The sequence below is a fragment of the Taudactylus pleione genome, unplaced genomic scaffold (assembly GCF_031769625.1).
Source record: "Taudactylus pleione unplaced genomic scaffold, aTauple2 ptg000892l, whole genome shotgun sequence".
Taxonomy (NCBI): Eukaryota; Metazoa; Chordata; class Amphibia; order Anura; family Myobatrachidae; genus Taudactylus; species Taudactylus pleione.
Genome location: NW_028285293.1, coordinates 1,410,630 through 1,482,718, shown reverse-complemented (window position 1 = coordinate 1,482,718; position 72,089 = coordinate 1,410,630). Strand labels below are relative to the sequence as shown.

Below are 72,089 nucleotides of genomic sequence, written 5' to 3'. Positions count from 1 at the left end.
ACACACTAGGGGTCACATCACTCCCTGCCCCGGTGCTTACACTCTGTATTCCCCATCATATGGTCACACACATACACACTAGGGTTCACATCACTCCCTGCCCCAGTGCTTACACTCTGTATTCCCTATCACATGGTCACACACATAAACACTAAGGGGTCACATCACTCCCTGCCCCACTGCAGCTTACACTCTATATTCCCCATCTCATGGTCACACATATACACACTAGGGGTCACATCACTCCCTGCCCCGGTGCTTAGACTCTATATTCCCCATCACATGGTCACACACATACACACTAGGGATCACATCACTCCCTGCCCCAGTGCTTACACTCTATATTCCCCATCACATGGTCACACACATACACACTAGGGGTCACATCACTCCCTGCCCCAGTGCTTACACTCTATATTCCCCATCACATGGTCACACACATACACACTAGGGATCACATTACTCCCTGCACCAGTGCTTACACTCTATATTCCCCATCACATGGTCACACACATACACACTAGGGGATCACATTACTCCCTGCCCCAGTGCTTACACTCTATATTCCCCATCACATGGTCACACACATACACACTAGGGGATCACATCGCTCCCTGCCCCAGTGCTTACACTCTATATTCCCTATCACATGGTCACACACATACACACTACGGTCACATCACTCCCTGCCCCAGTGCTTACACTCTCTATTCCCCATCACATGGTCACACACATACACACTAGAGTTCACATCACTCCCTGCCCCAGTGCTTACACTCTATATTCCCCATCACATGGTCACACACATACACACTAGGGGTCACATCACTCCCTGCCCCAGTGCTTACACTCTATATTCCCTATCACATGGTCACACACATACACACTAGTGGTCACATCACTCGATGCCCCAGTGCTTACACTCTATATTCCCCATCACATGATCTCGCACATGCACACTAGGGGTCACATCACTCCCTGCCCCAGAGCTTACACTCTATATTCCCCATCACATGGTCACGCACAAACACACTACAGTCACATCACTCCCTGCCCCAGTGCTTACACTCTATATTCCCCATCACATGGTCACACACATACACACTAGGGGTCACATCACTCCCTGCCCCAGTGCTTACACTCTATATTCCCCATCACATGGTCACACACATACACACTAGGGATCACATCACTCCCTGCCCCAGTGCTTACACTCTATATTCCCCATCACATGGTCACACACATACACACTAGGGGTCACATCACTCCCTGCCCCAGTGCTTGCACTCTATATTCCCCATCACATGCTCACACACATACACACTAGGGATCACATCACTCCCTGCCCCAGTGCTTACACTCTATAATCCCCATCACATGGTCACACACATACACACTAGGGGTCACATCACTCCCTGCCCCAGTGCTTACACTCTATATTCCCTATCACATGCTCACTCACATACACACTAGGGTTCACATCACGCCCTGCCCCAGTGCTTACACTCTATATTCCCTATCACATGGTCACACACATACACACTAGTGGTCACATCACTCGATGCCCCAGTGCTTACACTCTATATTCCCCATCACATGATCTCGCACATGCACACTAGTGGTCACATCACTCCCTGCCCCAGAGCTTACACTCTATATTCCCCATCACATGGTCACGCACAAACACACTACAGTCACATCACTCCCTGCCCCAGTGCTTACACTCTATATTCCCCATCACATGCTCACACACATACACACTAGGGGTCACATCACTCCCTGCCCCTGTGCTTACACTCTATATTCCCCATCACATGGTCACACACATACACACTAGGGGTCACATCACTCCCTGCCCCGGTGCTTACACTCTATATTCCCCATCACATGGTCACACACATACACACTAGGGGTCAAATCACTCCCTGCCCCGGTGCTTACACTCTATATTCCCCATCACATGGTCACACACATACACACTAGGGGTCACATCACTCCCTACCCCGGTGCTTACACTCAGTATTCCCCATTACATGGTCACACACATACACACTAGGGGTCACATCACTCCCTGCCCCGGTGCTTACACTCTATATTCCCCATCACATGGTCTCACACATACACACTAGGGGTCACATCACTCCCTACCCCAGTGCTTACACTCTGTATTCCCCATTACATGGTCACACACATACACACTAGGGGTCACATCACTCCCTGCCCCGGTGCTTACACTCTATATTCCCCATCACATGGTCACACACATACACACTAGGGGTCACATCACTCCCTACCCCAGTGCTTACACTCTGTATTCCCCATTACATGGTCACACACATACACACTAGGGGTCACATCACTCCCTGCCCCGGTGCTTACACTCTGTATTCCCCATCATATGGTCACACACATACACACTAGGGTTCACATCACTCCCTGCCCCAGTGCTTACACTCTGTATTCCCTATCACATGGTCACACACATAAACACTAAGGGGTCACATCACTCCCTGCCCCACTGCAGCTTACACTCTATATTCCCCATCTCATGGTCACACATATACACACTAGGGGTCACATCACTCCCTGCCCCGGTGCTTAGACTCTATATTCCCCATCACATGGTCACACACATACACACTAGGGATCACATCACTCCCTGCCCCAGTGCTTACACTCTATATTCCCCATCACATGGTCACACACATACACACTAGGGGTCACATCACTCCCTGCCCCAGTGCTTACACTCTATATTCCCCATCACATGGTCACACACATACACACTAGGGATCACATTACTCCCTGCCCCAGTGCTTACACTCTATATTCCCCATCACATGGTCACACACATACACACTAGGGGATCACATTACTCCCTGCCCCAGTGCTTACACTCTATATTCCCCATCACATGGTCACACACATACACACTAGGGGATCACATCGCTCCCTGCCCCAGTGCTTACACTCTATATTCCCTATCACATGGTCACACACATACACACTACGGTCACATCACTCCCTGCCCCAGTGCTTACACTCTCTATTCCCCATCACATGGTCACACACATACACACTAGAGTTCACATCACTCGCTGCCCCAGTGCTTACACTCTATATTCCCCATCACATGATCACACACATACACACTAGGGGTCACATCACTCCCTGCCCCAGTGCTTACACTCTATATTCCCTATCACATGGTCACACACATACACACTACGGTCACATCACTCCCTGCCCCAGTGCTTACACTCTCTATTCCCCATCACATGGTCACACACATACACACTAGAGTTCACATCACTCGCTGCCCCAGTGCTTACACTCTATATTCCCCATCACATGATCACACACATACACACTAGGGGTCACATCACTCCCTGCCCCAGTGTTTACACTCTATATTCCCCTTCACATGGTCACACACACACACACCAGGGATCACATCACTCCCTGCCCCAGTGCTTACACTCTATATTCCCAATCACATGGTCACACATGGACACACTAGGGATCACATCATTCCCTGCCCCAGTGCTTACACTCTATATTCCCTATCACATGGTCACACACATACACACTAGGGGTCACATCACTCCCTGCCCCAGTGCTTACACTCTATATTCCCCCTCACATGGTAACACACATACACACTAAGGGTCACATCACTCCCTGCCCCAGTGCTGCTTACAATCTATATTCCCCATCACATGCTCACACACATACACACTAGGGTTCACATCACTCCCTGCCCCAGTGCTTACACTCTATATTCCCTATCACAGGGTCACACACATACACACTAGGGGTCACATCACTCCCTGCCCCAGTGCTTACACTCTATATTCCCCATCACATGATCACACACATACACACTAGGGATCACATCACTCCCTGCCCCAGTGCTTACACTCTATATTCCCCATCACATGGTCACACACATACACACTAGGGGTCACATCACTCCCTGCCCCAGTGCTTACACTCTATATTCCTCATCACATGGTCACACACATACACACTAGGGTTCACATCACTTCCTGCCCCAGTGCTTACACTCTATATTCCCCATCACATGGTCACACACATACACACTAGGGAACACATCACTCCCTGCCCCAGTGCTTACACTCTATATTCCCCTTCACATGGTAAAACACATACACACTAGGGGTCACATCACTCCCTTCCCCAGTGCTTACACTCTATATTCCCCATCACATAGTCACACACATACACACTACGGGTCACATCACTCCCTGCCCCAGTGCTTACACTCTATATTCCCCATCACATGGTCACACACATACACACTAGGGGTCACATCACTCCCTGCCCCAGTGCTTACACTCTATATTCCCCATCACATAGTCACACACATACACACTAGGGGTCACATCACTCCCTGCCTCAGTGTTTACACTCTACTTTCCCCATCACATGGTCACATGCATACACACTAGGGTTCACATCACTCCCTACCCCAGTGCTTACACTCTATATTCCCCATCACATGGTCACACACATACACACTAGGGGTCACATCACTCCCTGCCCCAGTGATTACACTCTACATTCCCCATCACATGGTCACACACATACACACTACGGGTCACATCACTCCCTGCCCCAGTGCTTACACTCTATATTCCCCATCACATGGTCACACACATACACACTAGGGGTCACATCACTCCCTGCCCCAGTGCTTACACTCTATATTCCCCATCACATGGTCACACACATACATACTAGGGTTCACATCACTTCCTGCCCCAGTGCTTACACTCTATATTCCCATCACATGGTCACACACATACACACTAGGGGTCACATCAATCCCTGCACCAGTGCTGACACTCTATATTCCCCATCACATGGTCACACACGGACACACTAGGGATCACATCACTCCCTGCCCCAGTGCAGCTTACACTATATTCCCCATCATATGGTCACACACATACACACTAGGGTTCACATCACTCCCTGCCCCAGTGCTTACACTCTGTATTCCCCATCACATGGTCACACACATACACACTATGGGTCACATCACTCCCTGCCCCAGTGCTTACACTCTATATTCCCCATCACATGGTCACACACATAAACACTAAGGGGTCACATCACTCCCTGCCCCACTGCAGCTTACACTCTATATTCCCCCTCACATGGTCACACACATACACACTAGGGATCACATCACTCCCTGCCCCAGTGCTTACACTCTATATTCCCCATCACATGGTCACACACATACACACTAGGGGTCACATCACTCCCTGCCCCAGTGCTTACACTCTATATTCCCCATCTCATGGTCACACATATACACACTAGGGGTCACATCACTCCCTGCCCCGGTGCTTAGACTCTATATTCCCCATCACATGGTCACACACATACACACTAGGGGATCACATCACTCCCTGCCCCAGTGCTTACACTCTATATTCCCCATCACATGGTCACACACATACACACTAGGGGTCACATCACTCCCTGCCCCAGTGCAGCTTACACTCTATATTCCCCATCACATGGTCACACACATACACACTAGGGGTCACATGACTCCCTGCCCCAGTGTTTACACTCTATATTCCCCTTCACATGGTCACACACACACACACCAGGGATCACATCACTCCCTGCCCCAGTGCTTACACTCTATATTCCCAATCACATGGTCACACATATACACACTAGGGGTCACATCACTCCCTGCCCCGGTGCTTAGACTCTATATTCCCCATCACATGGTCACACACATACACACTAGGGGATCACATCACTCCCTGCCCCAGTGCTTACACTCTATATTCCCTATCACATGGTCACACACATACACACTACAGTCACATCACTCCCTGCCCCAGTGCTTACACTCTATATTCCCCCTCACATGGTAACACACATACACACTAAGGGTCACATCACTCCCTGCCCCAGTGCTGCTTACAATCTATATTCCCCATCACATGCTCACACACATACACACTAGGGTTCACATCACTCCCTGCCCCAGTGCTTACACTCTATATTCCCTATCACAGGGTCACACACATACACACTAGGGGTCACATCACTCCCTGCCAAAGTGCTTACACTCTATATTCCCCATCACATGATCACACACATACACACTAGGGATCACATCACTCCCTGCCCCAGTGCTTACACTCTATATTCCCCATCACATGGTCACACACATACATACTAGGGGTCACATCACTCCCTGCCCCAGTGCTTACACTCTATATTCCTCATCACATGGTCATACACATACACACTAGGGTTCACATCACTTCCTGCCCCAGTGCTTACACTCTATATTCCCATCACATGGTCACACACATACACACTAGGGGTCACATCAATCCCTGCCCGAGTGCTGACACTCTATATTCCCCATCACATGGTCACACACGGACACACTAGGGATCACATCACTCCCTGCCCCAGTGCTTACACTCTATATTCCCCATCACATGGTCACACACATACACACTAGGGATCACATCACTCCCTGCCCCAGTGCAGCTTACACTCTATATTCCCCAGCACATGGTCACACACATACACACTAGGGATCACATCACTCCCTGCCCCAGTGCTTACACTCTATATTCCCCATCACATGGTCACATGCATACACACTAGGGTTCACATCACTCCCTACCCCAGTGCTTACACTCTATATTCCCCATCACATGGTCACACACATACACACTAGGGATCACATCACTCCCTGCCCCAGTGCTTACACTCTATATTCCCCATCACATGGTCACACACATACACACTAGGGATCACATCACTCCCTGCCCCAGTGCTTACACACCATATTCCCCATCACATGGTCACACACACATACACACTAGGGATCACATCACTCCCTGCCCCAAGGCTTGCACTCTATATTCCCCATCATATGGTCACACACATACACACTAGGGGTCACATCACTCCCTGCCCCAGTGCTTGCACTCTATATTCCCCATCACATGCTCACACACATACACACTAGGGATCACATCACTCCCTGCCCCAGTGCTTACACTCTATATTCCCCATCACATGGTCACACACATACACACTAGTGGTCACATCACTCGATGCCCCAGTGCTTACACTCTATATTCCCCATCACATGATCTCGCACATGCACACTAGGGGTCACATCACTCCCTGCCCCAGAGCTTACACTCTATATTCCCCATCACATGGTCACGCACAAACACACTACAGTCACATCACTCCCTGCCCCAGTGCTTACACTCTATATTCCCCATCACATGCTCACACACATACACACTAGGGGTCACATCACTCCCTGCCCCTGTGCTTACACTCTATATTCCCCATCACATGGTCACACACATACACACTAGGGGTCACATCACTCCCTGCCCCAGTGCTTACACTCTATATTCCCCATCACATGGTCACACACATACACACTAGGGGATCAAATTACTTCCTGCCCCAGTGCTTACACTCTATATTCCCCATCACATGGTCACACACATACACACTAGGGGATCACATTACTCCCTGCCCCAGTGCTTACACTCTATATTCCCCATCACATGGTCACACACATACACACTAGGGGATCACATCACTCCCTGCCCCAGTGCTTACACTCTATATTCCCTATCACATGGTCACACACATACACACTACGGTCACATCACTCCCTGCCCCAGTGCAGCTTACACTCTATATTCCACATCACATGGTCACACACATACACACTAGGGATCACATCACTCCCTGCCCCAGTGCTTACACTCTATATTCCCCATCACATGGTCACATGCATACACACTAGGGTTCACATCACTCCCTGCCCCAGTGCTTACACTCTATATTCCCCATCACATGTTCACACACATACACACTAGAGTTCACATCACTCGCTGCCCCAGTGCTTACACTCTATATTCCCCATCACATGATCACACACATACACACTAGGGTTCACATCACTCCCTGCCCCAGTGCTTACACTCTATATTCCCAATCACATGGTCACACACGGACACACTAGGGATCACATCACTCCCTGCCCCAGTGCTTACACTCTATATTCCCTATCACATGGTCACACACATACACACTACAGTCACATCACTCCCTGCCCCAGTGCTTACACTCTATATTCCCCCTCACATGGTAACACACATACACACTAAGGGTCACATCACTCCCTGCCCCAGTGCTGCTTACAATCTATATTCCCCATCACATGCTCACACACATACACACTAGGGTTCACATCACTCCCTGCCCCAGTGCTTACACTCTATATTCCCTATCACATGATCACACACATACACACTAGGGGTCACATCACTCCCTGCCCCAGTGCTTACACTCTATATTCCCCATCACATGCTCACACACATACACACTAGGGGTCACATCACTCCCTGCCCCAGTGCTTACACTCTATATTCCCCATCACATGGTCACACACATACATACTAGGGGTCACATCACTCCCTGCCCCAGTGCTTACACTCTATATTCCTCATCACATGGTCACACACATACACACTAGGGTTCACATCACTTCCTGCCCCAGTGCTTACACTCTATATTCCCCATCACATGGTCACACACATACACACTAGGGAACACATCACTCCCTGCCCCAGTGCTTACACTCTATATTCCCCTTCACATGGTAAAACACATACACACTAGGGGTCACATCACTCCCTTCCCCAGTGCTTACACTCTATATTCCCCATCACATAGTCACACACATACACACTACGGGTCACATCACTCCCTGCCCCAGTGCTTACACTCTATATTCCCCATCACATGGTCACACACATACACACTAGGGGTCACATCACTCCCTGCCCCAGTGCTTACACTCTATATTCCCCATCACATAGTCACACACATACACACTAGGGGTCACATCACTCCCTGCCTCAGTGTTTACACTCTACTTTCCCCATCACATGGTCACATGCATACACACTAGGGTTCACATCACTCCCTACCCCAGTGCTTACACTCTATATTCCCCATCACATGGTCACACACATACACACTAGGGGTCACATCACTCCCTGCCCCAGTGCTTACACTCTACATTCCCCATCACATGGTCACACACATACACACTACGGGTCACATCACTCCCTGCCCCAGTGCTTACACTCTATATTCCCCATCACATGGTCACACACATACACACTAGGGGTCACATCACTCCCTGCCCCAGTGCTTACACTCTATATTCCCCATCACATGGTCACACACATACACACTAGGGGGTCACATCACTCCCTGCCCCAGTGCAGCTTTTTCTCTATATTCCCTCTCACATTGTCACACAATGTGCTGCTGCTTTGAGGATGCAGGTGCGGCTACAGCCCACACAATTCACAAAAACAGAAAAAAAAAGAATTGTTTATTTTTTGTGGAGTTACACCACCCTTTAACAGACTTATGGGACACAGGCACATGCTTGGCTCTGCTCCTTTGTTGATGCACGTGCAACCACAGTGCACACAATTCACAAACACTGAAAATATTTTTTTATTTTGTTTGGAGTGCACTTTGGGGGTTACCGCACCCTTTAACAGTCAAGCCAGTTGGCCCTTTACTTATGACACAGGCGCACGCTTGGCGTTACTTTGTTGATGCACGTGCGGCTACTGTTCACACAATTCACAAACACAGAAAAAAAATAAAAATTTTGGAGTGCACTTTGGGGGAGCACCCCTGATGGACAGATCACCCCCTGGACAACACTACAGCACCCCTATAGGACTACAGCCTTTATGGGACACTGCACAACACAGCCCAACCAGCCCCTATAGACTTTTGGAGTGGACACAGCCCCTATGGACAATTGACTGCACAACACAGCCCAGCCAGCCCCTATGACAGCAGCACAACACAGCCCAGCTAGCCCCTATAGACTTTGAAGTGGACACAGTCCCTATGGACAACTGACTGCACAACACAGCCCAGCCAGCCCCTATGGACAACAGCACAACACAGCCCAGCCAACCCCTATGGACAACAGCAGCACAACACAGCCCAGCCAGCCCCTATGACAGCAGCACAACACAGCCCAGCCAGCCCCTATGACAGCAGCACAACACAGCCCAGCCAGCCCCTATGGACAATAGCAGCACAACACAGCCCAGCCAGCCCCTATGGACAACAGCAGCACAACACAGCCCAGCCAGTCCCTATGGACAACAGCACAACACAGCCCAGCCAGCCCCTATGGACAATAGCAGCACAACACAGCCCAGCCAGCCCCTATGGACAACAGTAGCACAACACAGCCCAGCCAGTCCCTATGGACAACAGCACAACACAGCCCAGTCTGCCCCTATAGACTTTGGAGTGGACACAGTCCCTATGGACAACTGACTGCACAACACAGCCCAGCCAGCCCCCATGACAGCAGCACAACACAACCCAGCCAGCCCCTATAGACTTTGGAGTGGACACAGTCCCTATGGACAACTGACTGCACAACACAGCCCAGCCAGTCCCTATGGACAACAGCACAACACAGCCCAGCCAGCCCCTATGGACAATAGCAGCACAACACAGCCCAGCCAGCCCCTATGGACAACAGCAGCGCAACACAACACAACACACAACAACACTGAAAACGGCCCATGGAGGGAATCAAACCCATGAACTAAGTGCTATGAGGCAGCAATGCTAACCATTACACCAACTGTGCTGTAATTGTCACAACCATTGACCTCCTATGAGCATTTTTACCACAATTTGAATTTAATTGCAGTTGTGAAATATCACTTGGATGTACCAAAATTTGCATGCAGGAATAGAACTTGTCTCTTCAAATCCTGTCCGCACAGGTCTCATGGTATTTTTCACCTCTGCCGGCTACCGCTTTAACCCCCCTCTGTTTTTTTTTTCTTTAGCTAATTATCTTTTACTGTGATCAGCCTGTGGTCTATTTAGACACACAAGTCTGATCATAGGTGCCGCCTCCCAGCTCTGCTCCACCTGTCAGACAGGTGAAACGGGGAAATGTCATAATAACCAAAAACAAAAATAACCCGGCACTATTTATTTTATAAGTTAAAAATATTATATTGTTCACTTAAATATAATCACAGCAGCAAAATCACTCTATATATGCTTGTGTACATATATTCCTCTGTATATCAACCCTAAGGATGGTGTACAGCTACCACAGATAAGTTTTGTTTTGAGAGATTGCGCTATTTTCATCCACCGTAGGGTTTGATATGTGAATAAAACATCTTATCCAAAAACATTTTTATTGAGAAAATAATTTTTTTATTTATATTCCCTTCTCATTTAGTGGTTATAAAACACATATATACAATTAAACAACCGGTTGTTCATATATAAAAAAATATAGACAATAAGACTTAGATTAAAAATGAAGTTATGATCATAGATCTATACTAAAAGAAATTCCAGATGGTAGAACTATTAAATGTTTGTCACAAAATCACCAATTGGTATGAAAATCAGTCTCCTTCTAAAGGCCCCCATACATCAGCAATCTGAAAACCACAATTGAACAATTTGAAGATTTATTGCCCGATCTTAGGATTTCCCAATCGAGCAATCTGCGCCCATACACTACAGATCTTTTTCAGTGATTTGCAGATCGATTGCAGCAAACACAGATCTCGCAATCTTGAAATGCTCCATCATTTTGCTAGAAACGGTCTGCAAATCTGCTGATCATGTCCATACACTAGCAATCTACAGCCCCAATCGATCTGTAAAATCCAACATGTTGGACAATCTGATTAAACAATTCCTATCACTTTTGGCTGCAATCTGCGATCTGTGAAGCCCATACATTGCAGATTTTTATAAACAATCGATTGCAAATTGCACGATTGCTCCAATCCATCTCTGATGTATGGGGGCCTTAACTCAGGGGGATATAAATAGTACCCTCTGTCCCCCCATACATATACTGTACACACACACATACATATACTGTATACACACACATACATATACTGTACACACACACATACATATACTGTATACACACACATACATATACTGTACACATACATATACTGTACACACATATATACTATACACACACATACATATACTGTACACACATATACTGTGCACACACATACATATACTGTACACACACATATACTGTACACATACATATACTGTACACACATATATACTGTACACGCACATACATATACTGTATACGCACATACATATACTGTATACGCACATACATATACTGTACACACACATACATATACTGTACACACATACATATACTGTACACACACATACATATACTGTACACACACACATATACTGTACACACATACATATACTGTACACACAAATACATATACTGTACACACACATACATATACTGTACACACAAATACATATACTGTACACACACATACATATACTGTACACACAAATACATATACTGTACACACACATACATATACTGTACACACATACATATACTGTACACATACATATACTGTACACACATACATATACTGGACACATACATATACTGTACACACATATATACTATACACACATACATATACTGTACACACATATACTGTGCACACACATACATATACTGTACACACACATATACTGTACACACACATGTACTGTACACACACATATACTGTACACACATACATATACTGTACACACATATATACTGTACACGCACATACATATACTGTATAAGCACATACATATACTGTATACGCACATACATATACTGTACATGCACATACATATACTGTAAACACATACATATACTGTACACACACATATACTGTACACACATACATATACTGTACACACACATATACTGTACACACAAATACATATACTGTACACACACATACATATACTGTACACACACATACATATACTGTACACACACACATACATATACTGTGTACACACAGATACATATACTGTACATACACATACATATACTGTACACACATATACTGTGCACACACATACATATACTGTACACACACATATACTGTACACATACATATACTGTTCACAAATATATACTGTACACTCACATACATATACTGTACACACACATACATATACTGTACACACACATACATATACTGTACACACATACATATACTGTACACACACATACATATACTGTATACACACACATACATATACTGTACACACACATACATATACTGTACACACACATACATACATATACTGTACACACACATACATATACTGTACACACACATACATATACTGTACACACATACATATACTGTACACACACATACATATACTGTACACACATATACATATACTGTACACACACATACACTTTCTCGCTCCCTTATTAGACATTGATGGACTGAAAAGAAGAAAAAAAAAGAGTTTTCCCTATAAGCAAAGAAGCTGTAGTTTCTATGTCAGACGGTTTCCTCGCTGGTTGGCAGAGTCCTTATAGGCTGAGCTGAAACACTTTATACTGCACAGATCAATAACGGACTATCATTAAGTTATTACAGCACTTCAGTGTCAGGCTGATCGCATTCTCCTGCTACCACTGGGATCTGTACATTAGATAGAACGTGGAGGAGGGCGGTCTGGAGAGTATATCCATAATCCTTATCCCCCATTGCAGACCATTCCTCATCCGTGCATCACTACTGCACCATGCCCAGGACCCAGAGATGTTCCCGGAGAATGAACGCAGCTTTCTGGTGCCTTTTTCCACATTGCTGCCTGGTCTGTGCCCTGCTTGCTTATAGCATCATTGGGGCGTTTGTATTTCTGCTACTCGAGGGCTCCGAAAACAAAACATCTCAATCTACAAAACATTTGGATGTATCTAAAAACTCCAGTTTCATGAAAGGTAAGTTCAAAACAGCACAAATATACACTAACATAGGCACACACCACACATATACACTAACATACTGCACAAATGTACACTAACATAGGCACACACCACACATATACACTAACATAGGCACACACCACACATATACACTAACATACAGCACAAATATACACTAACATAGGCACACACCACACATATACACTAACATACTGCACAAATGTACACTAACATAGGCACACACCACACATATACACTAACATAGGCACACACCACACATATACACTAACATACAGCACAAATATAGACTAACATAGGCACACAGTACACATATATACTAACATAGGCACACATCAGAAATATAAACTAACATAGACACAAAGCACAAATATACACTGACAGTCACACAGCACAAATAAACACTAACATAGGCACACAGCACACATATACACATACATAGGCACACAGTACAAATATACACTAACATAGGCACACAGGACAAATATACACTAACATAGGCACACACCACACATATACACTAACATGCAGCATAAATATACAGCAACATAGGCACACACCACACATATACACTAACATACAGCACAAATATACAGTAACATAGGCACACACCACACATATACACTAACATACTGCACAAATATACAGTAACATAGGCAAACACCACACATATACACTAACATACAGCACAAATATACACTAACATAGGCACACAGCACACATATACACTAACATAGGCACACACCACACATATACACTAACATACAGCACAAATATACACTAACATAGGCACACAGCACACATATACACTAACATAGGCACACACCACACATATACACTAACATACAGCACAAATATACACTAACATAGGCACACAGCACACATATACACTAACATACAGCACAAATATACAGTAACATAGGCACACACCACACATATACACTAACATACAGCACAAATATACAGTAACCTAGGCACACACCACACATATACACTAACATACAGCACAAATATACACTAACATAGGCACACAGCACAAATATCCACTAACATACAAAACAAATATACACTAACATACAGCACAAATATACACTAACATAGGCTCACACCACACATATACACTAACATACAGCACAAATATACACTAACATAGGCACACACCACACATATACACTAACATACAGCACAAATGTACACTAACATAGGCACACAGCACACATATACACTAACATACAGCACAAATATACACTAACATAGGCACACACCACACATATACACTAACATACAGCACAAATATACACTAACATAGGCACACACCACACATATACACTAACATACAGCACAAATGTACACTAACATAGGCACACACCACACATATACACTAACATACAGCTCAAATATACAGTAACATAGGCACACAGCACACATATACACTAACATACAGCACAAATGTACACTAACATAGGCACACACCACACATATACACTAACATACAGCACAAATATACAGTAACATAGGCACACACCACACATATACACTAACATACAGCACAAATATACACTAACATAGGCACACATATACACTAACATACAGCACAAATGGACACTAACATAGGCACACACCACACATATACACTAACATACAGCACAAATATACAGTAACATAGGCACACACCACACATATACACTAACATACTGCACAAATATACAGTAACATAGGCAAACACCACAGATATACACTAACATACAGCACAAATATACACTAACATAGGCACACAGCACACATATACACTAACATACAGCACAAATATACACTAACATAGGCAAACAGCACACATATACACTAACATAGGCACACACCACACATATACACTAACATACAGCACAAATATACACTAACATAGGCACACATATACACTAACATACAGCACAAATGGACACTAACATAGCACACACCACACATATACACTAACATACAGCACAAATATACAGTAACATAGGCACACACCACACATATACACTAACATACTGCACAAATATACAGTAACATAGGCAAACACCACACATATACACTAACATACAGCACAAATATACACTAACATAGGCACACAGCACACATATACACTAACATAGGCACACACCACACATATACACTAACATACAGCACAAATATACACTAACATAGGCACACAGCACACATATACACTAACATAGGCACACACAACACATATACACTAACATACAGCACACATATACACTAACATAGGCACACACCACACATATACACTAACATACAGCACAAATATACACTAACATAGGCAACAACAGCACACATATATACTAACATACAGCACAAATGGACACTAACATAGGCACACACCACACATATACACTAACATACAGCACAAATATACAGTAACATAGGCACACACCATACATATACACTAACATACTGCACAAATATACAGTAACATAGGCAAACACCACACATATACACTAACATACAGCACAAATATACACTAACATAGGCACACAGCACACATATACACTAACATAGGCACACACCACACATATACACTAACATACAGCACAAATATACACTAACATAGGCACACAGCACACATATACACTAACATAGGCACACACCACACATATACACTAACATACAGCACAAATATACAGTAACATAGGCACACACCACACATATACACTAACATACAGCACAAATATACAGTAACCTAGGCACACACCACGCATATACACTAACATACAGCACAAATATACACTAACATAGGCACACAGCACAAATATCCACTAACATACAACACAAATATACACTAACATACAGCACAAATATACACTAACATAGGCTCACACCACACATATACACTAACATACAGCACAAATATACACTAACATAGGCACACAGCACACATATACACTAACATACAGCACAAATATACACTAACATAGGCACACACCACACATATACACTAACATACAGCACAAATATACACTAACATAGGCACACACCACACATATACACTAAAATACAGCACAAATATACACTAACATAGGCACCCAGCACACATATACACTAACATAGGCACATACCACACATATACACTAACATACAGCACAAATATACACTAACATAGGCACACACCACACATATACACTAACATACAGCACAAATGTACACTAACATAGGCACACACCACACATATACACTAACTTACAGCACAAATATACAGTAACATAGGCACACAGCACACATATACACTAACATACAGCACAAATGTACACTAACATAGGCACACACCACACATATACACTAACTTACAGCACAAATATACACTAACTTAGGCACACACCACACACATACACTAACATACAGCACAAATATACACTAACATAGGCACACAGCACACATATACACTAACATAGGCACACACCACACATATACACTAACATACAGCACAAATATACACTAACATAGGCATACACCACACATATACACTAATATACAGCACAAATATACACTAACATAGGCACACAGCACACATATACACTAACATACAGCACAAATGTACACTAACATAGGCACACACCACACATATACACTAACATACAGCACAAATATACAGTAACAAAGGCACACACCACACATATACACTAACATACAGCACAAATATACACTAACATAGGCACACAGCACACAAATACACTAACATAGGCACACACTACACATATACACTAACATACAGCACAAATATACTCTAACATAGGCACACAGCACACATATACACTAACATAGGCACACACCACACATATACACTAACATACAGCACAAATATACAGTAACATAGGCACACACCACACATATACACTAACATACAGCACAAATATACAGTAACCTAGACACACACCACACATATACACTAACATACAGCACAAATATACACTAACATAGGCACACACCACACATATACTCTAACATACAGCACAAATATACACTAACATAGGCACACAGCACAAATATCCACAAACATACAACACATACACACTAACATACAGCACAAATATACACTAACATAGGCACACACCACACATATACACTAAAATACAGCACAAATATACACTAACATAGGCACACACCACACATATATACTAACATACAGCACAAATATACACTACCATAGGCACACACCACACATATACACTAACATACAGCACAATAATACACTAACATAGGCACACACCACACATATACACTAACATACAGCACAAATGTACATTAACATAGGCACACACCACACATATACACTAATATACAGCACAAATATACACTAACATAGGCACACACCACACATATACACTAAAATACAGCACAAATATACACTAACATAGGCACACACCACACATATATACTAACATACAGCACAAATATACACTACCATAGGCACACACCACACATATACACTAACATACAGCACAAAAATACACTAACATAGGCACACACCACACATATACACTAACATACAGCACAAATGTACATTAACATAGGCACACACCACACATATACACTAATATACAGCACAAATATACACTAACATAGGCACACAGCACACATATACACTAACATAGGCACACACCACACATATACACTAACATACAGCACAAATATACAGTAACATAGGCACACAGCACACATATACACTAACATAGGCACACACCACACATGTACACTAACATAGGCACACACCACACATATACACTAACATAGGCACACACCACACATATACACTAACATAGGCACACACCACACATATACACTAACATAGGCACACACCACACATATACACTAACATAGGCACACAGCACACATATACACTAACATAGGCACACACCACACATATACACTAACATAGGCACAAATATACAGTAACATAGGCACACACCACACATATACACTAACATACAGCACAAATATACACTAACATAGGCACACAGCACACATATACACTAACATAGGCACACACCACACATATACACTAACATACAGCACAAATATACACTAATATAGGCACACAGAACACATATACACTAACACACAGCACAAATGTACACTAACATAGGCACACACGACACATATACACTAACATACAGCACAAATATACAGTAACATATGCACACACCACACACATACACTAACATACAGCACAAATATACAGTAACATAGGCACACACCACACATATACACTAACATACAGCACAAACATACAATAACATAGGCACACAGCACACATATACACTAACATAGGCACACACCACTCATATACACTAACATACAGCACAAATATACACTAACATAGGCACACAGCACACATATACACTAACATACAGCTCAAATATACAGTAACATAGGCAAACACCACACATATACACTAACATAGAGCACAAATATACACTAACATAGGCACACAGCACACATATACACTAACATACAGCACAAATGTACACTAACATAGGCACACACCACACATATACAGTAACATACAGCACAAATATACAGTAACATAGGCACACACCACACATATACACTAACATAGAACACAAATATACACTAACATAGGCACACAGCACACATATACACTAACATACAGCACAAATGTACACTAACATAGACACACGACACATATACACTAACATACAGCTCAAATATACAGTAACCTAGGCACACACCACACATTTACACTAACATACAGCACAAGTATACACTACCATAAGCACACAGCACAAATATACACTAACATACAGCACAAATATACACTAACTTAGGCTCACACCACACATATACACTAACATACAGCACAAATATACACTAACATAGGCACACACCACACATATACACTAACATAGTCACAAATATACACTAACATAGGCACACACCACATATATATACTAACATACAGCACAAATATACAGTAACATAGGCACACACCACACATACACACTAACATACAGCACAAATATACACTAACATAGGCACACAGCACAAATATACACTAACACATAGCACAAATATACACTAACATACAGCACAAATATACACTAACATAGGCTCACACCACACATATACCCTGACATACAGTACACATATACACTAACATACAGCACAAAATATACACTAACATAGGCACACACCACACATATACACTAACATACAGCACAAATATACACTAACATAGGCACTCACCACACATATACACTAACATACAGCACAAATATACAGTAACATAGGCACACAGCACACATATACACTAACATAGGCACAAATATACTCTAACATAGGCACACACCACACATATACACTAACATACAGCACAAATATACACTAACAAAGGCACACACCACACATATACACTAACATACAGCACAAATATACAGTAACCTAGGCACACACCACACATATACACTAACATAGGCACAAATATACACTAACATAGGCACACACCACACATACACACTAACATACAGCACAAATATACAGTAACATAGGCACACACCACACATACACACTAACATACTGCACAAATATACACTAACATAGGCGCACACCACACACATACAATAACATACAGCACAAATATACAGTAACATAGGCACACACCACACATATACACTAACATACAGCACAAATATACACTAACATAGGCACACAACATACATACACACTAACATACAGCACAAATATACACTAACATAGGCACACAGCACACATATATACTAACATAGGCACACAACAGAAATATAAACTAACATGGACACAAAGCAGAAATATACACGGACAGTCACACAGCACAAATATACACTAACATAGGCACACACCACACATATACACTAACATAGAGCACAAATATATACTAACATAGGCACACAGTACACATATATACTAACATAGGTACACATCAGAAATCTAAACTAACATAGACACAAAGCACAAATATACACTGGCAGTCACACAGCACAAATATACACTAACATAGGCACACAGCACACATATACACTAACATAGGCACACAGTACAAATATACACTAACATAGGCACACAGAACACATACACACTAACATAGGCACACAGTACAAATATACACTAACATAGGCACACAGCACACATATACACTAACAAAGGCACATAGTAAAAATATACACTAACATAGGCACACAGTACACATATACACTAACATACAGCACAAATATAGACTAACATAGGCACACAGTACACATATACACTAACATACAGCACAAATATACACTAATATAGGCACACAGCACACATATACACTAACACACAGCACAAATGTACACTAACATAGGCACACACGACACATATACACTAACATACAGCACAAATATACAGTAACATATGCACACACCACACACATACACTAACATACAGCACAAATATACAGTAACATAGGCACACACCACACATATACACTAACATACAGCACAAACATACAATAACATAGGCACACAGCACACATATACACTAACATAGGCACACACCACTCATATACACTAACATACAGCACAAATATACACTAACATAGGCACACAGCACACATATACACTAACATACAGCTCAAATGTACACTAACATAGGCACACACCACACATATACACTAACATACAGCACAAATATACAGTAACATAGGCACACACCACACATATACACTAACATAGAGCACAAATATACACTAACATAGGCACACAGCACACATATACACTAACATACAGCACAAATGTACACTAACATAGGCACACAGCACACATATACAGTAACATACAGCACAAATATACAGTAACATAGACACACGACACATATACACTAACATACAGCTCAAATATACAGTAACCTAGGCACACACCACACATTTACACTAACATACAGCACAAGTATACACTACCATAAGCACACAGCACAAATATACACTAACATACAGCACAAATATACACTAACTTAGGCTCACACCACACATATACACTAACATACAGCACAAATATACACTAACATAGGCACACACCACACATATACACTAACATAGTCACAAATATACACTAACATAGGCACACACCACATATATATACTAACATACAGCACAAATATACAGTAACATAGGCACACACCACACATACACACTAACATACAGCACAAATATACACTAACATAGGCACACAGCACAAATATACACTAACACACAGCACATATATACACTAACATACAGCACAAATATACACTAACATAGGCTCACACCACACATATACCCTGACATACAGTACACATATTCACTAACATACAGCACAAAATATACACTAACATAGGCACACACCACACATATACACTAACATACAGCACAAATATACACTAACATAGGCACTCACCACACATATACACTAACATACAGCACAAATATACAGTAACATAGGCACACAGCACACATATACACTAACATAGGCACAAATATACTCTAACATAGACACACACCACACATATACACTAACATACAGCACAAATATACACTAACAAAGGCACACACCACACATATACACTAACATACAGCACAAATATACAGTAACCTAGGCACACACCACACATATACACTAACATAGGCACAAATATACACTAACATAGGCACACACCACACATACACACTAACATACAGCACAAATATACAGTAACATAGGCACACACCACACATACACACTAACATACTGCACAAATATACACTAACATAGGCGCACACCACACACATACAATAACATACAGCACAAATATACAGTAACATAGGCACACACCACACATATACACTAACATACAGCACAAATATACACTAACATAGGCACACAGCACACATATATACTAACATAGGCACACAACAGAAATATAAACTAACATGGACACAAAGCACAAATATACACGGACAGTCACACAGCACAAATATACACTAACATAGGCACACACCACACATATACACTAACATACAGCACAAATATATACTAACATAGGCACACAGTACACATATATACTAACATAGGTACACATCAGAAATCTAAACTAACATAGACACAAAGCACAAATATACACTGGCAGTCACACAGCACAAATATACACTAACATAGGCACACAGCACACATATACACTAACATAGGCACACAGTACAAATATACACTAACATAGGCACACAGAACACATACACACTAACATAGGCACACAGTACAAATATACACTAACATAGGCACACAGCACACATATACACTAACAAAGGCACATAGTAAAAATATACACTAACATAGGCACACAGTACACATATACACTAACATACAGCACAAATATAGACTAACATAGGCACACAGTACACATATACACTAACATACAGCACAAATATAGACTAACATAGGCACACAGTACACATATATACTAACATAGGCACACATCAGATATATAAACTAACATACAGCACAAATATACACAAATATACACTGACAGTCACACAGCACACATATACACTAACATTGGCACACAGCACACATATACACTAACATAGGCACACAGTACAAATATACACTAACATAGGCACACAGCACAAATATACACTAACATAGGCACATAGTACAAATATACACTAACATAGGCACACAGCACACATATACACTAACATAGGCACACAGCACACATATACACTAACATAGGCACATAGTAAAAATATACACTAACATAGGCACACAGCACAAATATACACTAACATAGGCACACAGCACACATATACACTAACATAGGCACACAGCACAAATATACACTAACATAGGCACACAGCACACATATACACTAACATAGGCACACAGTACAAATATACACTAACATAGGCACACAGCACACATATACACTAACATAGGCACACAGTACAAATATACACTAACATAGGCACACAGTACAAATATACACTAACATAGGCACACAGCACACATATACACTAACATAGGCACACAGTACAAATATACACTAACATAGGCACACAGCACACATATACACTAACATAGGCACAGAGTACAAATATACACTAACATAGGCACACAGCACACATATACACTAACATAGGCACACAGCACATATACACTAACATAGGCACACAGCACATATACACTAACATATGCAAATAGTAAAAATATACACTAACATAGGCAAACAGTACAAATATACACTAACATACAGCAGAAATATACACTAACATAGGCACACAGCACAATTATACACTAACATACAGCACAAATATACACTAACATAGGCACACACCACACATATACGCTAACATACAGCACAAATATACAGTAACCTAGACACACACCACACATATACACTAACATAGGCACAAATATAGACTAACATAGGCACACAGTACACATATATACTAACATAGGCACACATCAGAAATATAAACTAACATAGACACAAAGCACAAATATACACTGACAGTCACACAGCACAAATATACACTAACATAGGCACACAGCACACATATACACTAACATAGGCACACAGCACACATATACACTAACATAGGCACACAGCACAAATATACACTAACATAGGCACACAGCACAATTATACACTAACATAGGCACACTGGGTCTCATTCTGGCCCGCTCGCGAGTGTAGGACGCTCGCAAGCAGGTCGATGGTACCCAAATGCGCATGCCCCTGGGAATCGCAGGGCTCTTAGGAGGGGCAGAGACAATAGGACACAATTCTATGAGAAAAATGTCCGTCTTCATAGGCCTAATAAGGAAGTACCCCCAGCTCCTCCACCATCAGCACATAGCTGACTGTCCTTCAGGCTTCTCCCAGAGTGGAGAAATTAATTGTCAAATATCAAATAAGTGATGATGGGTCTAATTTTATATGGAGGCATAGGGCTGTAGTCCCATCTGCCCCATTGTTAATCTGGCCTTGTTGGGATTTAACTAGGCTATGTTGTTCTGTTGGTGGAATTAATATGTTTTCCTTTTCCTGGAACACATTAGGAAGATGTATTTGGGATATTACAGGAATAGAGTGATATGTTACTGGGATGTCATTTGTTTTAGTTGGATAAGCTAAAGTCAGCATGCAGAGCTTCATGTCCGACTCTGCCACCATCCTACACCTATTGTTACATCCCCATCACTACATAACTCCACAACCATCCTACACCTATTGTTACATCCCCATCACTAAATGATGCTACCATCATCCTACACCTATTGTTACATCCACATCACTACATAACTCTACCACCATCCTACACCTATTGTTACATCCCCATCACTACATGACTCTACCACCATCCTACACCTATTGTTACATCCCCAACACTACATCACTCTACCACCATCCTACACCCATTGTTACATCCCCATCACTGCATGACTCTGCCACCATCCTACACCTATTGTTACATCCCCATCACTGCATGACTCTGCCACCATCCTACATCTATTGTTACATCCCTATCACTACATCACCCTACCACCATCCTACATCTATTGTTACATCCCCATCATTACATCACTGTACAACCATCCTACATCTATTGTTACATCCCCATCACTACATCACTGTACAACCATCCTACATCTATTGTTAAATCCCCATCACTACATGATTCTACCACCATCCTACACCTATTGTTACATACCCATCACTACATGATGCTACCACCATCCTACACCTATTGTTACATCCCCATCACTACATAACTCTACCACCATCCTACACCTATTATTACATCGCCATTACTGCATGACTCTGCCACCATCCTACACCTATTGTTACATACCCATCACTACATGATGCTACCACCATCCTACGCCAATTGCTACATCCCCATCACTGCATGACTTTACCACCATCCTGCACCTATTGTTACATACCCATCACTACATGACTCTACCACCATCCTACACCTATTGTTACATCCCCATCACTGTATGACTATGCCACCATCCTACACCTATTGTTACATCCCCATCACTATATGATGCTACCACCATCCTAAACCAATTGTTACATCCCCATCACTACATGACACTACCACCATTCTACACCTATTGTTACATCCCCATCACTGCATGACTCTGCCACCATCCTACACCTATTGTTACATCCCCATCACTACATCATTCTACCACCATCCTACACCTATTGTAACATCCCCATCACTACATAACTCTACCACCAACCTACACCTGTTGTTACATCCCCATCACTGCATGACTCTACCACCATCCTACACCTATTGTTACATCCCCATCACTGCATGACTCTACCACCATCCTACAACTATTGTTACATCCCCATCACTACATGACTCTACCACCATCCTACACCTATTGTTACATCCCCATCACTGCATGACTCTACCACCATCCTACACCTATTGTTACATCCCCATCACTGTATGACTCTGCCACCATCCTACACCTATTGTTACATCACCATCACTACACCATTCTACCACCTTCCTACACCTATAGTTACATCCCCATCACTGCATGACTCTGCCACCATCCTACACCTATTGTTACATCCCCATCACTACATCACTCTACCACCATCCTACACCTATTGTTACATCCCCATCACTGTATGACTCTGCCACCATCCTACATCTATTGCTACATCCCCAACAATACATGATGCTACCACCATCCTACACCTATTGTTACATCACCATCACTGCAAGACTACCATCATTCCAGAACCTTGTCACACCTCTATACCAATGGCTCCATTCACAAATGCTCCAAAAATCCATGGCCCTGCATAACACCCTGCACCCCTGGTTGCATCATTATTACTACATAATTGCATTGCCACTCCACCCCCCTGCACTAACGGTTTTATAACCATCACTCAATGACTGTATCAAACTACGACCATCCTACACCTATTGTTACATCCCCATCATTGTATGACTCTGCCACCATCCTACACCTATTGTTACATCCCCATCATTGCATGACTCTACCACCATCCTACACCTATTGTTACATCCTCATCACTACAAGACTCTACCACCATCCTACACCTATTATTACATCACCATAACTGCATGACTCTGCCACCATCCTACACCTATTGTTACATCCCCATCACTGCATGACACTACCACCATCCTACACCTATTATTACATCACCATAACTGCATGACTCTGCCACCATCCTACACCTATTGTTACATCCCCATCACTGCATTTCTCTACCACCATCCTACACCTATTGTTACATCCCCATCACTACATCACTCTTCCACCATCCTGCACCTATTGTTACATCACCATAACTGCATGACTCTACCACCATCCTACACCCATTGTTACATCACCATCACTACATCATTCAACCACCATCCTACACCTATTGTTACATCCCCATTACTACATGACTCTACCACCATCCTACACCTATTATTACATCACCATAACTGCATGACTCTGCCACCATCCTACACCTATTGTTACATCACCATCACTACATCATTCTACCACCATCCTACACCTATTGTTACATCCCCATCACTGTATGACTCTGCCACCATCCTACACCTATTGTTACATCCCCATCACTGCGTGACACTACCACCATCCTACACCCATTGTTACATCACCATCACTACATCATTCTACCACCATCCTACACCTATTGTTACATCCCCATTACTACATGACTCTACCACCATCCTACACCTATTATTACATCACCATAACTGCATGACTCTGCCACCATCCTACACCTATTGTTACATCCCCATCACTACATCACTCTAACAACATCCTACACATATTGTTACATCCTCATCACTACATCACTCTACCAACATCCTACACCTATTGTTACATCACCATCACTGCATGACTCTACCTCCATCCTAAACCTATTGTTACATCCTCATCACTACATGACTCTACCACCATCCTACACCTATTATTACATCACCATAACTGCATGACTCTGCCACCATCCTACACCTATTGTTACATCCCCATCACTACATCACTCTACCACCATCCTACACCTATTGTTACATCCTCATCACTACATCACTCTACCAACATCCTACACCTATTGTTACATCACCATCACTGCATGACTCTACCACCATCCTACACCTATTGTTACATCCCCATCACTGCATGACTCTGCCACCATCCTACACCTATATTTACATCCTCATCACTACATCACTCTACCAACATCCTACACCTATTGTTACATCCCCATCACTTCATAACTCTACCACCATCCTACACCCATTTTTACATCCTCATCACTACATAACTCTTCCTCCATCCTACACCCATTGTTACATCCCCATCATTGCATGACTCTAAAACCATCCTACATCTATTGTTACGTCCCCATCACTGCAAGACTCTACCACCATCCTACACCTACTGTTACATCCCCATCACTACATGATGCTAACACCATCCTACACCTATTTTTACATCCCCATCACTACATAACTCTACCACCATCCTACACCTATTATTACATCGCCATCACTACATGACTCTGCCACAATCCTACACCTATTGTTACATACCCATCACTACATGATGCTACCACCATCCTACACCTATTGTTACATCCCCATCACTGCATGACTCTACCACCATCCTACACCTATTGTTACATCCCCATCACTGCATGACTCTACCACCATCCTACACCTATTGTTACATCCCCATCACTGCATGACTTTACCACCATCCTACACCTATTATTACATCCCCATCACTGTATGACTCTGCCACCATCCTACACCTATTGTTACATCCCCATCACTACATGCAGCTACCACCATCCTACACCTATTGTTACATCCTCATGACTGCTAACTTTACCACCATCCTACATCTATTGTTACATCCCCATCACTACATGATGCTACCGCCATCCTACACCTATTGTTACATCACCATCACTGCATGGCTACCATCATTCCAGAACCTTGTCACACCTCTATACCAATGGCTCCATTCACAAATGCTCCAAACATCCATGGCCCTGCTTCACGCCCTGCACCCATGGTTGCATCATTATTACTTCATCATTGCATTGCCACTCCACCCCCCTGCAATAACGGTTTTATAACCATCACTCAATGACAGCATCAAACTACCACCATCCTACACCTATTGTTACATCCCCATCACTGTATGACTCTGTCACAATCCTACACCTATTGTTACATCCCCATCACTGCATGACACTACCACCATCCTACACCTATGGTTACATCCCCATCACTACATCATTCTACAACCATCCTACACCTATTGTTACATCACCATCACTACATCAATCTACCACCATCCTACACCTTTTGTTACATCTCCATCACTACATCATTCTACCACCTACCTACACCTATTGTTACATCTCCATCACTACATCATTCTACCACCATCCTACACCTATTGTTACATCCCCATCACTGCATGACTCTGCCACCATCCTACACCTATTGTTACATCACCATCACTACATCATTCTACCACCATCCTACATCTTTTGTTACATCTCCATCACTACATCATTCTACCACCATCCTACACCTATTGTTACATCCCCATCACTACATCATTCTACCACCATCCTACAATTATTGTTACATCCCCATCACTGTATGACTCTGCCACCATCCTACACCTATTGTTACATCCCCATCACTACATGACTCTATCTCCATCCTACACCTATTGTTACATCCCCATCACTACATGACTCTATCTCCATCCTACACCTATTGTTACATCGCCATCACTACATGACTCTACGACCATCCTACGCCTATTGTTACATCACCATCACTATATGATGCTACCACCATCCTACACCTATTTTTACATCACCATCACTAAATGATACTACCACCATTATACACCTATTGTTACATCGCCATCACTGCATGACTCTACCACCATCCTACACCTATTGTTACATCCCCATCACTGCATCACTCTTCCACCATCCTACACCTAGTGTTACATCCTCATGACTGCATAACTCTACCTCCATCCTACACCTATTGTTACATCCTCATCACTACATGACTATACCTCCATCCTACACCTATTGTTACATCCCCATCACTACATGACTCTACCTCCATCGTACACCTATTGTTACATCTTCATCACTACATGACTCTACCACCACCCTACACCTATTGTTACATCCACATCACTACATGACTCTACCACCATCCTACACCTATTGTTACATCCTCATCACTACATGACTCTACCACCATCCTACACTTATAGTAACATCACCTTCACTACATGATCCTGCCACCATCCTAAATCTATTATTACATAGCCATCACTGCATGACTCTACCACCATACTATACCTATTGTTACATCACCATCACTGCATGACTCTACATCCATCCTACACTTATTAGTTACATCGCCATCACTACATGACTCTGCCACCATCCTACAACCATTGTTACATCCCCAACACTACATCACTGTACCACCATCCTACACCCATTGTACATCACCATCAGTACATGATGCTACCACCATTCTACACCTATTGTTACATCGCCATCACTGCATGACGCTGCCACCATCCTATACCTTTTGTTACATTCTCATCACTACATGACTTTACCACCATCCTGCACCTATTGTTACATCCCCATCATTACATGACTCTACTACCATCCTACACCTATTGTTACATCCCCATCACAACATGACTCTACCACCGTCCTACACCTATTGTTACATCCCCATCACTACATCACTCTACCACCATCCTACAATTATTGTTACATCCCCATCACTACATGATGCTACCACCATCCTACACCTATTGTTACATCGCCATCACTGCATGACGCTGCCACCATCCTATACCTTTTGTTACATTCTCATCACTACATGACTTTACCACCATCCTGCACCTATTGTTACATCCCCATCATTACATGACTCTACCTCCATCGTACACCTATTGTTACATCCCCATCACTGCATGACTCTACCACCATCCTACACCTATTGTTACATCCCCATCACTTCATGACTCTGCCACCATCCTACAACCATTGTTACATCCCCATCACTGCATGACTCTACCACCATCCTACATCTATTGTCACATGCCCTTCACAGCATGACTCTGCCACCACCCTACACCTATTTTTACATCCTCATCACTACATGATGCTACCACCATCCTACACCCATTGTTACATCCCCATTACTACATCACTCTACCACCATCCTACACCTATTCTTACATTACCATCACTACATGACTCTACCACCATCCTACACCCATTGTTACATACCCATCACTACATCACACTTCAATTGTCCTACTCCTATTGTTATATCCCCATCACTACATAATGCTACCACCATCCTACACCTATTGTTACATTAACATCACTACATCACTCTACCACCATCCTACACCTATTGTTACATCCCCATCACAACATGACTATACCACCATCCTGCACCTATTGTTACATATCCATCACTACATGAGGCTTCCACCATCCTACACCTATTGTTACATCCCCATCACTACATCAGTCTACCACCATCCTACACCTATTGTTACATCACCATCACTGCATGACTACCATCATTCCAGAACCTTGTCACACCTCTATACCAATGGCTCCATTCACAAATGCTCCAAACATCCATGGCCCTGCTTCACGCCCTGCACCCATGGTTGCATCATTGTTACTTCATCATTGCATTGCCACTCCACCCCCCTGCACTAACGGTTTTATAACCATCACTCAATGACAGCATCAAACTACCACCATCCTACACCTATTGTTACATCCCCATCACTGTATGACTCTGTCACAATCCTACACCTATTGTTACATCCCCATCACTGCATGACTCTACCACCATCCTACACCTATGGTTACATCCCCATCACTACATCACTCTACCAATATCCTACACCTATTGTTACATCACCATCACTACATCATTCTACCACCATCCTACACCTATTGTTACATCACCATCATTACATCATTCTACCACCATCCTACACCTATTATTACATCCCCATCACTACATAACAATACCACCATCCTACACCTTTTGTTACATCTCCATCACTACGTCACTCTACCACCATCCTACACCTATTGTTACATCACCATCACTACATGACTCTGCCACCATCCTACACCTATTGTTACATCCCCATCACTACATAACTCTACCACCATCCTACACCTATAGTTACATACTCATCACTACATAACTCTACCACCATCCTACACCTATTATTACATCGCCATCACTACATGACTCTACCACCATCCTACACCTATTGTTACATCACCATCACTATATGATGCTACCACCATCCTACACCTATTTTTACATCACCATCACTAAATGATACTACCACCATTATACACCTATTGTTACATCGCCATCACTGCATGACTCTACCACCATCCTACACCTATTGTAACATCCCCATCACTGCATCACTCTACCACCATCCTACACCTAGTGTTACATCCTCATGACTGCATAACTCTACCTCCATCCTGCACCTATTGTTACATCCTCATCACTACATGACTATACCACCATCCTACACCTATTGTTACATCCACATCACTACATGACTCTACCACCATCCTACACTTATAGTAACATCACCTTCACTAAATGATCCTGCCACCATCCTAAATCTATAATTACATAGCCATCACTGCATGACTCTACCACCATACTATACCTATTGTTACATCACCATCACTGCATGACTCTACATCCATCCTACACCTATTAGTTACATCGCCATCACTACATGACTCTGCCACCATCCTACAACCATTGTTACATCCCCAACACTACATCACTGTACCACCATCCTACACCCATTGTACATCACCATCAGTACATGATGCTACCACCATTCTACACCTACTGTTACATCGCCATCACTGCATGACGCTGCCACCATCCTATACCTTTTGTTACATTCTCATCACTACATGACTTTACCACCATCCTGCACCTATTGTTACATCCCCATCATTACATGACTCTACTACCATCCTACACCTATTGTTACATCCCCATCACAACATGACTCTACCACCGTCCTACACCTCTTTTTACATCCCCATCACTACATCACTCTACCACCATCCTACAATTATTGTTACATCCCCATCACTACATGACGCTACCACCATCCAAAACCTATTATTACATCTCCATTACGGCATGACTCTGCCACCATCCTACACCTATTGTTACATCCCCATCACTACATTACTCTACAATTGTCCCACACCTATTGTTACATCACCATCACTGCATGACTCTGCCACCATCCTTCACCCATTGTTACATCCCCTTTACTGCATGACTGTACCACCATCCTACACATATAGTTACATCCCATCAATGCTTGACTCTGCCACCATCCTACAACTATTGTTACATGCACATCACTACATGATGCTACCATCATCCTAAACCTATTGTTAAATCCCCATCACTACATCATTTACCACCATCCTACACCTATTGTTACATCCCCATCACTGTATGACTCTGCCACCATCCTACACCTATTGTTTCATCCCCATCACTACATGATGCTACCACCAACCTACATCCCACCACTGCATGACTCTACCACCATCCTACTCCTATTGTTACATCTGCATCAATGCATGACTCTACCACCATCCTACACCTATTATTACATCCCCATCACTACATGATGCAACCACCATCCTACACCCATTGTTACATTCCCATCACTGCATGACTCTACCACCATCCTACACCCATTGTTACATCCCCATTACTACATCACTCTACCAACATCCTACACCTATTGTTACATCCCCATCACTGCATTACTCTACCACCATCCTACACCTATTGTTACATCCCCATCACTTCATGACTCTGCCACCATCCTACAACCATTGTTACATCCCCATCACTGCATGACTCTACCACCATCCTACATCTATTGTCACATCCCCTTCACTGCATGACTCTGCCACCATCCTACACCTATTTTTACATCCTCATCACTACATGATGCTACCACCATCCTACACCCATTGTTACATCCCCATTACTACATCACTCTACCACCATCCTACACCTATTCTTACATAACCTTCACTACATGACTCTACCACCATCCTACACCCATTGTTACATCCCCATCACTACATCACTCTTCAATTGTCCTACTCCTATTGTTATATCCCCATCACTACATGATGCTACCACCATCCAACACCTATTGTTACATCAACATCACTACATCACTCTACCACCATCCTACACCTATTGTTTCATCCCCATCACTACATGACTATACCACCATCCTGCACCTATTGTTACATCCCCATCACTGCATGACTCTGCCACCATCCTACACCTATTGTTACATCCTCATCACTACATCACTCTACCACCATCCTACACCTTTTGTTACATCTCCATCACTACATCACTCTACCACCATCCTACACCTATTGTTACATCCCCATCACTGCATGACTCTACCACCATCCTACACCTATTATTACATCACCATCACTGCATAACTCTACCACCATCATACACCTATTGTTACATCCCCATCACTGCATGACTCTGCCACCATCCTACACCCATTGTTACATCCCCATTACTACATCACTCTACCACCATCCTACAATTATTGTTACATCCCCATCACTACATGATGCTACCACCATCCTACACCTATTATTACATCTCCATCACGGCATAACTCTGCCACCATCCTACACCTATTGTTACATCCCCATCACTACATCACTCTACAATTGTCCCACACCTATTTTTACATCACCATCACTGCATGACTCTGCCACCATCCTTCACCCATTGTTACATCCCCATTACTGCATGACTGTACCACCATCCTACACCTATAGTTACATCCCATCAATGCATGACTCTGCCACCATCCTACAACTATTGTTACATGCACATCACTACATGATGCTACCATCATCCTAAACCTATTGTTAAATCCCCATCACTACATCTTTCTACCACCATCCTACACCTATTGTTACATCCCCATCACTGTATGACTCTGCCACCATCCTACACCTATTGTTTCATCCCCATCACTACATGATGCTACCACCATCCTAATCCTATTCATCCCCATCACTACATGACTCTACCACCAACCTACATCCCACCACTGCATGACTCTACCACCATCCTACTCCTATTGTTACATCTGCATCAATGCATGACTCTACCTCCATCCTACACCTATTATTACATCCCCATCACTACATGATGCTACCACCATCCTACACCCATTGTTACATTCCCATCACTGCATGACTCTACCACCATCCTACACCCATTGTTACATCCCCATTACTACATCACTTTACCAACATCCTACACCTATTGTTACATCCCCATCACTGCATGACTCTACCACCATCCTACACCTATAGTTACATCCCCATCACTTCATGACTCTGCCACCATCCTACACCTATTTTTACATCCTCATCACTACATGATGCTACCACCATCCTACACCCATTGTTACATCCCCATTACAACATGACTCTACCACCGTCCTACACCTCTTTTTACATCCCCATCACTACATCACTCTACCACCATCCTACAATTATTGTTACATCCCCATCACTACATGACGCTACCACCATCCAAAACCTATTATTACATCTCCATTACGGCATGACTCTGCCACCATCCTACACCTATTGTTACATCCCCATCACTACATTACTCTACAATTGTCCCACACCTATTGTTACATCACCATCACTGCATGACTCTGCCACCATCCTTCACCCATTGTTACATCCCCTTTACTGCATGACTGTACCACCATCCTACACATATAGTTACATCCCATCAATGCTTGACTCTGCCACCATCCTACAACTATTGTTACATGCACATCACTACATGATGCTACCATCATCCTAAACCTATTGTTAAATCCCCATCACTACATCATTTACCACCATCCTACACCTATTGTTACATCCCCATCACTGTATGACTCTGCCACCATCCTACACCTATTGTTTCATCCCCATCACTACATGATGCTACCACCAACCTAATCCTATTCATCCCCTTCACTACATGACTCTACCACCAACCTACATCCCACCACTGCATGACTCTACCACCATCCTACTCCTATTGTTACATCTGCATCAATGCATGACTCTACCACCATCCTACACCTATTATTACATCCCCATCACTACATGATGCAACCACCATCCTACACCCATTGTTACATTCCCATCACTGCATGACTCTACCACCATCCTACACCCATTGTTACATCCCCATTACTACATCACTCTACCAACATCCTACACCTATTGTTACATCCCCATCACTGCATTACTCTACCACCATCCTACACCTATTGTTACATCCCCATCACTTCATGACTCTGCCACCATCCTACAACCATTGTTACATCCCCATCACTGCATGACTCTACCACCATCCTACATCTATTGTCACATCCCCTTCACTGCATGACTCTGCCACCATCCTACACCTATTTTTACATCCTCATCACTACATGATGCTACCACCATCCTACACCCATTGTTACATCCCCATTACTACATCACTCTACCACCATCCTACACCTATTCTTACATAACCTTCACTACATGACTCTACCACCATCCTACACCCATTGTTACATCCCCATCACTACATCACTCTTCAATTGTCCTACTCCTATTGTTATATCCCCATCACTACATGATGCTACCACCATCCAACACCTATTGTTACATCAACATCACTACATCACTCTACCACCATCCTACACCTATTGTTTCATCCCCATCACTACATGACTATACCACCATCCTGCACCTATTGTTACATCCCCATCACTGCATGACTCTGCCACCATCCTACACCTATTGTTACATCCTCATCACTACATCACTCTACCACCATTCTACACCTTTTGTTACATCTCCATCACTACATCACTCTACCACCATCCTACACCTATTGTTACATCCCCATCACTGCATGACTCTACCACCATCCTACACCTATTATTACATCACCATCACTGCATGACTCTACCACCATCATACACCTATTGTTACATCCCCATCACTGCATGACTCTGCCACCATCCTACACCCATTGTTACATCCCCATTACTACATCACTCTACCACCATCCTACAATTATTGTTACATCCCCATCACTACATGATGCTACCACCATCCTACACCTATTATTACATCTCCATCACGGCATGACTCTGCCACCATCCTACACCTATTGTTACATCCCCATCACTACATCACTCTACAATTGTCCCACACCTATTTTTACATCACCATCACTGCATGACTCTGCCACCATCCTTCACCCATTGTTACATCCCCATTACTGCATGACTGTACCACCATCCTACACCTATAGTTACATCCCATCAATGCATGACTCTGCCACCATCCTACAACTATTGTTACATGCACATCACTACATGATGCTACCATCATCCTAAACCTATTGTTAAATCCCCATCACTACATCATTCTACCACCATCCTACACCTATTGTTACATCCCCATCACTGTATGACTCTGCCACCATCCTACACCTATTGTTTCATCCCCATCACTACATGATGCTACCACCATCCTAATCCTATTCATCCCCATCACTACATGACTCTACCACCAACCTACATCCCACCACTGCATGACTCTACCACCATCCTACTCCTATTGTTACATCTGCATCAATGCATGACTCTACCTCCATCCTACACCTATTATTACATCCCCATCACTACATGATGCTACCACCATCCTACACCCATTGTTACATTCCCATCACTGCATGACTCTACCACCATCCTACACCCATTGTTACATCCCCATTACTACATCACTCTACCAACATCCTACACCTATTGTTACATCCCCATCACTGCATGACTCTACCACCATCCTACACCTATAGTTACATCCCCATCACTTCATGACTCTGCCACCATCCTACACCTATTTTTACATCCTCATCACTACATGATGCTACCACCATCCTACACCCATTGTTACATCCCCATTACAACATCACTCTACCACCATCCTACACCTATTCTTACATCACCATCACTACATGACTCTACCACCATCCTACACCCATTGTTACATCCCCATCACTACATCACTCTTCAATTGTCCTACTCTTATTGTTATATCCCCATCACTACATAATGCTACCACCATCCTACACCTATTGTTACATTAACATCACTACATCACTCTACCACCATCCTACACCTATTGTTACATCCCCATCACTACATGACTATACCACCATCCTGCACCTATTGTTACATATACATCACTACATGAGGCTTCCACCATCCTACACCTATTGTTACATCCCCATCACTACATCAGTCTACCACCATCCTACACCTATTGTTGCATCCCCATCACTACATGACTATACCACCATCCTGCACCTATTGCTACATCCCCATCTCTGCAAGATGCTACCACCGTCCTACACCTATTGTTAAATCCCCATCACTACATCAGTCTACCACCATCCTTCACCTATTGTTACATCGCCATCACTACATGACTCTACCACCATCCTACACCTATTGTTACATCCCCATCACTACATCAATCTACCACCATCCTTCACCTTTTGTTACATCACCATCACAACATGAAACTACCACCAATCTACACCTATTGTTACATACTCATCAGTACATAACTCTACCACCATCCTACACCTATTATTAAATCCCCATCACTACATGACTCTACCACCATCCTACACAAATTGTTACATCGCCAACACTACATCACTCTACCACCATCCTACACCTTTTGTTACATCCCCATCACTACATGATGCTACCACCATCCTACACCTATTATTACATCTCCATCACTGCATGACTCTGCCACCATCCAACACCTATTGTTACATCCCCATCAATACTTCACTCTACAATTGTCCTACACCTATTGTTACATCCCCATCACTGCATGACTCTGCCACCATCCTGGACCCATTGTTACATCCCCACCAATGCATGACTACCACCATCCTACAACTATTGTTACATGCACATCACTACATGATGCTACCACCATCCTACACCTATTGTTACATCCCCATCACTACATCATTCTACCACAATCCTACACCTATTGTTACATTCCCATCACTGCATGACTCTGCCACCATCCTACACCTATTGTTGCATCCCCATCACTACATGACTATACCACCATCCTGCACCTATTGCTACATCCCCATCTCTGCAAGATGCTACCACCGTCCTACACCTATTGTTAAATCCCCATCACTACATCAGTCTACCACCATCCTTCACCTATTGTTACATCGCCATCACTACATGACTCTACCACCATCCTACACCTATTCTTACATCACCATCACTACATGACTCTACCACCATCCTACACCCATTGTTACATCCCCATCACTACATCACTCTTCAATTGTCCTACTCCTATTGTTATATCCCCATCACTACATAATGCTACCACCATCCTACACCTATTGTTACATCAACATCACTACATCACTCTACCACCATCCTACACCTATTGTTACATCCCCATCACTACATGACTATACCACCATCCTGCACCTATTGTTACATATCCATCACTACATGAGGCTTCCACCATCCTACACCTACTGTTACATCCCCATCACTACATCAGTCTACCACCATCCTACACCTATTGTTGCATCCCCATCACTACATGACTATACCACCATCCTGCACCTATTGCTACATCCCCATCTCTGCAAGATGCTACCACCGTCCTACACCTATTGTTAAATCCCCATCACTACATCAGTCTACCACCATCCTTCACCTATTGTTACATCGCCATCACTACATGACTCTACCACCATCCTACACCTATTGTTACATCCCCATCACTACATCAATCTACCACCATCCTTCACCTTTTGTTACATCACCATCACAACATGAAACTACCACCAATCTACACCTATTGTTACATACTCATCAGTACATAACTCTACCACCATCCTACACCTATTATTAAATCCCCATCACTACATGACTCTACCACCATCCTACACAAATTGTTACATCGCCAACACTACATCACTCTACCACCATCCTACACCTTTTGTTACATCCCCATCACTACATGATGCTACCACCATCCTACACCTATTATTACATCTCCATCACTGCATGACTCTGCCACCATCCAACACCTATTGTTACATCCCCATCAATACTTCACTCTACAATTGTCCTACACCTATTGTTACATCCCCATCACTGCATGACTCTGCCACCATCCTGGACCCATTGTTACATCCCCACCAATGCATGACTACCACCATCCTACAACTATTGTTACATGCACATCACTACATGATGCTACCACCATCCTACACCTATTGTTACATCCCCATCACTACATCATTCTACCACAATCCTACACCTATTGTTACATTCCCATCACTGCATGACTCTGCCACCATCCTACACCTATTGTTGCATCCCCATCACTACATGACTATACCACCATCCTGCACCTATTGCTACATCCCCATCTCTGCAAGATGCTACCACCGTCCTACACCTATTGTTAAACCCCCATCACTACATCAGTCTACCACCATCCTTCACCTATTGTTACATCGCCATCACTACATGACTCTACCACCATCCTACACCTATTGTTACATCCCCATCACTACATCAATCTACCACCATCCTTCACCTTTTGTTACATCACCATCACAACATGAAACTACCATCAATCTAAACCTATTGTTACATACTCATCAGTACATAACTCTACCACCATCCTACACCTATTGTTACATCCCCATCACTACATGACTCTACCACCATCCTACACAAATTGTTACATCGCCAACACTACATCACTCTACCACCATCCTACACCTTTTGTTACATCCCCATCACTACATGATGCTACCACCATCCTACACCTATTATTACATCTCCATCACGGCATGACTCTGCCACCATCCAACACTTATTGTTACATCCCCATCAATACATCACTCTACAATTGTCCTACACCTATTGTTACATCCCCATCACTGCATGACTCTGCCACCATCCTAGACCCATTGTTACATCCCCACCAATGCATGACTACCACCATCCTACAACTATTGTTACATGCACATCACTACATGATGCTACCACCATCCTACACCTATTGTTACATCCCCATCACTGCATGACTCTGCCACCATCCTACACCTATTGTTACATCCCCAACACTACATGATGTTACCACCATCCTAATCCTATTCATCACCATCACTACATGACTCTACCACCAACCTACACCTTTAGTTACATCCCACCACTGCATGACTCTACCACAATCCTACACCTATTGTTGCATCCCCATCTCTGCAAGATGCTACCACCGTCCTACACCTATTGTTAAATCCCCATCACTACATCAGTCTACCACCATCCTTCACCTATTGTTACATCGCCATCACTACATGACTCTACCACCATCCTACACCTATTGTTACATCCCCATCACTACATCAATCTACCACCATCCTTCACCTTTTGTTACATCACCATCACAACATGAAACTACCATCAATCTAAACCTATTGTTACATACTCATCAGTACATAACTCTACCACCATCCTACACCTATTGTTACATCCCCATCACTTCATGACTCTACCACCATCCTACACAAATTGTTACATCGCCAACACTACATCACTCTACCACCATCCTACACCTTTTGTTACATCCCCATCACTACATGATGCTACCACCATCCTACACCTATTATTACATCTCCATCACGGCATGACTCTGCCACCATCCAACACTTATTGTTACATCCCCATCAATACATCACTCTACAATTGTCCTACACCTATTGTTACATCCCCATCACTGCATGACTCTGCCACCATCCTAGACCCATTGTTACATCCCCACCAATGCATGACTACCACCATCCTACAACTATTGTTACATGCACATCACTACATGATGCTACCACCATCCTACACCTATTGTTACATCCCCATCACTGCATGACTCTGCCACCATCCTACACCTATTGTTACATCCCCAACACTACATGATGTTACCACCATCCTAATCCTATTCATCACCATCACTACATGACTCTACCACCAACCTACACCTTTAGTTACATCCCACCACTGCATGACTCTACCACCATCCTACTCCTTATGTTACATCTCCATCAATGCATGACTCTTCCACCGTCCTACACCTATTGTTACATGCACATCACTACATGATGTTACCACCATCCTACACCCATTGTTACATTCCCATCACTGCATGACTCTACCACCATCCTACACCCATTGTTACATCCCCATTACTACATCACTCTACCATCATCCTACACCTATTGTTACATCCCCATCACTGCATAGCTCTGCCACCATCCTACACACATTGTTTCATCACCATCACTACATGATGTTATCACCATCCTTCACCCATTGTTACATCATCATTACTACATCACTCTACCACCATCCTACACCAATTGTTACATCCCCATCACTGCATGACTCTACCAAAATCCTACACCTATTGTTACATCCCCATCACTTCATGACTCTTCCACCATCCTACAACCATTGTTACATCCCCATCACTGCATGACTCTGCCAGAATCCTACATCTATTGTTACATCCTTATCACTACATGATGCTACCACCATCCTACACCCATTGTTACATCCCCATTGCTACATCACTCTACTACCATCCTACACCTATTCTTACATCACCATCACTGCATGACTCTACCACCATCCTACACCCATTGATACATCCCCATCACTACATTACTCTTCAATTGTCCTACACCTATTGTTACATCCCCATCACTACATGACTCTACCAACATCCTACACCTATTGTTACATCCTTATCACTACATGACTCTACCACCATCCTACACCTATTGTTGCATCACCATCATTAAATCACTCTATCACCATCTTACACCTATTGTTACATCCCCATCACTGCATGACTCTGCCACCATCCTACTCCTATTGTTACTTCCCCATGACTACATCATTCTACCACAATCCAACACCTATTGCTAAATCCTCATCACTGCATGACTCTACCACCATCCTACACCTATTGTTACATCATCATCACTACATCACTCTACCACCATCCTACACCTATTGTTACATCCCCATCATTGCATGACTCTACCACCATCCTAAACCTATTGTTACATCCCCATCACTACATCACTCTACCACCATCCTACACCTACTGTTACATCCACAGCACTGCATGATGCTATCACCATCCTACACCTATTGTTACATAACCTTCGCTACATCACTTTACCACCATCCTACACCCATTTTTACATCCCCATCACTGCATGACTCTGCCACCATCCTACACCTATTGTTATATCCTCATCACTACATGGCTCTACCACCATCCTACACCTATTGTTACATCCCCATCACTACATCACTCTACCACCATCCTACACCTATTGTTACATCCCCATCTCTGCATGATGCTACCACCATCCTACACCTTTTGTTACATCCCCATCACTACATCACTCTAAAACCATCCAACACCTATTGTTAAATCCCCATCATTGCATGACTCTGCCACCATCCTACACCCATTGTTACATCCTTATCACTGCTTGACTCTGCCATCATCCTACACCCATTGTTACATCCCCATCACTACATGACTCTACCACCATCCTACACCTATTGTTACATCTTCATCACTACATAACTCTATAACCATCCTACACCCATTGATACATCCCCATCACTACATGACTCTACCACCTTCCTACACCTATTATTACATCCCCATCTCTACTTCAGTCTACCACCATACTACACCTATTGTTACATTTCCATCACTACATCACTCTTCCACCATCCTACACCCATTGTTACATCCCCATCACTACATCACTCTACCACCATCCTACACCTATTGTTACATCTCCATCACTGCATGACTCTAACATCATCCTACACCTATAGCTACATCCTCATCACTACATAACTCTATCACCATCCTACACCCATTGATACCTCCCCATCACTACATGACTCTACCACCTTCCTACACCTATTATTACATCCCCATCTCTACATCAGTCTACCACCATACTACACCTATTGTTACATCTCTATCACTGCATGACTCTAACATCATCCTACACCTATAGCTACATCCTCATCACTACATTACTCTACCACCATCCTAAACCCATTGTTCCATCCCCATCACTACATCACTCTACAGTTGTCCTACACCTTTTGTTACATCACCATAACTGCATGACTCTGCTACCATCCTACACCTACTGTTACATCCACAGCACTGCATGATGCTACCACCATCCTACACCTATTGTTACATAACCTTCGCTACATCACTTTACCACCATCCTACACCCATTTTTACATCCCCATCACTGCATGACTCTGCCACCATCCTACACCTATTGTTATATCCTCATCACTACATGGCTCTACCACCATCCTACACCTATTGTTACATCCCCATCACTACATGGCTCTACCTCGATCCTACACCTATTCTTACATCCCCATCACTACATAATGCTACCACCATCCTACACCTATTGTTACATACCCATCACTGCATGACTCTGCCACCATCCTACACCCATTGTTACATCCCCATCACTACATGACTCTACCACCATCTTACATCTCCATCACTGCATGACTCTACCACCATCCTACACACATTGTTTCATCACCATCACTACATGATGTTACCACCATCCTTCACCCATTGTTACATCTACATTACTGCATGACTCTGCCACCATCCTAAACCTATTGTTATATCCACACCACTACATCACTCTACCACCATCCTACACCTATTGTTACATCCCCATCACTACATCATTCTTCCTCAATCCTACACCCGTTGTTACATCCCCATCACTTCATGACTATGCCACCATCATACACCCATTGTTCCATCCCCATCACTGTATGACTCTGCCACCATCCTACACCCATTGCAACATCGCCATCACTGCATGACTCTACCACCATCCTACACCTATTGTTACATCCCCATCACTACATAACTGCCACCAACCTACACCCATTGTTTCTTCACCATCACTACATCACTCTACCACCATACTACACCCATTGTTACATCCCCATCACTGCATGACTCTGCCTTCATCCTACACCCATTGTAAAATCGCCATCACTGCATAACTCTACCACCATACTACACCTATTGTTACATCCCCATCACTGCATGACTCTGCCACCATCCTACACCTATTGATACATCCCCATCATACATCACTCTACCACCATCCTACACCCATTGTTACATCCCCATTACTACATGACTCTGCCCCATCCTACCCCCATTGTTACATCACCATCACTGTACGACTCTTCCACCATCCTACACCTATTGTTATATCCCCATCATACATCACTCTACCACCATCCTACACCCATTGTTACATCCCCATCACTACTTGACTCTGCCACCATCCTACACCCATTGTTACATCACCATCACTACATCATTCTACCACCATCCTACACCTATTGTTACATCCCCATCACTACATGACTCTGCCACCATCCTACACCTATTGTTACATCCCCATCACTGTACGACTCTACCACCATCCTACACCTATTGTTACATCCCCATTACTACATCACTCTACCACCATCCTACACCCATTGTTACATTACCATCACTGTACGACTCTACCACCATCCTACACCTATTGTTACATCCCCATCACTGCAGGACTCATCCTCCATCCTACACCCATTGTTCCATCCTTATAACTCCATGACTCTGCCACCATCCTAAATTCATGGTTTCAGTACATTCACTTCATCACTGCCAAGTCTCCTACACCCATGGTTTCATCTCCATCACTCCATGACTATGCCACACCCCCATGGCATTATTGCATGAATCTAACAGTACACTTATCATTTCAAGAGTGCCACAGTCCCTATACCAAAGGTTTCCTCTTTATTTTTCCAAAAACCATGACTCTGTCACAATGTTTATTCCAAAAATGTGCATCTATTTCAGATCTTCTACATAGTACTCTTATGCTTTCATTTGTGTAACAATCTCCCCTCTCTTTCTCTAGATGCTGAAGGTTTCAAAATTGTTTCAGATCACCTGAATGTCCAATATATGAAGAATGATGTTGATGTTTCGGATGATGTTAAGTGGAATTTTCTTAATTCATTGTTTTTCTGTTGTACAGTATTCACTACAGTTGGTAAGCATGGCTCATCATCCCACAAAGGCTCATACACCTTAAAAGCTCATCAGCAATATGTGATGTAGTGTAAGGTATAGAGGGGTGAGAAATTTAGTGTAGGGTATAGAGGGATCAGTGATCTGCTGCCTCCAAACTTCTCACCCTCACTTCCTAATTTGGCCTCTCCCAATAGACCTCCTCACCCTCCCATGTGAGTGGGCATTTGCTTGATATGGTATTCACTCACTGTTGTGTTATTTCTGCCTACTCCATTTCCCCATTCCCCCTCTCTGACCCTCACCTTCTCTCTTTTAACCTATCCCTCTCTCATTCCTGTCCTCTACCTCCAAAAGCCACCATCACTAGGCGTAACATTGAAGCTATCGCCACTGCTTTTATTTCTACCCTACTTGACTCACTTTTCTCCCCTATCCTCTCATTCTCCTGTGCTGAATAAGCTGCTGCCCTATACAATGCCTCCCTTACTTCTGCTCTTCACTCTGTTGCTCTGGCAATCATTACTTACCCTCAAAAATCCACACCTCAACCCTGGCATTCCAAATGCCCCAGATACCTACAAAAATGTTCACGAACCTCCAAGCGACAGTGGAGAAGATCACGCTCTCAGGCAGATTTTCTCAATTTCAAATTCCTGCTCTCATCCTACAGTGCTGCCCTTTCCATCTCTTAATAGTCATATTTCAAGAGTCTCATCTCCTCCCACTCCTGAAATTCCCAGCGTCTCTTTTCCACCTTCAACTCCCTCCTCTGCCCACCCCCTCCTTGTCTCCCCTCCTTGCTCTCTGCCACTGACTTTGCTACCTATTTTACATCTAAAATTGATTCCATACATCAGGGCATCATATCAAACCAGTCCCCCAGCTCTCCACCTCCTCCTTTCCCGGATCACCCCTCACCATCCATTTTATCAACTCTGACATCCTTCTCCTCTGTGACTGGAGAGGAAGTTATGGCCCTTATCCAGTACCCCCCCCTTCCACCTCTCCCCATGACCCTATCTCCTCCCGCCTCCTATGCTACCTCTCTACTTCTGGCTGCTCCCATCTTGCCCACCTCCTTAATTTCACCCTATCTTCAGGCAGTGTTCCTTCTGCATTCAAGCATGCACTTGTCTCCCCATTCTTAAAAAACCAAACCTTGATCCTAACATTCTCTCTAACTACCGACCCATCTCTCTCCTTAATTTTGCCTCCAAACTCCTTGAGCATGTTGTTTACAACTGCCTCACCACATTTCTTTCCTCCCACTCCCTCCTTGACCCTTTTCAGTCTGGCTTCCGTTATCTCCATTCCACTGAAACTGCCCTCACGAAAATCAGCAGTGACCTCCTTGCTGTCAAATCCAAAGGCCACTACTTCCTGCTCATTCTCCTTGACCTACATGCTGCTTTTGACACTGTGGACCACCCTTTCCTGCTCTATATCCTTCACTCCCTTGGTCTACATGACACTGCTCTCTCCTGGCTGTCCTCCTACCTCCCTGGCCATTCCTTCTCTGTTTCCTCTCACAATGACTCCTCCCTCCACAGCCGCTTACAGTAGGTGTTCCCCAAGGTTCTGTTCTTGGACCTCTCCTATTCTCTCTCTATATATCCTCTCTAGGTAAACTCATCTGCTCTTTTGACCTCCATTATCATCTCTATGCTGATGATACCCAGATCTACCTTTCCTCACCTGATCTTTCCATTCTCTACTGACTCATATCTCTAACTGTCTCACTGCTATCTCTTCCAGTGATTTCTCAAACTTAATATGTCTAAGACTGAGCTGATCATCATCCCACCCTCCTACATAACATCATGTCCCACTATTTCTTTATCAATAGATGGCATAATTACAGTATCTCATCTAGACCCATTGCTATGTTTTGGAGTCATCCTGGACTCTTCTCTCTCTTTCAAACCACATATTCAGAACCTCTCGGAGTCCTGTCATTTCCATCTCAAGAATATTTCCTAGATCAGACCCTTTCTCACCCAGGATGCCACCAAAACCCTCATACATTCACTGGTCATCTCCAGATTGGAATACTGTAACCTCCTCCTATCTGGCTTCCCCAAATCCCATCTCTCTCCTCTCCAGTCTGTGCTCAGTGCTGCTGCTCAGCTCATCTTCCTCTCCAAACATTCTACACTTGCCTCCCCTCTCTTACAAGCCCTCCACTGGCTCCCCTTCCCTTTCAGAACCCAATTCAAGGTTCTCACACTCACTTACAAAGCCCTCAGCCATTCCTCTACCATTTACATCTCTGATCTTTTCTCCTTTCACTTTTCTGTCCGCCCTCTTCATTCACTTAATACAATCCACCTTTCATGCCAATTGATTACTTTCTCCCACTCCTGCCTCCAAGATTTTACCCGTGCTGCTCCCCACCTTTGATCGGTAAGCTGGGTGTCAGGCTCCCGGCTTAGGCAAAATGACAGGCATTAGGATTTCGATGCCTGTCATTTACACTACACTACATTACTGACTCCTCTATACCCTACACTACATCACTGAGCTCTCTTTACCCTACACAACCTTACTGACCCCTCTATACCCTACACTACATCACTGACCCCCTATACCCTACACTACATTACTGACCTCTCTATACCCTGCACTACATCACTGACCCCCTATACCCTACACTACATTACTGACCCCTCTATACCCTACACTACATTACTGACCTCTCTATACCCTACACTACATCTCAAACTCTGCACCTCGAGCAGTTGTTATGGGAGGTACTTTAGGCAAGCTGTCATGAAATCGATTAAGAATCAATGCTCTAAGCAAGGAAACATGAAAGGAGTTTGGTACACACATAGTTGGAGGTAACTGTAACTTACATGCCACTGGGTTGATAATTTTTATAATACATAAAGGACCAATATACCGGGGAGCAAACTTCATGGTAGGTACTTTAAGTACTTACACCTGTAGCAGATGAATAATGAAAGTTATGAGCAAACTCAGCCCAAGGCAAAAAATCCATCCAATCATCTTGGGAGGAAGAAATATACATTCTTAAGAAGGTCTCCAACTCCTGGTTCACTCTTTCAGTTTGTCCATTTGACTGAGGATGATATGCAGAAGAAAACTGTAATTTAATTTGAAATGATGAACATAAAGCCCCGCAAAACCGAGCAACAAACTGGACACCCCGATAAGACACTATCTCAGAAGGAAGTCCATGAAGATGAAATATCTCTTTGATAAATATTTGTGCTAATTTGGGGGCTGATGGAATTCGAGCCAAAGGACAAAAATAAGCCATCTTGGTAAAATGATCCACCACTACCCAAATAACGGTACACCCCCTAGACTCAGGAAGATCTGTAATAAAATCCATGGAAAGATGGGTTCATGGTTGGGTGGGAATGGGTAGTGGATGGAGAGGACGAACTGGAGACTGCCAGGAGGACTTATGTTGTACACACTTAGAACAAGAACGTATAAACTCTTGGACATCTTTTTTTATGGAAGACCACCAATAGGAACATGGCAAAAAAAGAGTACATTTTATGAACCCCTGGATGTCCAGGGAAATGAGAATTATGAGCCCAGGAAAGAAGTTTACCTCGTAACTCAGGTGCCACAATTATCTTCCCAGGAGGAGGATCAGGAAAGATGGAAATTGAAGAAAAGGCCAGAGATTTTATTATAGGGTACCTTTGATCCTCATTTTGTTCTTTCTCTTCCAACATTGAGCGTGAGAGAGCATCTGCCTTTTTATTGAAAGTACCTGGACAATAAATGAGGACAAAATCAAAATAAGAAAAGAAGAGTGCCCAACGAGCTTGTTGTGGGTTCAAACAATGGCCAGTCTTCCAATACAACAAATTTTTATGATCTGTAAAATATTAACAGGATGTTTTGCGCCTTCTAATAAAAATCTCCACTCTTCCAAAGCTAACTTAATAGCTAACAGTTCTTAGTCCCCGATGAAGTAATTACTCTCAGCACTAGAAAACTTTCATGAAAAGAATCCACAAGACACTGTTCTCCCAGCTGCAGCCAATTGAGACAAAATAGCCCCAACTCCATTAGAGGAAGCATCCACTTCTAGCATAAATGGTTTCTCAACGTCAGGTTGAACTAGAATGGGGGCCGCAGAAAATGCATCTTTAAGAATCTGAAAGGCATTCAATGCCTCTGGGGACCATACTTTGGAATTAGCCCCTTTTTTTTCCATAGCAGTAATTGGGGCTACAATCATTGAAAACGCTTTGATAAACTTTCTGTAATAATTGGCAAAGCCTAAAAATCTCTGAATAGACTTTAACGAAGTGGGCAAAACCCAATCTTGAATAGTCTTTAACTTTTCAGGGTCCATCTGAAGCTCAGAACCGGAGATGATATACCCCAAAAAGGGTATAACTGGAACTTCAAACACACACTTGGAGATCTTACCATAAAGCTTATTAGCTCGAGAATGACTTAATACCTCTTTAACATGGGTACGATGATCAGAAAGATTCCAGGAAAAAAATCAAAATATCATCAAGATAAACAATAACAAACTGATAAAGTATATCTCGGAAAATTTAATTCACAAACTTCTGGAACACTGCAGGAGCAATACATAAACCAAAAGGCATGACAAGGTTCTCATAATGGCCATCTCACGTATTAAGTGCGGTTTTCCACTCATCACCCTCTTTAACTCTGATCAAGCTACAAGCTCCTTTTAGATCTAGTTTGGTGAATAGTTGAGAACCCTTAACTCTATCAAACAATTCAGCAAGTAGAGGTAAAGGATATTTATTTTTTACCGTAATCTCATTTAGACCTCTAAAGTCGATACATGGACGAAGACCGCCATCTTTTTTCTTTACAAAAAAGAAGCCTGCTCCAGGGGGAGATGAAGAAGGCCTGATAAACCCCTTTTGTAGGTTATCTTGCACATACTCTGACATGGCTTGAGTCTTAGGAACAGAGATAGGGTATACACGACCTTTAGGTGGCATTTTACCAGGGATAAGTTCAAGAGGACAATCCCAGGGATGATGCGGTGGGAGTTCGTCTGCCGCCTGCTCAGAAAAGACATCAGCAAATTCATGATAAGGCTGTGGGAGAGAAGGTGGAACATCTAGTTTCACTTCAGCCAATTGTACCACAGGAATCAAACAATTTAATTTGCATTTAGGACTCCAAGAAAGAATTTGAGAACAAGTCCAATCAATACGAGGGTTATGAAGAGTTAACCGTGGTAAACCAAGGACTATATCATATATAGAAATAGGTAATACCAAAAACTCTAAATTTTCTTTATGCAAAGCTCCTACACTCAACTTCACAGACTTTGTTTGATGTGTAACATATCCATTAGAAATTCTAGTCCCATTTACTGCAGAAAGGGAAAAAGAATGGGTTAATTTGACAACAGGAATTTTCAACTTTTGAACCAAAGACAATGAAATAAAATTGCCAGCTGCTCCAGAATCTAGCAATGCAGAAAACTCTTGACATGAAGAACCAAAGTCAGGAATGCTCACAGAAATGAAACAATCCTTTTTGGGGGAAACTTTAGAGAGCACCCCTAGTTTGACTCCCCCTCCATCAAAGAGGGACGATCGTTTCCCGGCCTTATTGGACATTTAGCCAAGAAATGTTCTGAGGATGCACAATACAAGCACAAATTAGAATGCCTTCTACGTTGCTTCTCCACTTCAGACAATTTGGCTTTATTAATTTGCATAGGCTCATCAGATGTACCATGAACAGAGTGAGACTGGGGAAGAGAATTTTTAGAACACTCAGTGCAACTCCTCTGAACCCCTCATTCTCACATACGCAGATCAATTTTAATAGTCAATGAAATTAACTCATCCAAACTCTCAGGAAGATCCCGAGTCACCAACTCATCTTTAAGTCTCTCAAAGAAACCATTCCAATATGCTGCTCTCAATGCCTCATTGTTCCACTTAAGTTCTGTGGCTATAGTTTGAAAATGAACCACATACTGACCAACTGGAGCTGTTCCTTACTTTACTCGCAAAATATCCACAGATGCAGCCACTGATCTTCCAGGTTCATCAAATATCCTTTTAAAAGTAGAAACAAAAGCTTGGTAATTAGACATTAAGGCATCATTTCTCTCCCATAAAGGAAAGGCCCACTCAAGAGCAGCACCAGACAGTAATAACATAATATAAGCCACTTTGACATGAGAGGTGGTAAAACTCTGAGGTAACAATTCAAAATGAATCTCACATTGTTTGAGAAATCCTCTACATGTTTTTGGATTACCATCGTAACAGTTGGGAGTCGGTAAACGTAAAAGAGAAGCAGAAACCCCAGATGTACTTGAAACAGGAATCTTAAGTTTTTCAAGGCGTGTAGAAAGATCCTGTAGACATTGCAAAACTTGAACTTGAGTGTTTTCCTGTACTTCCAGACGGGCGGTCAAACCCTGAAGCACATGTACCCCAGTAGCCTGTTCCAGATCCGTTTTTTTTTTTAGGTCTGTGCAAACTGTCACGGCTGCCGACATTTGAGACTCCTGGAAGGAGGGAGGCCTATAGGCACAATAAACTGGGGTGGTCTTAGCAATGACCTTTCCATGAAACTCAGTAGCACAGGATAAAAGTACAATAGAATTTATTCACAAATGAATTATAATCAGCAAGGTCTCAAATAAAGTCTCAAACAGCACAAAGGTTCACATATGCAATAATAAGTATAGGAGAGAATCCCCAAATATATATAAGCAGTCTTTAGCATTTAAGAACTAACGTGATAGGGAACCCCGAGTCCAGAATGAGGCTAACACCTCAGGATGACATTGAGGACCTTTGCCAGGGTAGAACCCTGTAGTAATGGAACTCCGGAGCAGAGCGGGACCTGCAGTATAATATAGTTCTGGGACAGGGCCGAGCCCTGTGGTGCAGTGAGAGATGAAGCAAACTTGAGCCTTGTGGGGTAACGAAGTTGGAGCAGGGTTAAGCCCTGTAAGGTGATGAGATTCCAGGACAGGGTTGAGCCCTGCAGCGTGGCTAGAGTTCGGAGCGAAGTTGAGCCCCGTGATGCAGAGAGGATTGTAGCGTGGTTGGGCCCAGTGATGTGGAGAAGATTGTAGTGGGGTTGAGCCCGGTGATGTGGAGAAGATTGTAGCAAGGTTGGGCCCTGTAGTGTGGCTAGGGTTCAGAGCGGGGATGAGCCCTGTGATGCAGAGAAGATTGTAGTGGGATTGAGCTCCGTGATGCAGAGATGACACTGTAATGGTGCATTTGACACCTGTTCAATATCCACAGGAACGGAAAGACAACAGGCAAAGTAAATAATACAGCAAAATGGTGAAACTGCAGTGATGGAGCAATAAGCAATACTTAGGCAATAAGAATGCTGGGCCCTGTAGTGCAGCGGGTGACTGACATCAGAAGTTCATCTAGAATACAACAGTCCACAGCAATCCACAGGCACAGCGGGGATCTGGGAGGAGTCCAAGAAAAGACCTGAAAGCAATGTTGCACAGACACTGAGACACAGTTAGTAACAGGCTTTATACTAGAGGTCTGTGATCCATAGGAAGTTTCAGAACATGTGACCCAAATGGAATCAGGTTTGAAATAATGGGCAATCTAGGAATCCCACAACCTGACGATACCTGGGAAACAGATGATCACTTTAACACTCTATCCCCTGAATGAGAAGCATACCAGCAAGCAGGATAGCTCCTCCAATGACCACAATGGAACTTTGGCAAAAGTAGTCTATCTTTATGTACTGAAACAGTCGCAGTCCTGACACTATTCCTCCACTAGTAGGTTAACAATTAACTAGTAATTGACATTAATTTGTGCTCATAGCTGCCTAATTAACAATTAATTCTGGGTACACACTGGCCGATATATTGGCCTATCAATTGATCCACCAATATATCTGCTGGCCATCAGCCAGTGTGCACAGACTATATGTCTGTGAAAAATGTCGTTCACAGACATATCGCATTGGCTGTGCTGCAAGTGTGTAGAGGCGGTCTGCAGTATAGATGATGGCCATTCAGTGTGTATGAATGACCATCATCTAAAGATAAACCTGCAGATCACTCGATCTGCAGATATATCTTTCAGGTGTGCACCCACCCTATTATACATCCAGCAAGAAAATCAACTTCTCCATAATCCTGAGGAAGCCTGGTTAACCCGGAGAAACATATTGGAGAGGACAATCGAACAAGGGACATCAGACAGTGCACAGACCCACATATACACAACCACACACAGACTAAGTGCAGCATATCCACAGCCACACACAGACCCACTAAGTGCAGCATATACACAACTACACACAAACCCTCTGAGTGCAGCATATCCACAGCCACACACAGACCCACTAAGTGCAGCATATACACAACCACACGCAGACCGACTAAGTGCAGCATATACACACCCACACACAGACCGACTAAGTGCAGCATATCCACAGCCACACACAGACCCACTCAGTGCAGCATATACACAGCCACATACAGACCCACTAAGTGCAGCATATCCACAGCCACACACAAACCCACTAAGTGCAGAGTATCCACAGCCACACACAGACCCACTAAGTGCAGCATATACACAACCACACACAGACTGACTAAGTGCAGCATATCCACAGCCACACACAGACCCACTAAGTGCAGCATATTCAGAGCCACATACAGACCCACTAAGTGCAGCATATCCACAGCCACATACAGACCCAATAAGTGCAGCATATCCACAGCCACACACAGACCCACTAAGTGCAGAGTATCCACAGCCACACACTGACCCACTAAGTACAGCATATACACAACCACACCCAGACTGACTAAGTGCAGCTTATCCACAGCCACACACAGACCCACTAAGTGCAGCATATACACAACCACACACAGACTGACTAAGTGCAGCATATCCACAGCCACACACAGACCCACTCAGTGCAGCATATACACAGCCACATACAGACCCACTAAGTGCAGTATATCCACAGCCACACACAGACCCACTAAGTGCAGCATATCCACAGCCACACACAGACCCACTAAGTGCAGCATATCCACAGCCACATACAGACCCACTAAGTGCAGCATATCCACAGCCACACACAGACCCACTAAGTGCAGCATATCCACAGCCACAAAGAGACCCACTAAGTGCAGTATACCCACAGTCACATACAGACCCACTAAGTGCAGAGTATCCACAGCCACACACAGACCCACTAAGTGCAGCATATCCACAGTCACACACAGACCCACTAAGTGCAGTATACCCATGGTCACATACAGACCCACTAAGTGCAGAGTATCCACAGCCACACACAGACCGACTAAGTGCAGCATATACACAACCACACACAGACTGACTAAGTGGAGCATATCCACAGCCACACACAGACCCACTAAGTGTAGCATATACACAACCACACACAGACCCACTAAGTGCAGCATATACACAGCCACACACAGACCGACTAAGGTAGCATATACACAACCACAAACAGACCCACTAAGTGCAGCATATTCACAACCACACATAGACCCACTAAGTGCAGCATATACACAGCCACACACAGACCCACTATGGTAGCATATACACAACCACACACAGGGCTTCATTCAGAGGTGGCCGTACGGTCTATGATTGCATGGCCGCCTCTATGTTTGTCCAGTGCGCATGCGCACGAGGGAGCCGGCTCATTCGTGTGCATGCGTGAGACCCGCTACGACCAACAGCACCGGTCATAGTGGGTCTCTTTCCAAAGGGGGTGAGCTGTCGATGTTGATTGACAGCTCGCCCCGTTTGGAAGGTGGGCCGGGGGGTGGCAGCCCAAACGGAGGCATTCCCATGGGAACGCCTGCCGTTTGGTGGAGGCCCCACTGACATCACTAGTGATGTTAGCTCTCCGGGGCTTATGACAAGTGAGACCCTACCCTAGGGTCTCGTCATAAGCCCGATGGTCGGGATGGTCTATGACCATCGCGACCATCACCCTAGCGGTCGTTAGAGCTGTGGGTGTAAACCCACTGCCTAACGACCGAAACAGAGGCGGGTGGTCAGGATGCAAGCGGCTGCCTAGTTTCTGAGCGACCGCTTGCATCCTCTGACTGCCTCTGAATGAGGGCCACAGACCCACTAAGTGCAGCATATCCACAGCCACACACAGACCCACTAAGTGCAGCATATTCAGAGCCACATACAGACCCACTAAGTTCAATGTATCCACAGCCACACACAGACCCACTAAGTGCAGCATATTCAGAGCCACATACAGACCCACTAAGGGCAGTGTATCTACAGCCATGCACAGACCCACTAAGGGCAGTGTATCTACAGACACGCACAGACCCACTAAGGGCAGTGTATCTACAGCCACGCACAGTGCAGCATGTCCTTGGCTGACAGAAGACACAGCTAGATGTAGATAACCCCATTGGATGCAATCTGCTGAGCTCCACTATTGGGAGCCTGTGTGATAAGGACCATGTACAGATTTATCAAGTACAGCTATTGTTAGCCACATACATAGCCATCAAAGCCGCAGCGCCTAAACTGCAGAACCTAAGATGCAGAGCATAATATACAGAGACCAGAAAAAGCTGCCGACCGTTTCCCATTAATAAGGAGACCAAAAAAGCTGCAGTTGCCTTGACACTATATTGTAACCCCGGGGCGCACTGAATCTTACCTGATAAAACAAGGAAAAGTAGGAAGGTCTCTCCAAAACTTTAAGTAATCTCACCTTTCGTCATGTGCATGCTTCAGTCTGTTCATATGTACAATATGATCCAGAGCATGTGCTGAGTATAGGCGGCAGTGTGCATGTGCCAACCACAGTATTTCAGCAGCCATTAAAGGAGAATCCCTTATGACCAGAAAACACTCCCACAACAGGAATTATAACTCCTTCATAGTTGTAAAAAGAAGAATGTCTGACAATCTCTGATGTCACTTCTTGTCTCTCTTCCAGGTTATGGCAATCTGACTCCCGTCACCGTGTTGGGCAAAGTTGTGTGTATGGTGTATAGTGCAATAGGCATTCCTCTCATGCTCCTGGTGCTGGCTGATTTAGGAGATATTCTTGCCGGCTGCATGTCCAATATGTATAAACGTGTCCGAGAATCCTGGTACAGATGTTCTGAGCGGAAGTCCAATGTAGACAGTCTGAAAGCTCGCTCAGAAAAGTCCAGTTTGGAGTCAACTTTGGACAGTCGAGTATCCATCAAGGCGCCGCTGAACCTGACTGATGTGCTGAAGAGCCAGGCGCCCCTGCAGAGTAAATACCTGCAGATGCGGAACATTGACATTTTTGAACAAATTATTGTAAGAGAGATGATATTACCCAGGAAATGCCCGTATAAGAAATGTTACTCCTGCCCTGAGCTGGATAAGATGCCGTCTACTCAATCTGCTTTCTCAAACTTTGACAAACTTGGGGAAGAACTAGATAAGCTGGATGTCCCGGTCATTGTTATTCTCTTAGTGGTGGTGGCGTACATCATGCTGGGGGCAATTATCCTCCCTCTATGGGAGGACTGGGATGCTCTGGATGCTTTTTATTTTTGCTTTGTCACACTCACCACTATTGGGTTTGGTGATGTTGTTCCTAAACACCCAAACTATTTCCTGTTACTGTCGGTGTATACAGTCATCGGTATGGCCATCATGTGCATGGCTTTCAAACTAATGCAGAACCGTCTGGTGTGTGTATATAAGCAATGTATTATATGTATCAGTGGGGGAAATGTCACAATGGCCCCCAGCAATGAGCCATTGTAACTGGAGTCAGTATGGGCATTAGCACCATGGAGAGCAGGAAGTGACCAGGTCCCTCACACCTGCCGATACGGGGCATTAATAAGATGTTACTATGTCATCTTACATGTTGGGAATGGCTGTATTGTTGTGAAAGTCCTTCGCCAGTAATTGCATGTATCAGAGGGACATTACGCACATCCTTCTCCCGAATCATTTTCTGCTATTTGTTAGCTGACAAAAAGCCACAAGAAAAGATATAAACAAATTTACTAAAAGGGCACCCACATGTATGTGCGTAATATGCTTAAAAAACATTTGAATTATCCAATATACAGTATATCAATGTGTTTGTGAATTGAGATTATGATACTGAAATTATAATTGTGAAAATATGATCTTCTCACTTATTGTTACGGCAGCTACAAATGTCCCCAAATAAGTCTCCATATGATTATAGAAATATATGATGTGTGTAATAGACAGTATGTATGATGTGTGTAATACACAGTATATATGATGTGTGTAATACACAGTATGTATGATGTGTGTAATACACAGTATGTATGATGTGTGTAATACACAGTATGTATGATGTGTGTAATAGACAGTATGTATGATGTGTGTAATACACAGTATGTATGATGTGTGTAATACACAGTATGTATGATGTGTGTAATACACAGTATGTATGATGTGTGTAATACACAGTATGTGTGATGAGTGTAATACACAGTATATATGATGTGTGTAATACACAGTATGTGTGATGTGTGTAATACACAGTATGTATGATGTGTGTAATACACAGTATGTATGATGTGTGTAATAGACAGTATGTATGATGTGTGTAATACACAGTATGTATGATGTGTGTAATACACAGTATGTATGATGTGTGTAATACACAGTATGTATGATGTGTGTAATACACAGTATGTATGATGTGTGTAATACACAGTATGTATGATGTGTGTAATACACAGTATGTATGATGTGTGTAATACACAGTATGTATGATGTGTGTAATAGACAGTATGTATGATGTGTGTAATACACAGTATGTATGATGTGTGTAATACACAGTATGTATGATGTGTGTAATAGACAGTATGTGTGATGTGTGTAATAGACAGTATGTGTGATGTGTGTAATACACAGTATATATGACGTGTATAATACACAGTATGTGTGATGTGTGTAATACACAGTATATATGATGTGTGTAATAGACAGTATGTATGATGTGTGTAATACACAGTATGTATGATGTGTGTAATACACAGTATGTATGATGTGTGTAATACACAGTATGTATGATGTGTGTAATACACAGTATGTATGATGTGTGTAATACACAGTATGTATGATGTGTGTAATAGACAGTATGTATGATGTGTGTAATACACAGTATGTATGATGTGTGTAATACACAGTATGTATGATGTGTGTAATACACAGTATGCATGATGTGTGTAGTACACATTGTATATGACATGTGCAATACACAGTATATGTCACATGTGTAATACACAGTATGTGTGATGTGTGTAATACACAGTATATATGACGTGTATAATACACAGTATGTGTGATGTGTGTAATAGACAGTATGTATGATGTGTGTAATAGACAGTATGTATGATGTGTGTAATAGACAGTATGTGTGATGTGTGTAATACACAGTATATATGACGTGTGTAATACACAGTATGCATGATGTGTGTAATACACACTGTACATGACATGTGTAATACACAGTATGTGTGATGTGTGTAATACACAGTATATATGACGTGTATAATACACGGTATGTGTGATGTGTGTAATAGACAGTATGTATGATGTGTGTAATAGACAGTATGTGTGATGTGTGTAATACACAGTATATATGACGTGTATAATACACAGTATGCATGATGTGTGTAATACACACTGTACATGACATATATAATACACAGTATGTGTGATGTGTGTAGTGCACAGTATATATGACGTGTGTAATACACAGTATGCATGATGTGTGTAATACACACTGTACATGACATATATAATACACAGTATGTGTGATGTGTGTAATACACAGTATATATGACGTGTGTAATACACAGTATGCATGATGTGTGTAATACACACTGTACATGACATATATAATACACAGTATGTGTGATGTGTGTAGTACACAGTATATATGACATGTGTAATACACAGTATGTGTGATGTGTGTAATAGACAGTATGTTTGATGTGTGTAATACTAAGTATGTGTGATGTGTGTAATAGACAGTATGCATGACACGTGTAATACTAAATATGTGTGATGTGTGTAATAGACAGTATGCATGACATGTGTAATACTAAGTATGTGTGATGTGTGTAATACACAGTATGTGTGATGTGTGTAATACTAAGTATGTGTGATGTGTGTAATACACAGTATGTGTGATGTGTGTAATACTAAGTATGTGTGATGTGTGTAATACACAGTATGTGTGATGTGTGTAATACACAGTATGCATGACGCGTGTAATACTAAGTATGTGTGATGTGTGTAATAGACAGTATGTGTGATGTGTGTAATAGACAGTATGCATGACACGTGTAATACTAAGTATGTGTGATGTGTGTAATACATACACATACCTTCTTTTCCCAGGTGAGTCAGACCGTGTGCTGCCTCAGCCAGGGTTGGATAATATGCCCTGGGAGCAACCGGCCTACTTTGTCCATCTCTCCATAGTCCTGAGGACTCCTGACCACATCCCTTCCATCTCCAGACCACCTTATCCTGTATGTAGCACAAATCTTGCATTTCAATTAATTTCTGTGTGTCTGTTGTCTGGAAGACCATCACTTTGTTGGTTGGTAGTTTTACATTTGACCCTGCTGCCCATTTGAAGGCGTCATCTGCTCTGTAATTGCCCATTGACACCGGGTCTTCTTCGCATGTATGGGATTTGCATTTGATGACAGCTACTGACTTTGGTAACTGTATTGCTGTCAGAAGTCCTTTTATGTGTTGTGAATGTGCGACTGGTGTGCCTGCAGCTGTCATAAAGATGCCAAAGAGCCCAAAAATCAAGTACTACCCCGAAGGCGTTCCTAGTGTCAGTGTCTATATTAGCTGATTTACCTTCTGCCGACTCACATGCTCTCCTTAATGCCACCAGTTCAGCCACCTGGACTGTGTGAAGTGGACCAAGGGGCTCAGCTTCTACAACATCCTCGTCATCTACAAAGCATAACCTGTGCATAATTCTCCCGTGTCTGTCTATGACAACTCCCATCTGTGTAAAACGTCAAATCTACATCTTCTAATGGTGTGTCACGTATGTCTGGTCTTGTAGTAAAGGTCTGATTCAAATACTCCATACAATCATGTGTGTCAGTATACTTGTAGAACTCACCTCCAACCAGAAACTCACCTCCTTCCACCCTTTGTGCATCTCGATGCACATATGGTAAGTACGTTGCTGGATTTAACGTATTGCAACATTTAATTGTAATATTTGCAGGTGCCATCAGAGCTAGTTCCCATTTTGTGAACCTTGCTGAAGAGACATGTCTGGTTTGGGCTGAATTCAACAAAGCAGATACTACATGCGGTGAATAGACAGTTGTATCATGCCCTAATACTATGTCCTCACTCTTATTTACCAGAAGAGCAGTTGCTGCTACACTTCTTAAACACGTAGGGATTGATCTTTCCACAGTGTCCAATTGTGCACTGTAGTATGCTTCAGGTCTGCTAGCGTCACCATGTTTCTGTGTGAGGACACCTGCTGCGCAGCCATCAGCTTCTGTACAATATAACTCAAAGGGTTTTTCATAATCTGGTATTCCCAAGGCAGCTGCTTTTGTCAGACTATCCTTAAGGATAAGGAAAGCCTGCTCTGTCTCCTCAGTGTGTATGATATGGTCGGGTTTTGAGGATGAAACTAAGTCCTGCAATGGTAATGCCAAAATAGAAAAACCTGGGATCCACGTCCTGCAGTATCTACACATCCCCAAGAAGGTACAGATTTGATGCTGGTTTTGCGGCAGTGTCATGGTCTGTATGGCCTGAATTCTGTCCGTTGTCAAGTGTCTTAGCCTCTGGGTTAGACAATGTCCCAAGTATTTGATCCTAGTCTGTCATAGCTGTAAATTGTCCTCTGCAACCTTGTGCCCTGTTTGTGAAAGATGAAGCAACAACAGTTTAGTATCATATAAACATGACATAAACGAATCAGAGCACAACAACAAATCATCTACATATTAAATAAGGACAAACCCATTGCGTGGTTGAAAAGATTGCAAACAATCGTGTAAGGCCTGGGAGAAAATACCGGGCTATCTATGAAGCCCTGGGCAATCAAGTCCTTGTATTTTGTACCCCACTGTAGGAGAATGCAAATAGATACTGACAGTCAGGGTGAAGAGGGACAGAGAAGAAATCAGAACATAAATCAATGACAGTAGCAGATGGTGGAATCTGCATGAGAATTACAGCTGGATTGGGCACTAAGGGGAATTGGCTCTCAACAACTTTGTTCATTCCTCTAAGGTCCTGTACTAATCTATAGCCCTTCCTCCCAGTCTTCTTCACTGGAAAAATGGGACTATTGGCTAAACTTGCTGTAAGAATTAAAATCCTCTGTTGCAGTAACCTCTGAAGTATGGGATATACCCCTAGCTCCACCTCTGGCTTTAATGGGTACTGAGGGATTTTTGGAGCCTGCCTACCACTCTTCAAGTTAACCATTACAGGAGCTACGTTTGCCATCAATCCAGTATCCTGTCCATCTTTGGTCCAGAGGGAACCCTGTATTTGCAATAACATCTTTTTTACCTGAGATGGACTTTGCTCTAGAATAGCAGAGTGCCACATTAACCTTTGTGGTGTATCCAATATATCCTGTACCTCATGCGCAAACTTCTCTGGTATATCTAGGAATATACCATCAGGGGTACAGTATATTACACATCTCATTTTACACAGAAAATCCCTTCCCAGCAGGTTAGTAGGAGCCGCTGCTGCCAGGAGAAAGGAGTTCTCAGTGTGCAGCTGCCTGATAGTAACCTCTGTAGATTTGATTAAAGGGTAATACTGTACTCTCCAATTACCCCCATTGCTGATATGGACTTGTTGGTAACCTGTCTATTAATTTATCACTGATCTGGTCGCCCCTGTATCTACAAGAAAAGTTTGTTTAGTACCAGATATATCAACTCTCATTGTAGGTTCTTCCCTAGTATTCACAGTTAACCTGACTGCCTGTAGACTACAGATATGACCTGACTCCTAGCACTGATTATCACTCTCCAGCAAAGCATTTGCTGTCACTATGTGAGCAGGTAACTGTTGGAAATTTCATGAAACTTGTGAGTGCCCTCTCTGAGTGTATCTATGTGTTCCCTTCTTAGGTGGCCCCCGATTTCTCACTTTACAATCCCTCTGTAGGTCTCCTTCTTTATTGCAATTAAAACACCTTACTGTACAACTTTGTTATTATGTGTTATAAGTTTGTGACTGTGTATATAGGGCCTGATTCAGACCCACTCGCGAGCGGCTGTCCGCTCGCAAGTGGGTCGATGTTATGGACTGAGCATGCGCACGACGGAGGGAGCTCCGTCGTGCGCATGCGCCAGACGCGACGAGCGAAGGAAAGTCCTTCGCTCGTTGTGTCCGATCAAAGGGGGCGTGCTGTCAATGTTGATTGACAGCACGCCCCCTTTGGTGGGCGTGCCGGGGGCGTGCCTCCCTGATGGGGGCGTTCCCACGGGAACGCCTCCCGTCTGAAGCCGGCCCACTGACATCAGTAGTGATGTCAGTGGGAGTGATTTTGGCTCTGATAGAGCCAAAATCACTCCGGAGCTTGCGGTTGAAAACCTCAACCGCAGGCTCCGGCTCGCAATTTCGATGGTCGCGATGGTCTCGACCATCGCGGCCATCACAATGCACGCTCGTATAGCCTGTGGGTGGTGACCCACAGCTATACGAGCGTCCAGGAGGACGCTCCATGAAAATGGAGCCCGGCCCTCATTCAGAGCATGCGCTCTGCTCAGAGCGTACGGCTCTGAATGAGGGCCATAATCCCTCTAGAGCCTGAATGCTCACTGCCATTAACTTCTCACTCTGGGCCTCTTTCTTCCTGGATATATTTTTGTCATGTTCTATGGCAGACTCTCTAATTGCATCTACAGTAATTCCTCTCCAGTTAGGTAGAGAGGTTTGCACCCTGGTCTTTAGATTATCTTTGAGACCATCCATTAGAACCGTAACAGCTACTTCCCTGTGGTGTACATCATCCTTTATATCTGCTATCCCTGCATACTGGGTTATTGCTAGCAGTGCTCTGGGGAAATACTCTGCTGCAGATTCACAATCTTTTTGTTTAATGGTGCAGATTTTACTCCAGTTCACTACCACTGGGAAATATATAGCCAATTGTGTGTTTATTCGCTTGATGTTTACCTGGTTATCCTCATCCATTAAGGATCCATCTTCCTCCAATATACAATTTACAATAAACTTTTATACATCAGTATTGGAAGGAAGACAGGCCCTTAACACCACTCGCCAATCCTTATTAGTTGGCTCATGAGCATTACTTAAATCTTTAACAAATTTCTGACATTTGGCTAACTCTTTCCTAGGGTCTGGGAAATCTGACATAATTCTGCTCTTGTCCATGGACAAAGCATTGCTACACTCCTTATATCAACTACACTATCTTTGTCCGGTTTCCCATTGGGAACTGCTATTGTACGGACAGGATGTATACCTACCACATAACTATGTTCAGGATTAATTACTGGACTTATTCAGTTCTATGGATGTTACCTCTTCTACCACGGTCTTCACTAGTCTCATCAATTTCAACCACTGCCCCTGCTGGTTGGATCGCTCCCTTTCCTTGTCTCTGTGGAACATCTAGCATTTGAACAGCCTGGGCAATCACTGAAATTACAGTGGGTTCATCATCTTCTACAACAACATTTTCCTTAAGGTGGCTTTGGTATCGGCTGTACCTTCACCTGTGGCCACATAGGGTGGCGGAGGTGCACATGCACTCTCATCTTTATGCGTGGTAGCGCTACCTTGCAGTGCACTACCTTGCGGCATGAGTACGCTACTTTGCGGCATGCTACTTTGCCATGTGAGTACACTATTTTGCGGCATGCCACTTTGCTATTTTTGCGTGCTATTTTGCCACATGTTCCCCTCGTGCAGCCACAGCTTTAAACAGTCATTGTACTTTACTCTTTTCTTCAATGATTTGACTAAACATATTTTATCTCTAACATTACTTAATACCTCCAAATCGAAACTGCCAACCTTGGGAAATGGTCTCCTACATCCTGTGGTTATCTTGACCCATATATCGCAGTACGCCGTAGTGTACGCGCCATATTTCTCATGCATTATATACCTTGCTGATCCAATCAGCCCATCCATAAGCAGCACCTCATTGACCATCCCTAGCGACTGCTTAGCACCCATCTGGGTCAACTCTTTCGCTTATTTCACTAGGGACTTCGACCAGTGGATGAATTAAACAAGCTGCGTCCACTCACTTCCACCCGCTGTGCACAGCCAACCGCTAAGCATTTTTTGTCAGCGTACACAATGAAGAAACAGAAAATAGCCTATGCAATTATTCTGCTTTCTGGACAAATTAACCAAGCTTTGTCCAACCGCTTCCTACTTGAGTAATCTCCGACTGGTAGAATTTAAGTATTCCATTAACACTTAACCTTGCCAGCGATTTCCTCCCATGACCCCCAAGTCACCATGCGGTCTGATCGCATTGCCCAGAGACACTAAAACTTATCAATGGACTTTGCGATCACTATTGGGGATTCGGCCGAGAAACAACCTCCGGTTATACCTGCTATGTATACTGCTATGGCTGCTCTACCTGCCTCTTGGAAACCTTACCGGCCCTGTCTCGTTTCCACAGTACAAAACAAAAAAGTTTTCCACACCACAAGCACACATTCACTATCATATCCCACCTTCTTTTCTGCGCAGAAAAATTGCTTTCCCAAGTGACAATAACTATTCAGAGGTTTTAACTAGGGGTGTGCACCGGCCACTTTTTGTGTTTTGGTTTTGGATCTGGATCTTTCTTCGTGTTTTGGATCTGGATTGGTTTTGCCAAAACCACCCTTCCATGTTTTGGGTTCTGGGTTTTGTGTTTTGGATCTGTATTTTTTTTTAAAAAGTATAAAAACAGCTAAAATCACAGAATTTGTGGGTTTTTCTGCTCCTATGCTATTATTAACCTCAATAACCTTAATTTCCACTCATTTCCAGTCTATTCTGAACACCTCACACCTCACAATAGTGTTTTTATGTCCAAAAGGTTGCACCGAGGTAGCTGGATGACTATGCTAAGCGACACGAGTGGGCGGCACAAACACGTGGCCCATCTAGGCGTGATACTGCAGTGGCAGACAGGATGGCAGTTTGAAAAACTAGGCCCCAAATAGTACATAATGCAAAGAAAAAAAAGAGGTGCAAGATGGAATTGTCCTTGGGCCCTCCCACCCACCCTTATGTTGTATAAACAGGACATGCACACTTTAACAAACCAAACATTTCAGCGCCAGGGTCTGCCACACGACTGTGGCTGAAATTATTGGTTCGTTTGGGACCCCACGAAACAAGCTGGCAATTAATCTGTCCCTGCACAAACTGGCTCTACGGATGCAAGATGTCGTCCTCATCCTCCTCATCCACCAATTCCTTAACCTCTTCAGTGTTGTGTACATCCTCATCCTCAGAGTATTAACTCGTCCCCACTGGAATCCACCACCACAGGTCCCTCTGTACGTTCTGGAGGGTGGACTCCCTGGAAAAGTTGATAATTCATTTTGATGAACATCATCTTCTCTACATTTTGTGGAAGCTACCTCCTACGCCTTTCGCTGACAAGGTTCCTGGCTGCACTAAAATCTCTTTCGGAGTACACACTGGAGGGGGGGCAACATAGGTAAAATAGAGCCAGTTTGTACAGGGGCCTCCAAATTGCCTTTTTTTCCTGCCAGTACAGGTACGGACTGTCTGACATGCCTACTTGGATGCTGTCACCGATGTAATCCTCCACCATTCTCTCATTGGTGACAGTATCATATACAGTGACAGTAGACATGTCAGAAATTGTTGCCAGGTCCTTCAGTCCAGACCAGATGTCCAAACTTGGTCCTGCCTGCCCTGCATCACCACCAGTGTGTTGGCTAGGATATCTAAGTTATTTCCTGGCAGCCCCAGTTGCAGGAGAAAATGAACAAGGAGCTGTTCACATGTCATGTTCCACTTCAGTTCCACCAGCAGTTCTTTGCACTTCTGCAGGCTTGTGTCTGCTGGAAAGAGAGACACCATGTAGGCTTTAAACCTAGAATCGAGCACGGTGGCCAAAAAGTAGTGGTCTGATTTCAACAGTTTGAGTTCCCTCGAATCCTGGGGAAACGAAAGAAGGGCTTCATCCACAAGTCCCACATACTGAGTGGAATTGCTCTGTCTTTGCTCCTCCTTCACTTTCTCCATATTATTCTGCAAAAGCCTGATGAGGGGAATTGACCTGACTCAAGCTGGCAATGTCTGAACTGACTTCACGTGTGGCAAGTTCGAAGGGCTGGAGAACCTTGCACAACATGGAAATCAATCTCCACTGCGCTTTGCCTATGTCATAGGTGGATGTATAGGCTTGAATGGCCTTTTGCTGCTCCTCCATCCTCTGAAGCATATAGAGGGTTGAGTTCCACCGCGTTACAACCTCTTGCTTCAGGTGATGGCGGGGCAGATTCAAGAGTGTTTTCTGATGCTCTAGTCTTTGGAACGCAGTTGCTGAATGGCGAAAGTGGCCAAAAATGTTCCGGGCCACCCAAAGTGTCTCCTGCACGCCCCTGTCATTTTTAAAAAAATTCTGCACCACCAAATTTATTGTGTGAGCAAAATATGGGATGTGCTGGAATTTGCCCAGATGTAATGCCCGCACAATATTGGTGGCAATGTCAGATATCACTAATCCCCAGGAGAGTCTAAGTGGGGTAAGCCACAGGGCGATGATTTCCCTCAGTTTCTCTGAGAGGTTGTCGGCGGTGTGCCTCTTACTGAAACCGATGATACACAGCGTAGCCTGCCTTGGAATGAGCTGGCGTTTCTGAGAGGCTACTACTTGTGATGCTGCTGTTGTTGCTGCTTAAGGTGATACATCTACCGAGTGGGCTGTCACAGTCATATAGGACCTCATTCAGAGGCGGTCGCATGGAGCGAGTGTTCGTAGCGAGTGATGTTTTTTTCAACTGCACATGCATGTACATGGCAGTGTGCGTGCGCAAGCCTGTCTTTCTGACCGCAATCCTCTTGGTCGTTAGTCACTATGAGGTCGTAGCTGTGATTGACATTTCGTGCCGTTTGTGGGTGGTTACAGGGGAAGGTGCTTGTGAACGGGGGTGTGGTGGTGCAGACACAGGCATGGTTGACCTTAAAAAGACTGTTGGAGGGTCATTTGCTTAGTAAAAGAAGTAGTGGTGTTCCTACTTCCTCTCTAGGATGATGAACGACTCCCAGCAGGAACAGCAGCAGCAGCAGTAAGTGTAGCAATGCAGGATCCTCCAGAGGAATCCCGGATAGGAGAGAAGTCAGTCATGCCAGTGACATGGCCTGCAGGACTACTTCCGATCCTGACTAAGGAGGAAATTGACGAGGAGGGAGTTGACGGTGTGGTTTGCAGGCACAAAGAGATTTAGGTGTCCCTGGACTGCTTACGGTCTTAGCCACAGTTTATGAACGTGCTGCAGGTGACGTATAAGGGAGGATGTTCCTAGGTGGTTAACCTGCTTACCCCTACTTATTACACCTTTACATATGGTACATATGGCAAGACAGTTGTTGTCCGGTTTTGGAAATAAATATTTCCAGACCATAGAAGTGGAATGTTTGGTCTTCTGCCCAGGCATGACCATGATGGGTTTTTTTATCCCACGGACAACAACTCTTTCCCTTGGTGCCTGATTTAAACAAACCACATCACCATCAGAATCCTCCTCGTCACCTTCCTACCAGCGCCAGTTACACCAATATCCTCATCCTTTTGTACTTCAACAGTGACATATTCAATTTGAATATTAGCAACTGGACTGTGGATGCACCTGCCAGCACTTACAGAAGGCATGCAAATGGTGGAAGGAGCCACCTCTTCCCATCCAGTGTTGGGAAGGTCAGGCATCGCAACCACCGGTGCCGGCACACTTGGACCATCCTTGGGGATTTGTGATATCTTCTTAGAATGCACAGTTCTTTGCTGTGCTTTTGCCAGCTTAACTCTTTTCATTCTTCTGTCAGGATGGCTTCTATCGTCATTTAAAGTTGAACCACTAGTCATGAACGTGTCGTAAATGGCATATTGGCAAGTTTACGTTTCTCCTCATATGATTTAAATTTGTTTTTTAAGGTCATATTACTGAACTTTGGCTTTTTGGATTTTACATGCCCTCTACTATGACATTGGGCATCGGCCTTGGCAGACGATGTTGATGGCATTTCATCATCTATGTCATGACTAGTGTAAGAAGCTTCAGCACTAGGAGGAAGTGGTTCTTAATCTTTGCCTATTTTATTTTTATCCTCCAAAATTTTGTCCTCCATTATTTTTATGGAGTGAATAGCCCTTGTAAAAATGATTTGTAAGAGTGTACCCCTACAGCAGACAGGGCAGCCCCTGTAAAAATTATTTGTATGAGTGTACTCCTACAGCAGACAGGGCAGCCCCTGTAAAAATTATTTGAAAGAGCATACGCCTACAGCAGACAGGGCAGCCCCTGTAAAAATTATTTGTATGAGCGTATCCCTGCAACAGACAGGGCAACCCCTGTAAAAACTATTTGCAAGAGTGTACCCCTTGAGCAGACAGGGCAGCCCCTGTAAAAATTATGTAAGAGCATACACCTACAGCAGACAGGGCACCCCCTTTAAAAATTATCTGTAGGAGCATATCCCTACAGCAGACAGGGCAGCCCCTGATAAATTATGTGTAAGAGCGTACCTCTACAGCAGACAGGGCAGCCCCTGTAAAATTATTTGTATGAGCGTACCCCTATAGCAGACAGGGTAGCCCTTGTAAAAAATATTTGTATGAGCGTACTCTTATAGCAGACAGGGCACCCCCTGTAAAAATTATTTGTTAGAGCCTACCCCTAGAGCAGACAGGGCAGCACCTGTACAACACAGCACTACAGCCAGCCAGCCCCTATGGACAGGACAAAAGCCAGCCAATAAATGGACAAGGACAACAGTAGCCAGCCAGCCCCTATGTATATATATGGACAACAGTAGCCAGCCAGACCCTATGTATATATATGGACAAAAGTAGCCAGTCAGCCAGCCCAGCTTTTCACACTGGTGGTGGGTAAAGAGAGCACCCCTGAAGAACAGAGCACCCCCTGGACAACACAGCACCACAGCCAGCCAGACCCTATATGGATAAGGACAACAGTAGCCAGCCAGCCCCTATGGTCAGCATCAGCTCCCTCACTCTTAATAGTAGCCAGACAGCAGTACTTTATTAATTTTTTATATTTATAACAGTCTACTGTTACTGAATCAGGCCTTGGCTTTTTTGCTTGGAGCTCGCATAGCTGTGGGTGACCACCCACAGCTATTGCGAGCGGCCAGGATGATGGTCGCGATGGTCAAGATCATCGCGACCATCGGGCTTTCTATGAAAACCTTGTAGTAGGGTCTCGCCCATCGCAAGCCCAGAGAGCTTTCGGCTCTAACAGAGCCGGAAACTCTCCACTGACATCCCTTGTGATGTCAGTGGGGCCTCCCCAAATGGCAGGTGTTCTCATGGGAACGCCTTTGTTTGGTCAGCCTCCCCCCCGGCCCGCCCACCAAAAGGGGCGAGCTGTCACTCAACATTGATAGCTCACCCCTTTTGGTGCGAGACCGGAGCAATGGAGTGCCCGTCGCTAGCCGGATCTTGCTGATGCGTACAACGGAGCCGGCTCCATCGTGCGCATGTGCTGTGGGCCACAATCGACCCGGTTGCGAGCACTCAGCACTTGTGACCGTGTCTGAATAAGGCCCTTAGCTCCCAGCTCCCAGCTCCCTCCAAACTCTGCACACTCCACAGCCATAAGGAAAAATGGTGGTGATCACGGGACCATTAATAGAATCCAAAACCCACGATAATCTGACAGCAGGATGATGATGTTTTGCCTCTGTTTCAGAAGCGAGCCAGTCGGGAAAACCTGAGCCTGACTCGGTTCCTGGCTTGGATCGGGGGGGCTCGGATCTGGGAATTCCGAACCTGCTCATCCCTTGAGCTAAGGAGAATATAATACAGCCACATGTGGGCGCTAAGAAGAATGTTATAAAGCCACATTTCAGAGGTGGCAAGATGTAATACAGCCACATGTGGGCAGAAAGGAGAATGTTATACAGCCGCATGTGGATGGTAAGGAGAATGTAATACAGCCACATGTGGGCAGTAAGGAGAATGTTATACTGGCACATGTGGGCAGTAAGGAGAATGTAATACAGGTACATGTGGGCGCTAAGAAGAATGTTATAAAGCCACATTTCAGAGGTGGCAAGATGTAATACAGCCACATGTGGGCAGTAAGGAGAATGTTATACAGCCGCATGTGGACGGTAAGGAGAATGTAAAACAGCCACATGTGGGCAGTAAGGAGAATGTTATACTGGCACATGTGGGCAGTAAGGAGAATGTAATACAGGTACATGTGGACGGTAAGGAGAATGTAATACAGCCACATGTGGATGGTAAGGAGAATGTAATACAGCCACATGTGGACGGTAAGGAGAATGTAGTACAGTCACATGTGGGCAGTAAG

General features: G+C 43.5%; 1 protein-coding gene across 1 annotated transcript; it reads left to right on the top strand.

Moving 5' to 3' along the window:
- Positions 1–13,678: 13,678 nt before the first annotated feature.
- Positions 13,679–58,637, top strand: KCNK18 (potassium two pore domain channel subfamily K member 18). Its single transcript, XM_088459061.1, has 3 exons — positions 13,679–13,948; positions 46,386–46,520; positions 57,458–58,637. Exons 1-3 carry the CDS (start codon positions 13,750–13,752, stop codon positions 58,264–58,266), a joined length of 1,143 nt encoding a protein of 380 aa, XP_088315187.1. The 5' UTR covers positions 13,679–13,749; the 3' UTR covers positions 58,267–58,637.
- Positions 58,638–72,089: the final 13,452 nt, after the last annotated feature.

Coding starts and splice junctions, on each gene's coding strand:
- KCNK18 (XM_088459061.1), top strand. CDS start 13,750: ATGCCCAGGACCCAGAGATGTTCCCGGAGAATGAACGCAGCTTTCTGG. Junction 13,949..46,385: donor AAACTCCAGTTTCATGAAAG/GTAAGTTCAAAA, acceptor CTCTTTCTCTAG/ATGCTGAAGGTTTCAAAATT. Junction 46,521..57,457: donor TACAGTATTCACTACAGTTG/GTAAGCATGGCT, acceptor TCTCTCTTCCAG/GTTATGGCAATCTGACTCCC.